A 72,089-nucleotide genomic window follows, 5' to 3' on the forward strand; every position below is an offset into this window, starting at 1 on the left:
CAAGCAGAGAAAGCTCTGCTTTTGAATGACTCATTTCCTTCAAAAGGTAAGGCCCAGCTGAATCGGATAAATTCTGTTTTAACGGTAACTGATTTGGACCTTAATTATGGATACAAAATGCCTTAAGGGCAATAGCTAGATTAGTACTTGAATGAATAACTGAGGGAAAACATAAGTATCTCAGGGGCTGAGAATTTGGGAGGAGGGTGTTTTAGAATTCTTCCCACTACAAGTGTATCTTGATGTTTTAGAATTTCTGATAGATTCTGAAAGAAATCACTAGGAATTACTCAAATAACCATTTTATTTTAGTTCTCTATAACCACAGATGATATTGTTTCTAATGTCAACATATTTAGCCCATTTAACATAAGAACGACCCTAATGATATGGACAGGAGGCAGGGAAATATTGGGTATAAAAGTGCAAGGGCCCTGGCGAGGGCTCCCACACACCCTGGGCCTGCAGCCCAAAGTGAGAACTATCCCCATTTGCCCACCCAAATGTTGCCTTTTGGCCGTCCTTGCCACCTATCCTGTGCCCATAAGAATCCCACACCCCAGACTCAGCGGACACATACACACACAGAAGAGAGAAGCATCTGAACATCAAGAGAAGAAGCAGCTGGATGTCAGAGATTATGGTCAGAGAGAAGCTGGGCTGGGGATGCTTGGATTCTGGGGGGAAATTATTTTCCCACTCCACCCCCTTTCCAGCTCCCCTTCCTGCTGAGAGTCACTTTCACTGCTCAGTAAAGTCCTCCACATTCACCACTCTTCAATCTGTTCATGTGACCTGATTCTTCCTGGGCACTGGGCCAGAACTCAGGTACCAAGAGGGCAGGGTGTAAAAGGCTGTCATCCTGACCCTCCACTGAGCTGTCCGTGGATGGCAAATGCTTAAAGAGCACTGATAGGGGACATGCCCTCTGTTGGTCTGGGGGTCGCAGACACCCCCTCCCAGATGTCAGAGCTAAAAGAGCACTCTAACACTCTTGGACACTTTCATGGGGCCTGCACAGAGCCAGCTCCTGCCAGGGAGGAGCGACTGGCCAGTTCCAGTGTTCGTTTGCTCTGGTTCCTGCACCCATCTGCTCATATGCTCGCTGCCATAAGGGATAGAGCACAGCAGCTGAGTAAACTAGCCACCCACTTTGTGAACATTGTGAAGCGGTCAAGGGAACTCTCCTGTCTCACCAGCTTTGTTCCAATGAGTATAAAATGCATGGTCTCTGTTTTTCTATAGGGCTTTACTGTTTGGTCTTAAGTAGTAATCAAATGGTAATTTAGTTTCTTCACATGTATGCAGCAAATCATTCAGTAAAGGGGGCAAGATAAGCACATTCATTCTTCAATTTTTCTATTGTAAGTGACTTATATTACACACACTTTTACTGTGTGCCAGGATATGATGGTATGCATATACTTTTGTCTTTGTAATTATGAATATGACACTAAAGTATATGCTGTCTTAATTGGCTTCCAGATAACTGATCTACTGGACTAATTGATGTTTTCCAATCCTTCTATGACATCTGTTGACTATGGTCTATGACTCACTGAGTGCTTGCATCTTACAGGTACTTTCTAGGACAGTAATATACTTCTAAAATTTAATTGCATATTTATTAAGAGCCAGTGGTTTATTCTCAAGCTTTTTCTGATGATTATACTTATTATTGTACTCATATTACTAAATTAACTATTTCATAAATGGATTAAGTGGAAGTGTAGAGAGAGAGCTGCTTCTATAAAAATAGGTTAACTATTTCGAAGACTCAGTAAAGCTAATTTTGCCAACACTTCAGTTAAATCAAAGGTAGATAAGTCATTTATAGAATATTTAAGAAAAAAATTCTACAAATCTAAAGAAATTGTTTCTTCACATTGCTTTAGAAACAAAGGTGCTGTTAAAAATATTTAACTACTAGCAGGACATGAGTAGCAACAATTAGAATAGTTGCCTTACTCATTACAATGACTGTGAACTACCCTTCTCTAAGTGCCTTTGAATCTTTATTCACTTCAAAGAAGCTGATCTAGGATTCTGAAAATCATGGACGATATATTATGGGTAGATCCATAATATAAAAGAAAAAGAAAAAAAAAAGTCTTGGCTCTGTATCAAAAGCCTGGCAAACACATGCACATTTTTTTATGTTGTAAGATAAAATGTTTAAGATATTTAAGATATATGTGAACTGCTTTCCTGAATCCTTGGTTTATGCAAATTTTCAATTAAAATACCCAGACTGGCCCTAATTTTCTTAGTAAGAATGCTCTTTTCTGTGTTGCTCTAGTTTAGTCTCTATTTTTATCATAAGAATAAGATATTTATAAAGAAGTCTGTATTTCAGGAGAAAAGTGATGTGATAAAAAATTGGTTAGTATTTTTCAGGTGGTTTCTCTAATATGCCCTCAGATTTCTTATCAAGTGGTACAGAAATAAAAGGGAGCTTTGGACCTCTGTCTCACTTGAATTTAGGACTTAGTTAATTGAGCCTTGAGCCTTGGTAATGACTGTGGAGGAATAACATTGAAATTGACTTCTCTCTCTGCCATGTCCTTTGTCTCTCTTATTGTTGTCTAATTCATTTGAAGTTGTTTACTTCACACGCTGACAGAAGCCAAGACTGATCGCAACAGTTTAAAATTCTCTCTTATCTACTTGAAATTTCTTGTTAGCATTCCTACCTGGTTTCCATCCGTGTATGAAAACAGAAAAGAATCAGATACAAACAGAGCGTTAAACAATGCCTTCTGCCTCCCAGGTTCATTTAATACTCTCCCATATATCCAAGTTAATAATTCACACTCTGCAGAACCCCAGCACGTCTCTATTAGATTTGATGTCCTCTATTAATGTGACAGCACACATCCAGTGCAAAGCTGCAGTGAAGGGAGTAGTAGAGAGGACAGAGGCATTCTTTGGGGCCATGTGCTAAAAGTGTCCCTCTGGACAAGTTTGCCCATTTAAAAATGGGTCTCAATAAAGGTAAATTTTATTAAATAGTGTTTGCTTTAGTCGGACATGATGGTAGAATCCAAAGAAACTGGAGAATTGCAGAGCTTACCATTTTTTTCTGCATAAACAACTCTCCTTTTCCAGAGATGAATGAAAGCAAATCTTCCCCTGTTCTACTTCTCATCACTGCTTTTCAGCTGGCCATTAACAAAGGAGCTGACACCACATAATGTAAAAGGAATAGAATACGAATGGGATTAATCGGCTTGGGGCCTACAGGTTAGGCAGGAAGCAATCTAATGTTTTATTTAGATGTTTTTATAAAAGGAGCATGAGAAGAACCACGAAGGAAAAAGGCCATATTTAAGTGAAAGCCCAGAGCTTTTTAAATTTCTCGTGTATGTTTCTGACTTTTGATATATTTTGTAATAAATCATCATCAAACCTGGTCTTGAGAAGTGCAGATCTAGAGAAATAGGTAAGCCTCAAATATGTTTGAGCTATGTTTATAAACGTAAAAACTTTATGTTACATCAACCAAACTTTCTTTTGTGTACAGAGTTGGGTTAATTATCTCAGTTGTTCAGATAGAAACATATCCTCACAAAGATTAAAGTAATATAGAATTTGTGATGACAATTGCCAGAATTATCTTTAAAGGCCATCAACAAATTACCAGCCCTCGTGGTTTAGCCAATTTTACTAAGTATTACACAAAATTTGTTTACAGAAAGCTTTGTCCACGGTGTACAATCTTAAACATTGTGAACATAAAGTACAAATGCTGTAATTTGGAGCCGTGATTCACAAGAAAACATAAAATTTCATTCAGAAAATAAAACAGAACAATAAAAGAAAAAAAGTCTGAGCCAAAACTATATTCTAGCTGATAAAAAAATGTAGAAACCAAACAAAATTGGCTAAAAATAATTTTTATCTGTGAAAATAAGGAAAATGATTATAGAACTAGAGAATGGAACGTACTTGAAAGTGTTAGAGTGACATATATTTAAGTTTACCTGGAACTGAATAAAACGGGTATAGAAATAAAGAGCTTTTAGAAAAGATCATATTTGCAAACAATGGCTATTAGCCCAATTATTTAATCAAGAGGTCAGATACAGTGGGACATAAGAAGTCGCCAATTTTTCTGCATTAAAACATTCCCTTCTTTCATGCCAGACTGGTTTTGATATATAGACCATGGCTTTCAGGCACTGGTAGTACGGCATAACTCAAAGCTGAGAAAGAAATGACAATCCTTGTAGATCTTCTATGCCTAAAAAAGGTAGACAGTTAAGAGGACAAACTCAATATGTGATTAGCTTAAATTGTGTTTGTTAGCTTTCTTAGAGAAAATACATAAGACAGTGTAAAGTTGGTTTTGGTGTTAAATATGCCTTTGTGGAGAAATTAGTAGTGGCAATTTTTTTATTATTATAAATGAGAATCTCTTGTTAAGCAAAATAATTAACAACTTCCCTGGCCATTAATGCAAATCATGCTTTAATCAACTAAATTTGTTTTATGTTTACCAATCTATCTAACAATGAGGTGACAATTAATAGTTATTGAGAGTTCACTATTTCTTCAATGTGTTTTTATGTATTAATTAACTTAATTAACTCATAAAAAAATTCCTATTTTACAGATAAAGAAAATGAGGTCTTAAAAGATAAAATCAATTTCCCAACCAATAAAGGGTGAAATGAAAATCTGAATCCAGGCAATATGACTATAGAACCCAAACATTTAACCACTACTTCACTCTCTGCTTTTTAAAATATATGATAGTTGAAATACTATCATATCTTGTGACATTTTGGAATTAACCACAATAAATAGAAATGCCAAACTGACAATGTTTGCCCTAAATCTTGCATTCATTTGTGTAATCATTCATTTATTCCACCAAAAAAAAAAAAAAAAAACCCAAAAAAACACAGTGCATCTAATACCAGGCACTGGGAATATAAAGATGAATACGGAACCATCCTTTCTTCTAAAAATGTTCTTATTCTAATGGTGAAAAGAGAAACCACATGAAGACATGCCACATAACTATGACTTTCAGTGTGATGCTGGATGTATCGCACTCACTGAATGCTTGGAAGCACGACTTTCAGGCACCTATTTCATGATAATCTCTTGTTAAGCAAAATAATTAATAATTGTCCTGGACATTAATGCAAATTATGATCCAACCAAGTAAATGTGTTTTATTTTTGCGAATCTCTTTAACAATGGGATAATAATATTTATTGAGAGCTTACTACTTCTTCTATGTGTCTATGTAAGGAGGGCTGTGGAGGGAGAATGATTTCTCAGAATAGGAGGTGTTTGAGCTGAGTTTTCATGGATGCAATGTGAATGAGTGAAATTGGGGAAGTAGTGGTATTGATTTGGCTCAGTTGTCATTCTTTAGGAAATGGTAAGCTGGGGGTTTTGGCTATCCTTGCAGAATGTAAAATTGTGAAAAAGAATAGAATCTCAACTTGTATCTATAGGATAGTACAAAGTGATCCTATGTTATCTAGTGGAAATCTGCTGAATGATAACAGTGCTACATTTCTTCAATAAATCATTATGAGAGGTGAAGCCAGCTGGACTTCCTGGGTCGAGTAGGGACTTGGAGAACTTTTCTGTGTCTAGCTAGGGGATTGTAAATGCACCAATTAGCACTCTGTGTCTAGCTAAAGGATTGTAAAAGCACCAATCAGCACTCTGTAAAAATGCACCAATCAGTACTCTGTGTCTAGCTAAAGGATTGTAAATGCACCAATCAGCACTCTGTAATTCTGTAAAATGGACCAATCAGCGCTCTGTAAAATGGAACAATCAGCAGGATGTGGGTGGGGACAAATAAGGGAATAAAAGCTGGCCACTCCAGCCAGCAGCAGCAACCTACTTGGGTCCCCTTTCACACTGTGGAAGCTTTGTTCTTTTGCTCTTCACAATAAATCTTGCTGAGACTCACTCTCTGGGTCTACACTACCTTTAAGAGCTGTAACACTCACAGCGAAGGTCTGAGGCTTCACTCCTAAAGTCAGTGAGACCATGAACCCACTGGAAGGAAGAAATTCTGGACACATCTGAACATCTGAAGGAACAAACTCTGGACACACCATCTTTAAGAGCTGTAACACTCACTGCAAATGTGCACTTCATTCTTGAAGTCAGCAAGACCAGGAACCCATCGGTAGGAATAAATTCCAGACACAATTACACAGTGATGAACATTTATATAATGGGTAAACAGTGAACACTTGATATTTTGAAATCCAGGTTACAATCACTCACTCAGCATAATAGAAAGAGCATAGACAGTTTGGGTTCAAATCGTGACTGTCACTTACTAGTTGGTGAATGTGGACAAGTTATTTCATCTCCATGAACATGACTATATTCTTCTATAATGCAGAAAAAAATATGTCTTCTTCATGTACTAATAACGTTCTTGAGGAGATGACTGATGAGGGAGGAAGTGCGTGCCTGGCACATAAGTACTCATAAACAGATAATTATTGTTAATCATATGGTAAACATTTGTGTAATGCCGACTGTAAAAGTCACGTGTTTGGTGTTGACTCTGTGGAATACAAACAATGGCACACTGGAATTGTCTGATACAGGCTCTCAGGGCTAATTTTTAACATTTTTGGAGCCAACGGATAATCACAACTTTCTGAAATCAGCCAAGACGGAAGTATTTATATCACAGAAATTGCATATGCTATCATTCAAGGCTTCCTTTCCCCAGAGAGCCAGTTGGTGATGCCTGAGCTAAATTTTAAAGGGTGAAATGTTGAAGGTGGAATTGAGGGAGTAACAGTATTGATTGTGCTTAGATGTTATTCAGTAGGACATGGAAGCACCAATGGACATAAACACCATGAAAACATGGTCTTATGCTTACTTGTAGTTGATGTGTATCCTCTTTTCTTTATTGAGTTAATTTTTGTCTACTCTCCTCTGCTCAGCACAAACTATACAGTGTCTCCCCATTTCACTCAGATGAAAAACCAACATTTTCAATGGCCTACAAGCTCCTCAAAATCCATTATTCCATACCTCACAGATCTCATCCGCTAATACTCTCTGTTTCAGTTTCTTACTCAGCTCCAGTCAACTGCATACAATGTTCTCATTTAGGCCCTTTGGCTTGGCTTATTCCTTTGCTGAAAATTCTTCCTCCAGATACATGCATGGCTTTCTTTCTTGCTACTTTTAGGTTTTTGCTCAAATATAACCTGTTAAACCTGGCCTATTTCTTACCTCTTTGGTTAAAAGTCACAGTTCCTCTTCCCCAACACTCACAATATCCCTTCCACTGGACTATTTTTTCATAGTACTTATCATCTTCTAACATAATGTATGATTTACCTCCTTACCTGTGGTTTCTGTCTCCCACCACTATAAGCACTATGAAGGTAGGAATTTTTGTGTAATAAACCGGTTTATCACAGGCATTTGAAAAACGCTGGAACATAATAGGTGTCCAATAAATAACTGTTGAATCAATGAATATTGGTCACAAATCGTGAAAGGCAAGAGTTTTGATGGTTTATGATGAGTTTTAAATAAAGGATCTAGAATTGCCCAATTCTGTACTATACATCACCTCCCATCAAAGTAGTTGTACACAAAAATGAGAATCAGAGGTCCTAGCATTGTTAAAGCTGGTTTAAAGCATGTAGATTAGCCTTCAACCTTAATCTCCTTCTTCTAAATCCACATCCGAACGCTGGCATTTTTATCTGATGTGGTTGAACTGTTTAATGGAAACTTGAAGCGAGAAACAGCACATGCAGGAGATAGGGCGTTAGTGGAAGAGAGAGTGCAGAGCTGTAGTAGTTAGGCAGTTAGCCTTCAAAAGGGCCCCTATTAATCCCTGCCTTCTAGAATTAACATCCTTGTCTAGTCCTCTGCTGTACTGTACCAAAATTGGTTCATATGACCAGCAAATGTAGCAGAAGTGATAGGAAGATACTTTCAAGAGTACGTTATAAAAGACCCTGCAGCTTTCATCTTGATCACATTCCCTATCTTGGGCCAGTCACTCTTGGGAATCCAGCTTTCATATTGAGTGGGCCTATAGAGAGGCCCACACGGTGAGCAACAGTAGCCTCCTGACAACAGCCATATAAAGCAAGCTGAGAAGTGGATCTGCTGTGCTTTGAATGTATCCCCCAAAGTTCATTTGTTGAAAACTTAATCTCCAATGCAACAGTGCCGAGGGGTGAAAAATTTTGGGAGGTGATGAGGTCACAATGGCTCTGCTCTCATGCATAGATTAATGGCATTATTGTGCAAGTGGGTTAGTTACCTCTGGAATGGGTTTCTTATAAAGTAGGAATTCAGCCCCCTTCTCTCTCTTGGGCATGAGAACTCCATTGTCTTTCCACCTTTTGCCATGAAATGACACAGCCAGAAGACCCTCGCCCAGAGGCTAGCATTTTGATCTTGAACTTCCCCACTTACAGAACTGTGAAAAATAAATCTCTGTTTTTTATAAATTATCCAGGCATTGGTATTCTGTTATTGCAGCACAAAATGGACAAATACAAGATCTCCAGCTAAGTGAAGCCCTCATATAACTAAAGTTCTGGCCTACATCTTGATTGCAACCTCATAAGAAACTCCAAACCACAATTTTCTCAGTTGCTCCCAGATTTCTGACTCTCAGAAACTTTCAGAGATAATAAATATTTGTATATTAAACTGCTAAATTTGGGGATAATTTATTACATAGAAATGGAAGTTTAATGAAATTACTGTCTTTACCATCAACAGCAGGAAGAGGTAGCAAAGAAGGAACTGATTGAATAGTTCAATGAATGTTCTAAATTTTGCACTTCATTGATAATTTATTCCTATTGGGAAGATGGATAAAAGTAAGAATAATGGCATAGAGGAAGATACTTTCTTTTTTTCTTTCTTTTTTTTTTTTTTGACAGAGTCTTACTGTATCCCCCAGGCTGGAGTGCAGTGCCATGATCTTGGCTTACTGTAACCTCTGCCTCCCTGGTTCGAGTGATTCTCATGCCTCAGCCTCCCAAGTGGCTGAGATTACAGGTGCACGGCACCATGCCAGGCTAGCTAATGTTTATATTTTTAGTAGAGATGGGATTTTGCATGTTGGCCAGGCTGATCTTGAACTTCTGATCTCAGGTGATTCGCCTGCCTCGGGCTCTCAAAGTGCTGGAATTATAGGCGTGAGCCCGTGAGCCAGTGCGCCAGGCCCAAGGAAAATATTTTCTAATCTCCTTACTCCCTATATACATTTATCAAGCATGTAGGTTTGTTAATCTTACTCATAGACTATAATGCCCCAAAGGCAAAGGTTTTGGTAAGATAACCCCTATAAGTATTTCTTGAATAAATGAGTGAATGAATGAAGCTATTCATTTCATATTCAGTTGATAAATTTTTTAGTCATGCTGAAGACTGGGGGTAGAGTAGGGTGGATTCTTGTTGACATAACACATGTTAAAGGACTAAATTCTTGCAAACAAGATGGTTAGGTAATGAAGGTAGAAATAGTGTCATATCATCACCTGCCAATTACCTAAAGTAACAGGGAGTAGCATAGTTATTGATAATAGAAAATGTCAGGAAATCTTCCTGTGATGGTATTTCCTGCCAGAGTTACAGCTGAGTTCCTGAGTCAAAAATTTCAAATAGAGGGAGTCAGAGCACGAAACAGTCTCTAGAAGATGTCCAAGGTGAAATTAATGAATTTAGATGGTTCTATCTTTAATGACTTTTTCTGTCTCTCTCTCTCTGTCCTCCTACTCTCTGTTTTTCATCATGGGGCAAGAGTGGGCAACAGGTAAATTGTTGGAAATCAAGATAACACAGACCTGACTGAGCAGACACTGGAGATCTCAATGGAAGAAGGAAAATTTCCATAGAGAAAACACAGTGAAGAAAATTTAAAAATTAGACTAGAGAAAGCTGTATATGGCAAAGGCTGTAATTTTTTTTTTTTTAATTTTGAAATGTCTCCTACCACCCTCAAGAGTTTACTGATAATCTATAGTTTATCCCAATTCCAATACATTTGACAGCATTCCTTTAAATATGCAAAATATTCTACTTCGGTTTTATTTCTCAACTGAGATTTAAATGTAAAGAATAAATAAAAAGTACAAGTACAAGAATGACAGGAAAATATAGGTTAAGTAAGAAATAGCAACAGTGTCTGACAAAGTCTATCTTATCATTTCAGTAGATGTTTTATTGATGGGGGATTTTACCTTGATTTTTTATTAAGCTTTCTCAGAATTAAAGTATTTTTCCTGTGTCCATCAATCAGTTTAAATTGTGCCCCCAGATGAAATATGAAATATGAAGATAGAGGTGTTTACATTATAAACCAGACTGCCCTGGGATAAACCACACTTCAATGACTAATGGCACCATCCCTGACAGGCTATGCTTTGATGGCAATAAAGTCTCCTGACTCAGAGCAATAATTCTCATAAAGTGATATAAAATTATCCTTCTATGGCAGAGTCTCCTGTATGGCCACCATTCCCTGTAGCAGACTTCTCTACATGCAAGCAAAATATTTCCATCTTTTGGAAATAGTAATTGTAACCATGTCAAAAACCAAGGATCAATTCAATGATTGTTCTCCTCCTTTGTGTACTTCTCCTCTGTGTCCCCGGGATTGCAATACGAAAAAAATTAAAATAGTGTTTATGATTTTTCTCTTGAAATGCTGAAACTCCACCATGGCTGTTTTTATCCAAATAGGCTATTGACCATTATAAAGGGAAGCAGAAGCGTGGTCAGATTTTGTCTGAATCCACCAGATAATCTTGTTCTAAGATCCAGTAGTGCCCAGATACTGTGCTGCGACTGTAACTTCTATCAAAGATAGTTAGAGAAGAGTTAAGGTGCTCATCCTATCTGTGAAGGACAATTCATTTTGCTGCAGATTCTCAAAGAGTAGCAAATTTTCTTGATTTATCCAATTTGTTACTCAATTTAACTTTCAGGACTGTCAGTGGGAGTTGATATGGCAGGAGAATCCCTGTTATTCTGATATGGAGCCATGAACTATAGTAAAGGTAAAAATATAATACAGGCAATAAAGGTAGTGTATGGTTAACTTTGGGAAGCTAAGCACAAAAAGGAAATAAAGGCACCATTAAAGAAAGAATGCACCATACACATTTTTGTAAAATCATATGTTTGTATTTGTACCTATATAAAAAATACATTTTAAAAGCAGCATATAATTCTTATGGATAATGACTACATACATGTCATGTTCAGTGGCAACTTTCACAAAACAGGCTTGATTTTTACTCGTTCCTTGAAAGCTTTTGTGCTTATTGGTTGAAGGAGCATTTGATAATTTTATGTGTAGCTGAATTATGGAGAACATTTATGAATTTTATAAGAAGGAAGGTAAAATATGACTCATGATGAGATAGAGAAAGTCTGGTGTAATTCTCTTAATGCGGATTCTAGAGTGTTAAGTGTTTGTTAATGTGCCTGTAATGTCTTTATATGTCTGTGAGGGATGGCTGATAATTCCAGAATGGTCAGTGTGTCTAGACCAATTGGTGTTTAGGAAGTAGATACTAAATTCCACCTCTCCATGTACCCAGAGTTGCCGGTACAACAAGACTGATGACAAATTTGGGCAATCAGTGTTCTTTTGTCTGTTTTATCGGAGGGTTTACTATTTCTTAAATGTTAGTTTTGTCTGAAGTAACGTGTCAGTGTCCGTATCTGTGTCCAGGCTGGCCTTAGGATGAGCTAGGCTGTGTGACTGAAGTCAAACTCTTCCTAAGCTGACTTTGACCACACCTGTGATGGGCTATACCTGTGAAGGATATTAAATATCTTTAATACCCCTCATGGCCTGGACAAAGTCTTGCTCCTCAAGTTAAGCACAAGGCCTGAAGGGGGCTATGTTGTTTCTGGGGCAGTGATGGATTTTAAGAGAAGGGATATGGCCCACGCTAACTAGTTCTGGAATGGAGGTTTTATTGCCCACCAACATCTGCTCTGATTTACTCCTTGGCAATAAATAATTCCAATGGAGGAGGCACTTGCCATTCGGATTCTTCCACTCTGATTCCAGGCTTTGCAAGCAGCCACCTGATTAAAATGACCCTCCTCAGGAAGATTTACTTACAGGGAGGGAATATATTGATGAGGAAACACAGTAGTATAGACAGCTTGGCAATCGTACTTTAACACAAAATTAGGAAATTGTCATTAGGATTTATATCCCAATCTCTTATGAATTTAACTGGGTAAATCAGCCACGTTGAGTCTACTCAGTTCGGAGTTGCCAGAAAATATTCAGTTGGGGGACCTGTAAACCTGAGGGACAAACCTTTTCCTACCTGGATCTTAATAAGCTAGGGACTTATTCTTTTCCTGCCAGAAAGCACTGTGTGTTTTGTCTCTCTAACTTCACCAAAGCCACAACATTTTGGTCAGTTCAGTTTGGTAGGAAATATTTATAAAAACTATTTCATAGTGAAAGAGTATGATTTTGTAATTCACAAGATCATTTTTATCAACTGCGAGGCAAACAATATTGCACCCAAAGCACCCCATCCCCCTTCTATGTTTTGTGGAGAAATAAAACCCTGTCCATCATCATAAACACTACCATTTATGTGTCTTCAGAGATGCTATCTACAAAACTTGAAAGAAATACGCCTCCATGTCACATAGTATGGCTTCTTTTCTATTGCGGGGGTGTGTCTACACTAATGATTTTTAAATTGCAGCTTGGCTCCTGGAGTTTCAGAAATATTGCGAAAACCCACTGGGGCTGCTGTAGGGGAGGGGAGTGTTATGAGTTAAGTTTGGTTACTGCATTTGTCTGCATATTCATCCTGACGTCAGACTCCTCTCTTCAATCATAGCACCTATACTTTTATACTGGACTTTTGTAAGCGCTTATTAAACAAAAGGTTCCTGGGCTTTAAACACACATTCACATCACAGTCCCATAAGCCTCATAAAAATATTGAATCACATGCAAATACCATGTCTATGGAGCTTAATTCTACTATACTTTTTGAGTGGAAAGAGAAACAAATTATACAAACGCACTGCACTACCACACACACTCACATTGCTCCTCACTCGTCACATGCACACAAATGCCTACCAAGAGATCTCAGAACTTCATAGGTCTCTGTTATTTTAATCCTCACTGCTCTGTGACCATAAGAAAACATAACATTTCCAAATATTTGGGAATTGCACATATTTTAAAATACTTTACATTTATTTACCATAGTATTCCTTCTTTTTGCCATTTTATTTTAAAATATGCCGTGTTCTTTCCTTCCATTTTTTAAAGAGTTTTTTTTCCTCTTGGCAGTTAAGTAGTATCTTAAAATAAAAACTCGGAGAATTTATAATAAAATTACTATTCCTTTTCCCCATTTCCACTTCTTCAATAAAATTAGAGGAATGCCGATGATTGCAATAATCTGATTGGGAATTTAAATGCAAAGAAAATCAGAAAATTCTAAATTGTGGTTCCCACAGCAACTATAAAAAGACACTCAACATGACTGCATATTTATATTAAGATATAAAACTTAACAACTTCCCCAGTTATACAAATGCTATATAAAAACAAAGGGGTGGAATTATGGTTGCTATGGGAATCACAACTCTGAACCTACTGACTTTTGGAAGTTTAAATATACTGACACAGAATTTCACACTGAATATTACATAGGTAGAGGAACATGCACGGGATTAGAGACAAACATGTGGCAAATGACATGAAATGAAATAATGAAAGAAATGTCACTCTAGTGCCTAAATGTCTCCTATTTATGGATCAGTCCCTCACACTGTGATAATATGTTGCTTCTGAAAACAGAGCAAAATATCCCTAGGCTATGCTTTGTGAAGTGATGGTATATATCCTTATCTTCCCCTTTTAGTTTGATGATTTAAGTGTTCTTATATGTAATGGAGGGAGTGTGGGCATTGGAAACATAAAAACATTAGTGTGAATCTTGACTTAGCAATTTACTAGCCAAATAACGTTTCATTCTTTCCCTAAAATCAGGATATTTCTTATTTTATAGACTTTTGATGAGGCTTAAATGAGAGAAATTGTACAAAATTTTTAGCTAAGGTATGCAATTAACATATGGATTCTTGCTTTTGAGGATTCAACACTTTTTACTAGACTGCATTCACTGTATCAGGAGTCTATTTAAATTTTTGAGAATTGCTAGCTGCTGAAGGAAATTTAAAAATGGGATAATACTCATTTTTTATCTTCTCATTAGTTAGATAAGAAAATAAATAATATTTGCATAAAGTTTATAATTTATAAAACATCTAGACATATATACTTGTTTAAGAAACATGCAAAAATAAGAACTAATTTATGGTTTTTGAGCTATATCTAATTCTTTTTCTTTTACAATAAGCTAGGAGTACAACATTTCTGGAAAACAGGTGGTGAAAATATCCATCACATAATTCCTCTACGTCTTTTTGTCCAAAGCAATATTAAGTAACAGCTACATACTACTTGCACTGGTTATAGCCTTCTGGTTGGGTAATTTACCTTTTTAAAATTTTTGCTCTTATAAAGGTCTCAGGGGTTCTGGATTTTTTGTTTTCTTGAGTGGAGGTAGCTAAGAGTCCTTCTTCTATAACCAAGAAACTGCTTCAGAGATGATAACTGATTTAATCAGGTGTTATTGATATTGTTATTATTATCATTTCCTTCTCAATGTAGAAATGCTAGCAGTGTTGTGACTCAATCATAACTTCAGTGATGCATCTGAGGCAGACTGGATGGGTAGTTTCTAGTCTTCAGTTATTACCAGGGTCACAATTTCTTGAGCAGAGTTCTCTCACAGTGATTTTAAAAATCTTACATGTTCCATTTGTCATAATATGTCAAATTATTTACATGTCTTTGGAAAACGGCACACCAGATCATGGTGCTACTTACAGCATATTTTAGTTCATTACTTTAAAACATTTTTCCCCAAGGTTTCAGTTGTATTAGTCAGAAAGCTTAAGGCCAGTGAACTGGAATTTAGCTAAGTGTCTTCTAGAATACCCATTATATTGAAAAAGGGGTATACCCATTTATTGAAATGGGTATTCTACAATAGGAGTCATATATAACTTTTGCAGAAACTAAGGCTCAGAGACTGTTAACATAATATGCGTTAGGTCAGAGTTTCTCAAATTTTGACAGCAAACCACATTAGGAAATAGATTTTATTACGACCCAGTATACACAAACATACTCCCATACTTATGCACAACTGAGAAAGAGGTTTCACGAAACAACTCACCCTAGCTATATGTAATGCACGTTGATCTATTCTATTCTATTCTATTCTATTCTATTCTATTCCATTCCATTCCATTCTATTCTTTCAAAAATATTCTAGTTGTCATCCACTAAACTGATTTCATGACCTACCAAAAGTCTTCTATTCACAGTTTGAAAAAACCCTATAGAACATTATCAAAAAGTGGCAGAAGCTGAATAGGAAATCAAGTTTTCTGAATAACATATAAATCAATCTATCACTGTCTATCTGTCAATTGATCAATCAATCATCTCTCACTCTATTATTTATCTGGCAGATATGTGACCTTGAGAAGTTACTTATTTTTTCTGTGCCTCAGTTTGTTTTTATCTGGAAAATGGGGAAAATGTTGATACCCTTTTAGAAACTTCAAATGAGTGTGAGTACAACTCTTTGAACAGTGCCTGCACATAGTAAATGTTATACAGAGTAGTAATTAGCTCTGTTATTAACAAACATCACATACTTACAATGTACCTTATAGTTATTGCCATGGGAGTTAATATGGAATAAAATCAATTTTATCCTAAGAAGGTGACAGTGTAGTATGGGATAGGAACAGGAAAGTAAACAATTCTAATATATGATATGAGTTGAATGTTCAAGATATGATCTAGTTACTGTAGTGACAGCTACCCGACACACACCTACATCCACTTTGCTTAGGTTATTTCTGGAGGTTCCTATCCTAAAATATCTTGGAGTTTCCAAGGAGGAGTGCTCAAGAGTTCACACAGAAGTGAGGGGTTTCTCCTCTCTCTCCTGTTTGTCTAGGACCACACTGCTGCTGTGTCCTCTACTTAGGTAGATGCCACTATTTTCTATATGCTGTTCTTCTATTTGTCACTTAATTCTGAGAAGTCATCATTTGTCACTATCATGGCCCTGAAACTTGGCTCAGTTCCTCTTCCATTCAAACTGAGGGGCAGGCTGCTCTGCCCTGCTGCTGATCGCACCCTGCAGTTCACCCTTGTCCCTGCTGCCCTTGGAGTGCTGGACAGTCTTCCTGAATTGACTTCTGTTTGTATCTTACAGTATTACTTGAACACTGAATCATTCCAGAATTTTGTGTCTGGCACTGTAAAAGCTGTTTCCTTCCAAGGTGCTAAATGTGCCTTTGAGTTTTACCCTGAACACTTGATTTTTCCTGATTCTTAGCTTGTGTTTCAGGTTGGCTCATCATGCCAAATTCTGGACTCCCTTATGATAAATTCTATATACATATATATATTTTTTGAGATGGAGTTTTGCACTGTTGCCCAGGCTGGAGTGCAGTGGCGCCATCTCCACTCACTGCAAGCTTCACCTCCTGGGTTCACACCATTCTCCTGCCTCAGCCTCCCGAGTAGCTGGGACTACAGGTGTACTTTTAGTAGAGACAGGGTTTCACCATGTTAGCCAGGATGGTCTCGATCTCCTGACCTTCTTAGAGATGTGATGGTGTACCCAGGCAATTTGGCTTCTAAATGACTTTTTCAGTTTTTCAGGCATTCATGAATATATCTGAATCCCAAGAAAATACTGATAGGGACGGGAAGCAGCGCAGTTCTGGGCAGAAGAGGGCAGGTTCCTGATGAGGGACCCACCTGCAAGATGAAAAGCCTGATACCACGGCCAAAGTGAGAACATTACATCCCTGTTTTCCCGCTCAAATGTTGCCTTTTCCAAAACCACCCATGGCCCACCCCACTCCCCATCCTGTGCCCATAAAAACCCCAGGCTCAGCTAGCAAAGAGAGGAGAAGCAGCTGGTTGGCAGAGACTACAGTTGGACGTTGGAGAGAAGTGGCTTGACTTCAGAGGGACAGCTTGACATCATAGCTTTTGAGAAGACTCTGGCTGGGGATGGCTGGACTTCAGAGGAAGGTTACCTTCCTTTTCTGCTGCACCCCCTTTTCTGCTCCCCTTTCTGCTGAGAGCCACTTTCATCAGCAATAAAATCCCCTGCATTTACCACATTCAATTTGCTCATGTGACCTCATTCCTCCTGGATGCTGGACAGGAACTCAGGTGCCATGAGTGTGGGTGCAAAATGCTGTCACGCTGACCCTCTACTGAGCTGTTAACACTTAAGCCATCTGCGGATGGCAAAGCTAAAAGGGCACTGTAACACTTCCTCTGGGGCTTCAGGGGTCACAGGAACCTGCCCCACACACTGCCATGGGGCTGGTACTGAGTTCAGTCTTGTGAGCACCCAAAAGCACTCGCCTCAGCACCTGCACCTGATCTCCTGTGTTCCCCTCCCACGAGGGATGGAGCAGTGAGTGAGTGGAGTTTGATCCTGCTGCTGCTGAAGTGTCCAGCTAGTTCCAGCACCCATGAATCCCAGTTTTCCCCCCATGAAGGAGTCAGAGAAATATTCTGCTTCCATACTGTGAGTTCCCTTTCAAAGGGTGGCCCAGTGGTATGCTGCCAAATGTTTAACAACCATAATTTGGGTGGTGGGGAAGGCCTTGATTTGTAGCATTAGCTGATTTCTGTGGCTAGTTACTGTTGGGGTCCGCGTGTTTCCTAAACAAAGGAATGAACACACAAGACAACACAAGACAAGACAAACATGGCGGCCGCCTCGAATGGCGCTCTGCTTTATTTTATACAGTGGTTTGTGGAATGTTGCCAAGTCACAAGACACATTGTTGTTTTTCTGACCTTTCCCTGACTTTCTGGATTTTCAAGATGTTTACACGTAAACAAGCCCCCAACGCCCTGCTTCGTTTACAAGAGCAGGACTTATCTGCAACGCCCTGGCTCTGCTTCGTTTGCAAGAGCAGGACTTATCGGGAACGCCTCATTTGCGAGCACGTAGTCCTCTACAAGTTACAGTGAACAAATGTGTACATAGAATTGGGAACTGATGCCTGTATTCAGCTCTTTTGAACTGGTATCTGTTGGCTCCAGCACATTACTGCTTACAGCATATGCAAAACCATGACTCTAAGCAGGTATCTGGGTGATTGAAGTGTTGCAATACTCCATGGGCCAAACATGTTTAAGTCTGGGCAGGACACTCTATTCTCCACACATACATGCATATATGCACTAACGGGCACACACATAATGACCCAAGGCAGTCAATAAGAATTAAGTGGCATAAAAAATGTTAGATTTTTCTCGGCTGCACTTCTAGAACACCTTGTAGTTATGTCTATGACAACCTTTGTGCTATAGTCTCCATATAGGCCTTCCCAACTGGACCGCTTTTTACTTTTTAACAACTTTTTTTGAGACATAATTTCCAGATGATATAATTCACCCATTTAAAGTGCATAATTTAATGGTTTTCAGTATATTCACAGAGTTGCAAAACCGTCATCATAATGAATTTAAGAACCGTTTTGTCATGCTCAAAAGAAGCCTTGTACCTCTTAGCAAGTTACTCCACATTCCTACTCACCCTTGTCCCTCCACCAGCCCCAGTCAACCACTAACCTACTTTCTGTCTTTATAGGTTTACCTATTCTTGACATTTAATATAAATTGAATAATGTGTGGTCTTATGTGACTGGCTTTTTTCATGTAGCATAATATTTTCAAGAATCATTTGTGTTGTAGTACATATGGTTACTTCATTTATTTCTTTAAGCTGAATAATATTCTATAGTATGGACAGTTTACATTTTATTTATCATTCATTAGTGGATGATATTGGGGTTATTTCTACTTTTTGCTGCTGTGAATGTTTGTCTTCAAGTTTTTATGCATAGACATATATTTACATTTTTCTTGGATATTTACTCAGCAATGGGATTTCTGGGTCATTTGGTAAATCTATGTTTAACATTTTGAGCAACTGTCAAATAATTAGTTAAAGCAGCTGCAAGACTGTACTTTCCCACATGCCTTGTATAAAGGTTCCAATTTCTCCACATCCTCTCAACCATTTGTTATCATCTTTCTTCTTAGTTGTAGCCGGTCTTGTTGTGTGAGGTAGTATCTCATTGTATTTCCCTAATGGCTAATTATGTTGAACATCTCTTCAGGTGCCTATTTGTGTATCTTCTTTGGAGAAATGTCTACTCAAACCTTCCGTCCATTTATGAACATTTTTTTGTTTTTTCATTATTGTTAGTTCTTTATATAGTCTTTAAATAAATTCCTTTTCAAATATATGATTTTTGTATACATTTTCTTGATTCTGTGGGTTTTCTTTTCACTTTCTTGATGTCGTTTTTAAGCAATAAGGTTTTAAATTTTAATGAAGTTTAGTTAATTTTGTGTGTGTGTGCACTTGTGTGTTTGGTCTCATGCTTAAGAAGGCTTTACTAGACCTAAGATCACTAAGATTTACTCCTATGTTTTCTTAAAAGAGTTTTATAGTTTTAGCTCTTATGTTTAAGCCTATGATCCATTTTGTGTGTGTCTTTTTTTTGGCATCACATAAGGAAGTACGTGATGTTTTCTTAAATCATGGATTTCAGGATAAAGAATTTGGACGTAATCTTAAAGAAAATGAAGCACAATCTTCCGTCTCCATGCAAATTAACCACTGATTCTCTATTTAAAAATTCACAAAAAAAGACAACAGCTAGTGTGGAATTTATATTGGTCATTACACATTTTCTTCCTTTGAGTGTCTATCAATCAAAATTCTACTGCCATCAAAGGTTTAGTTTTTCATGTCTTTCTTGCTAGCAGACCTTACTTCTTTAATGGACCCAGAACTGAAAAGTATTTTTACTTTTTGACAAGTAATTAAATTTCTAACAATGTTCCGGATCAAACAGTTTACATGAATTAGTAGTCAGATTTTTTTTTTTAGCTGCAATTATATGTGTAAACAATTTTCTTTTCTCCCAAAGGTTGTAAATATATTTATAAAAATAGATGGAAAGAAAGTGGAAGGGAAGGGTAACCCCCACCAGAAAAAAAAGAAACCCATTGAAGTTAAAATTAAAAGGAAGTGTTTGATATGATAAATAGTGATGAGATAATGGGTTTCTGTGGGATATGGAAATAGATTTCACAATGAGAATGAAGACCTCCGCTAAGAGCTGGTAGGTGGGTAAGCTATGCACTTAAAGTTTGGCTTTCCTTGTCTACTTTTTCACAAACATGACAAGCACTTGGCAGGATGATCTGTGACTCTTCTTGTATACATGGGTTTCTCAGAAGAGGTAGGTCATCTGGGAGCCAAAAGGTAATACTGTATATCATAAATTATAGGCTACTCATACTTCAATATTTTAATTTCTCAATAGTTTTATGTGAATCCTTTAGGCCAGGTGATGATGAGATGCTATCTGAAGAGAAGTCTGTCCTCTATTTCAAACATAGATATGGCTGCCAGGTAGGGGGCTTTGTAAAGGGATCATGCTGGGCATAGCAGGTTGTTCATTCTGGAGAGGAAGGAGGCTTACCACAAAGGTATAGCTCATAAGTTGATTAAATATCCACGGCATTGCTGTGTGTGAGTTAGTAAGGGGCAGTGGCACAGAGACCCTTGTCATCACTAATGAGGATTCCAACCCGACTGATTTGACCTAATCATTGAGAGATAATAATAGATCTATTTCTTAAATTACTGGTTAACTTTGATGATTGCTCAGCAGCATGCAGACTAAAGCAGAGCCCAGCATGGATCTTATCATTTATTTAATCTATTTTAGACCAAAATGTGTCAGAGAGAATACAGAAGATATTAAACTATTTAGAGTTACCAAGCTATAAATATTTGTCAAATATGATTTTTATAGCTTGAAGCCACCCTTTGCTTTTAACTTCTAAAATTATTTTTATAATCACTGTTTTTCTCCCTCCCATATGTGGTAGCCTTAACACAATAATTTATAAAAACAGGTCAGAAATCATTGATTTAGTAAGTTTCTACCTTGCAATATTCTACAATTAAATCAGAACACAACTTCAGGATAGATAACTAAATCTTTAAGGGGGGGAAATACATAGATTTTACAATTTAAGGAATGTGTAAATCTACTGTATTGTTTTTATCCTCATCTCAATTAAATCAGTTCCTTATATCTCCATTTATCATCCCAGAAGTCTGCCCTTATACTCTGTCTGAATTGGTCCTACAAAAGCATGTCAGGCTAATGCAGACTTGTTTCTTTTTTGATAATTTCCTCCACAAGTTAGGAAGTCTCATAAGAAAAGTTCTATCTGTTCCTCTATTATATTCTATTTGCATGCTGTATTAATATAATGCAGAATTTTAACAGCACGAATTGTTACCTTCATTTAAAAATATTTGTATACTGAAAGATGATATGCATAATAAAACTGCATAAATCCTAAATTCAATAAATTATCAAATAGTGAACACAGTAGTGAAATAGCCCGTAGGTCAAAAGACGAGATCATTCCTGGAAACTACAAGCCATTTTGGTGATCCATGTCAATCAAAACCTCTTCCACTCTCACCCAAGGAAACCATTGTCTCAACTTCGACAGTTATAACTAAATTTTGTCTGTTTTTGAACTTTATACAAATGGAATTATACAGTCACATGCATTCTTTTGCATCAGATTTCTTTCATTCAAGAGAACAGTTGTAAAACTCAGCCACAGTTTTGTGCATGAATGTAGTTAATTCATTTTCATTGCAATACAGCATTCCATCATATGAATACAGTATAATGTATATATACTTTATGTTGTAATGGATATATGTAATCCTTCCAGTTTAATATTCTTGAATATTTAGCTGCCCATGCATACTCCTTTCTTTGGGTGTATACCTTGGAATGGGATTGTTGGGCCCAGGACGCATATGTTCAACTTTACCAGTTGCTATCAAACTGTGGTATTCAAAGGTATTACATCAATTTATACTTCCTCAGGCAGTGGCTTTTTCATCAATTCAATATATGACATTAGCAGTTTGAAGTTAAACTGTTCTTAATCCTTCTTTTTTTTAGGATTAAACTTCTATTTCCGTAACTCTTTAGAGAAATAAATATTTATAGGTTAAATAAGTTAAAATTTTGAAATAATGTGCACTTCAGGATCTCAACAAAAAGGTGAATAATGAAATAAATTTATAATTCCCTGTAATCTTGAAAATCATTTGAGTCCCAATATGGCTAAGGGTGTATATATCCCTTTATCTATGTGATGCTTATCATTTATCTATGAGATGATGACTATTATTAATGACTTTTCAACTAAGGGAAGTGAAGTCTTTAGACTTAATTAATAATTAAGTTATTAATTAATTGTTATTTATGATAATAACTAATAGTTATTAGTGATATAATCATCTCATAGGATTATTGTGATAAGACAATATCAGAAGCTTAATATAGTAATTGCTCAATAAATAAGATATTTATCAATAATATTTGAACTTAGGTCTTTACATCTAGTTTTAATACTTGAACTTCCTTAGTACTCTAGAACCACGAATTTAACTTATGTGATAGTGAAAAAAAGAAAAAGCAGAATGATCCCTGACCTCCTGGGTTTAGGGGAGTTTCAATATTTTTCCCTGGTATCATAATACATGAGATCTCAGACCTAAGCCTGAAAGTTATTTTCTTCACTGGTGGAAGTAAATTTTCTCTTCGTTTCTCTCTTCATCTCTTTTGAGGCTATAATATGATGTTAGTGGGCCTCTTCTTCTTTTAAAAAAATAACAAACAACTAAAAAGTATGTATTATGACAATATCAATATGAAGATAAATATAGTAATATTATGTATTAAAATATTTTCTCAAACTAAAAGTCATTTTATTTTGAGGTTAAAATAAATTAAAACATTTTTGTGGACTTCCAAATCCCTATTTTTTCTCTCTCTTTCTCTCTCTTGTGTGTGAACCTCAGATTCATGTCATTCATATCGTAGCATTCTTCTTAGGTTAGAAGGTAATAAGACTTCACATGCAGTAATTCTGCTTATAATCAAAGTATAAAGCCAGGATTTTGTAGTATAGTTCAGAGAGAAAAAACTCACTTAAAAATAAATACGCACTCTGGGAGCCCAAAGGAGGGACTGAAAATAGACGGGCTAACCTGAGTTTTAGAGAGATACGAGGAAAAACTACGCTGGGCACATAAAATAAAGTCAATTCTCACAAGGTAATGAAACCAGTTAAGTCTATATGCTGATAAATTCTATGAAAGCACTCATGTACCACACATACTGTTCTCTATCACGTATTCTAAGCCTCCATTGCACTCACGAATATTTCTTTAATTCTTTTCTACTTGATATTTTAAAATTCAATGAAATGTCAATTGATGAACTCTGAATAGCTGTTGTTATAATCTTCTCATTTCTTCACAATGATCATGAATAGTGAACTCTCCTGGTGGTTATTTAAATGGATGCTGAACCAGTCCTATTTTTTCTAATCTCTTAACATGGCCAGCCTAATGGGTCATTTTCACCCTGTTTGGCATGGTGGATACATTCTTCCTTTATATTGATAAATCAAATTTCAGTTAATTTCAATTAATTAATTTGGGCCAAACCACCAAAAGAAAGGTAATATAACATTATCATCCCAATTTTAAGTGAATCTATATCTTTCAGTCCTGGGCCGTATTTCTGTTGAAGCCTTTTGCTTATTTAAATTTTTTCTTATAATTATTTTTTGTGTTAGTAAGGTTTCTGATCAACATTGCTTCATTAAAATAAATGATTTGATGAGCAAGGCAGCTTAAGATTCATATTCTGTGCTAATTAACAGATTCTTCTAATTGTTAGAAGGCTCCTGATGTCTTTCTAATTCTTTCAACTCATTACTTTCTTACTGAAGTTACAGTTCTTAAAGGAATAGTAACAGATACTATGAAACTTCTTTTCTGCATATACACACTGCCTCAAAATACATTAATTTGTGAAAGCAGGCCAATAATTTAAAATCTGTTAATTGATGTGCTTTCCTTCCAAAACCAAGTGAAATATCTTTCCTATTTTCCATTTCTACTTTCCCATCTGGGATACTAAAATGCATTTTTAAAAGATTACTTCTAGTTGAAAATAATGTAGCAAAAACATATATTAAAATCTCTATGTTTCCACTTGAATATATTTTAGTTAGATCAGTAGATTAGGTCTGGGTTTCTGCTACTACAGAGAAGAGCAAGGAGGAGGGATCTAATTTTATTTTTAAAATGTTAACTCCTCTATATGATTACTAACAAATCGAGTTTATAATGTGTCAATTTATGCTTGGATCATTATGAAGTGACGTTTTTGGCAATTGTGTAGATGGATTCTCTGCCTGTTAGGGCTGGTGATTCAAGATAGACAACTTTGATTCAGATAAAGGTGATGAACATTTGAGAAATACAGGGGAAATCATATAAATAGAAAACAAAATACATACTAAAAATACTGTTAAAATGAAGCATAGTTTTGGGGAGAGAGAAAAGCCAAGTAAATGAATGAAATTGATAAAAATATATCCATTGCTCTTTAAGCTTGACCAGAAAGCACTACCTATGCAAAGGTTGTTATTTATTTGATTGACTGATAGACATTAAACCACTTAAAGAAATTTACTTAAATGATTGTTTTGTATATTAATTTCAAGACGATATTTAAGTCCTAACATGTTGCATACATACATTTGTCAATTCCAATTAATTTTGAATAAAATTGTCAAAATGTTAGCTTTCTTGTGCTTTAATTTATGAGGAATTAATAATGACAGTTTAGGTTACCACTTTACAGTTTACAAAAAGTTTCAAATATATTATCTCATTGGATATGCCCACAATTCAGAGAAATTTACATCCTTGATTTTATATTACAAATGAAAATACAAGCTAAATTAAGTGACTGACTCAGAAAGAGTACATTCTCAATAAGGAGTAAATAATTTCTCTTTTAACTCCAAATCTCAAAAACCAAAGAAAGAAATTTGACAACTGTGTTAAGTGATTACCAATAATTAGTCAAACACATTACTTTGAGTTCAGTGATATCCCTAGGAAAAATTTAGAAATATGTATATGAAAATGATTTATTCACACTTCTGGAAGAGAGTTTACATCCAATAAAACTCCGAAGTTCTATAATACATAAATTAATACAAGATTTGTTTTTCTTTAAGTTGGCAAATCAGTAAACAAAGGGTGAGGGAAGGCTAAAAAAATTTCAAAAATTTGTGTTTCACAAACAAGCACAATTTCATAAAAATATTAACTCTAAGCATCCCAGAAACCATGGGAAAGAGAAAAACAAAACGTTCAGAAACATAGTAGAATAAAATTTGTCAACTTCTCCATAGAAACAAGTATTTTCTTGGTCTTGAGATCTGAAATAAACTAATCAGAGTCTTTGTATAAAGGGCATTGTTTGGTCAAATGTATATACCCTCGATTGAGGAAAAAAGTAATTCAGAGAAATTCTTTCTATAACAAATTTTTCAGATCTCAGAAGATTTATAACTAACCCTATTTAAAACTGATCCTTGTAGGCAGCTTTTATCAGCTCCCACGGGAAAAAATAATACAATCATAATATATAAAGTGAAGTGATATAAGTATGTAACTTTCTGTCAAATCTCCTTAACATACAATTATATCATGGAAAATATTGAGAAATCAGTATCAGTCTTATCTCTGGCTCAGACTATCCCTTAAAACCTCAGCAAGATGTTTGACATGCACTAATGCCTTCATTCTATCTGTTCAAGTGTCCTCTCCAACTTGAGAAGCTCTCCCCTCTCCTGGTGTCTTTATGATCCAAGGCTCTCTCCTGTTTACCCTCAGCCTCCTTCCCTAGTGTTTACTCAGCCCTGGACATCTTACCCAGGCCTACTGCTCTTAAGGCTGGTCTGCATGTAAAACCGACATCCATCCAACCTTCTGTCAAAAATTTGATTTCTGTAACTCACTGTAGAGTAGAATGAACTCTTTTGTACAATTTAACCTCAGTAAATGAATTTCTAATTGCCATTTTTACTTTAGGTTGGAGACTGTAAAACTTGAAGAAAGGAGCCAAGATCGCCAGAAACACAGTGGTGGAATTATAGCAAAGATGAGATCCTAAGTCCTTTTTTAAAGCGTGCCTGCTCCCTACAGGAGAAGGAACAGTGGCCAACCCACTCAATCAACTGTTGCCATGTGGGACCTGTGGTAAGAGTTAGCCGGTGTGCTAGAAGCTTCTTATCAGGTCCTGTAAACTCTGCCCTTACATTGGCCTTCTGGCACCATCACATAACATCATTCTATTGATTCAGGACAAATGTATTGGACAATACCACTGTGCCAAACAATAATATGTTGAACTTTCATAGTAGAGAATGAACTCCAAATTTGAGAAAAAACTGTGGCCAGTTAAGAGAGTATTTCATTTGTTCACTAAAACAAAAATTGGAAGAACTACTCTACAGTATAGTTGCAAGCATTATGTAGGTAATATAAGCAAAATTGTTTTGCAAATTAAAAAATATTCAAATATATTTGCATTGGTATTGAATTTGAATGAATGCTTACAATGATTATTCAAAGACTTTTTAAGCTTTTGAATCATCCAAGTTATATTCATTTATAACATTCAGTGGAACAGAAAACTTGATTCTGCAACAAATTTGGGTAAAGTACTATTATACCTAATACATTTACTGCCTTAAAAATACATTTTATATTTCTTTACAAATTGCCTTCACACTGTTTTTTCTTAAATACAACAGTATGTAAGCTCAGTCCCACTGTTATTTGACTATATATTAATTTAGTTATTATTCTTAAATACCTAAAAATTGTCTGACTCTTTTCCATAAGATCCTGACAGATTCTGAGAGTATAGACTTTTTCCTTCTCGGCTTAAAAAAGCAGTCTCTCTTAATGCTATCTGGGAATATATTCCCAAACTGAATAGTTACAATACTCAAAGATACACACACAAAAAGAAAAATAACAGAAGGGAGATGCATTATGCAGCTTTTTTCAAAAAGGATTATCTACAACAATTTGATTTCATTCCATTTTAGGTCACTATTTTATGTAGAGTCATCGACATCGACTTATTTCACTTTTCTGATAGGCTTGTGAATGAAATTTATGCCAACCTTTGCTTAAATTTTTACCACTTTCATTTTTTAACAGCTGTTGTGACTTTCACAACGCAATCTTAAACCTTTGTGGTTTTTCTCTTTCTGCAGAAAATTTATGCTATTAATAGTATCAAGTCATAAATTTTAGTTTGATGACTTTGAGTACTAGAACACGTGACTTTTTGAAGAAATACTTAAAATATAGGCACATTTCTTTAGCCAACTAAATACTCATCCATATTTGTCTGGATATAAAGAAATGTTTTCCCTCTGTTGTTTGTTGGTATTTGGGTGCTCTCCTAATAAACTACGCCTCTACGAATATATGTCCTCATTCGGTCCCCTCTCCTTGATACTGGGCTGGCCCTTTAATATACTTTAATTAATAAAATGTGGCAGAAGCAACTGTTTTCCTGCTCCATGTGCATGCCTTAAGAAGACCTGGTAATGTTTATTTTTGCGCCCTGCAGAAACCTAGCTACCATGCAAAAAGTCTGACTGACTTGAGATTACCATATTGTGAGGAAGTCCATGCTAACCACAGGGAGGGGAACTGAGAAACCTAAATAACAGTGAGAACTGAAGTCCGAGATACAGGGCCCAAGCTGAGCCATCATGGGTAACACTACCAGGGGCAAAGACAGGCTCTCTCCAACAAGCCTGTCCAAGTCAGAAAGGTGAGCAAATAACCAAATCGGATGGTGTTTAAACCTTTTTGTTTGGGGGTAATTTGTTATGCAAAAATAGATGACCAAAATACCTTCCTAAAATTTTTCACCCAAAAAGTAATTTGTTCTGTGTCAGAATCCTGAGAGCCTCTCATGTTATGGGTCATATACTTTCCCAATTATTTTATTTTGAACAGCACTGATTGAAGGAGACACTTTAGCTGAAAATGTTTTCGGTTAATGCGATACCTAGGTTTAAAGCTTCTATTGCATACTGCACCTTTGTGTGATTATACAATTACCACCCTTAGACCTGGGTAACTTGGGCCTCTGCCTTCAATGCAATGCTTCTTGTTTTTTTGTTTGTTTGTTTTTGTTTTTGTTTTTCCACTGTGCGCTTTTTGCCAAATTCATGCAAGACCCCCAAGTCAACTAGTGTTCCTGGAGCTTGTCTCTTTTTCTTTTTTTTGCCTTACTGTCTGAGCCAGTAGGTTTTGAATTTCATTATCTCTCCTTCTTCCACCATTTCCTCTTTCTTGCCAACTCTTTTCATCCATAATAATACCCACACTATCTATGTAGGGTGGCTGTCTCTGTAATGATGGTTAGTGGGCTCATTTATTGTGATGACACTGCAGATGAGTTCTAGAAATCCCATTCACATAATTACCTGGACAAGACAATGAAACATCTGATTCTGCCAATGCCCAGGATTTGGTATTCTCATCAAGATGTCATCGAACACTATCTATGTCCTGAAAATCTGCATAATTTTTTGGTTCTTCTTTTTGTACTTAAATAGACTCGATGTATAGCATGTATAATTTGTGGCAGATAATCGTTAGCTAAGGTAAGATGTGTCAGCATTTGGTGTTCAAGTGAGATAGAACAGGAGTTATTTAAGATTTTTAGGTTACGTGAATGTAAGAAGACCTGGCATTTTGACGCACATGGAAAGATCTTGATGTTATAATAAACAACATCTTCCACAGGAAGATAAACTTCATTCAGAAATCAATCAACATGAACTTTTAAAAGTTTTAAATTGTATTAGGAAGGTTTTTAGAATAAGATTTCAACTCATGTTCAACTTGCTAATGTTCCATGCATGCATATCTTGGCTAATAATGATAAAAGAAATAGGAAAATACAGAAAAGTCTATTTTGTTGCTGGAAATTCTTTAGGGAAGGAGGTCTTCCTTATAATCCTTTCTCACCTCCAGAATGAAGATGAGGCAGAATTCAAGGGTAATATCAAGGGCCCACTCACAATTTCTCTTTCATAGGAAAACAGTGTAGTGCTGAGGGGCATTAGTAAGAATTTGGCAGACACTTGTCCTAATTCCATGGGACAAAGAAATAAAGGCAAATGTAAGTGTTGGAATAGAGGCATCCCAACTAGTTCTTGTTGTGAGATCCCAGGGCACTGTCTTCCATCACTTAGTCCCAGGGTTACTTACAAAAACAACAAAAAACAAAAAACAAAAAACCAAAACATTGAAGATCTTTCAAGTTACACCCAGTTATTCTGATTCAGAAGCGCTGGTATGAGGGCTTAAGAATGTACATTTCCAGCAAGTTCCCTATGTTTTTTTCCTCTAAATTCTTGAGAAAATAATTGTTCAGGGGCAAACATAATGACACCAAATGGAAACTCAGGGAGACATATGGTTTCTCTGTCTCTTGGACTCCATCTGAAGCTGTTTCATTCTGTAGCATGAGAAAAGAGATTGAATAACTCAAATCTGGATTAGGTTAGACTAAATACATAATTAGGTTTAGGAAACTTCTGCGTATGTCAATAGGCTCATAAAACCCAAAGAAGAAAGCACAGAGTCAACGTTTCCTTTCTGGGGTGACACTCAGCTAAAATTTAGGGATCCTCAGATTTCTGCATCGTTGAATGGTAAATCAAAAGTAATGTCATCCAGTTTATGTCAGGGGAAGAGTCTAAAATTTTATCAGGGGAAGGGAGAGTGAAGAAATAACATAACCTGGTAGCATTTTGAAATGTGAAAGTATTATGAGAATTCATGAAGAAAATCAAGTTATCTACAGGAAAATAAATATCAACTATGGCTTCAAACTCTTCTTCAATATTGGATGCCAGAAGAATAGACTAATATCTGCACAACTTAAAAAAGCTGCTGAAGAAGGCAAAGATATTAGTTTCTCATTAAGGTTGGTATTAATATGTAAGAAAAGAGGAAAAATCAGACATACAAACTGTAAAAACAATGCCTGTGTTTCTTTCCATTAAGAAAATGCACAAGGACTTATTTTAGGCTAATGATTAATACAACAATATAAAGAACTCCCAAATAAAAAAGCCACTAGGTGGAGCTTGCAGTGAGCCGAGATGGCGCCACTGCACTCCAGCCTGGGTGACAGAGCGAGACTCCGTCTTAAAATTAAAAAAAAAAAAAAAAAAAAAAAAAGAGCCCTGAGGCCGGGCACAGTGGCTCATGCCTATAATCCCACTACTTTGAGAGCCTGAGGAGGGCAGATCACCTGAGGTCAGGAATTCAAGACCAGCCTGACCAACATGGCAAACCCAGTCCCTACTAAAAACACAAAAAATTAGCCAGGTTTGGTGGCAGGTGCCTATAATCCCAGCTACTAGGGAGACCGAGGCAGGAGAATAGCTTTAACCCAGGAGGCAGAGGTTGCAGTGAGCTGAGATTGTGCCACTGCACTCCAGCCTGAGTGACAAGAGCAAAATGCAGTCTCAAAAAAAAAAGCCATGGTATAGAAGTAAGTGTGAGAATTGCATTCATTTAAACATAACCTCATATATAGATAATTGTATGTCATAAATAGTTCTTTGAATAAAATATATAAATAGAATATTAGAAATGATAACTTGACAAAAATAAACTTACTGGAAGTCTTGGATTATGCCTTATAAAAACTAGAAGGTAAGAAATAGCAAAATATTAGGAGGAAGAAAAAGTATATTAATTTACTCTTTTTACATTAAGAGAACATATTAGATAATGTATAATTCTTAATTTTTATAATTATAGAAATAAGTCTTTAAGTGTGACTCAGAAAAGTCATGAGTAAATGATTGAGCTAATATATATACAAAACAAATTAGGAAAGAGGAAAGGGAGAGGGAAAGAATATGAGGGAGAGAAGAGGGGAGAAAAAGCATCAGATAAAGCAGAATTTCAATACATATTAACTCAATGTGATGAGAAGGGTCAGATTTTATTGCTACAGGGTCAATTCATAACACAGTTATTAGGAGAAAGAACATAGATTAATACAGCAATGGAAAGTTGGAGGAATCTACTCTCAGAGATAAAGGCAGGAGGCAGAATACGAGTGGAGTTGTTTTAGGTAACCTTAATGGGATTGCTGGGTCAAATGGTATTTCTAGTTCTAGATCCTTGAGGAATCGCCACAATGTCTTTCACAAAGATTGAACTAATTTATACTCCCACCAACAGTGTAAAAGTGTTCCTATTTCTCCACATCCTCTCCAGCATCTGTTGTGTCCTGACTTTTTAATGATCGCCATTCTAACTGGCGTGAGATGGTATCTCATTGTGGTTTTAATTTGCATTTCTCTAATGACCAGTGATCATGAGCTTTTTTTCACACGTTTCTTGTCTGTATAAATGTCTTCTTTTGACAAGTGTCTGTTCATATCCTTTGCCCACTTTTTGATGGGGTTGTTTTTTTCTTGTAAATTTGTTTAAATTCCTTGTAGATTCTAGTCCTTTTTCAAATGGATAGATTGCAAAAATTTTCTCCCATTCTGTAGGTTGTCTGTTCATTCAGACGATAGTTTCTTTTGCCATGCAGAAGCTCTTTAGTTTAATTAGATCCCATTTATCAATTTTGGCTTTTGTTGAAATTGCTTTTGGTGTTTTAGTTATAAAGTCCTTGCCCATGCCTATGTCCTCAATGGTATTGCCTAGGTTTTCTCCTGGGTTTTTATGGTTTTAGGTCTTACATTTAAATCTTTAATCCATCTTGAGTTGATTTTTATATAAGGTGTAAGGAAGGGGTCTGGTTTCAGTTTTCTGCATATGGCTAGCCAGTTTTCCCAACACCACTTATTAAATAGTGAATGCTTTCCCCATTGCTTGTTTTTGTCAGCTTTGTCAAAGATCAGATGGTTGTTGATGTGTGGTGTTATTTCTGAGGCCTCTGTTCTATTCCTTTGGTCTGTATATCTGTTTTGGTACCAGTACCATGCTATTTTGGTTACTGTAATCTTCTAGTATAGTTTGAAGTCAGATAGTATGGTGCCTCCAGCTTTGTTCTTTTTGCTTAGGATTGTCTTGGCCATACAGGCTCTTATTTGGTTCCATGTGAAATTTAAAGTAGTTTTTTCCAATTCTGTGAAGAAAGTCAATGGTAGCTTAATGGGAATAGCATTAAATCTATAAATTAGCTTGGGCAGTATGGCCATTTCCACAATATTGATTCTTCCTATCCATGAGCATGGACTATTTTTCCATTTGTTTGTGTCCTCTCTCATTTCCTTGAGTAGTGGTTTGTAGTTCTCCTTGTAGAGGTCCTTCACATCCCTTGTAAGTTGGATTCCTAAGTATTTTATTCTCTTTGTAGCAATTGTGAATGGGAGTTCACTCATGATTTGGCTTTCTGTTTGTCTGTTATTGGTGTATATGAATGCTCGTGATTTTTGCACTTTGATTTTGTATCCCAAGACTTTGCTGAAGTTGCTTATCAGCTTACGGAGATTTTGGGCTGAGACGATGGGGTTTTCTAAATATACAATCAAGTCATCTGCAAACAGGGACAATTTGACTTCCTCTCTTCCTAATTGAATATCCTTTATTTATTTCTTTTGCCTGATTGCCCTGGCCAGAACTTCCAACACTATGTTGAATAGGAGTGGTGAGAGATGGCATCCTTGTTTTGTGCCAGTTTTCAAAGGGAATGCTTCCAGGTATGCCCATTCAGTATGATATTGGCTGTGGGTTTGTCATAAATAGCTATTATTATGTCAAGATATGTTCCATCAATACCTAGTTTATTGAGTGTTTTTAGCATGAAAGACTGTTGAATTTTGTCCAAGGCCTTTTCTGCATCTACTGAGACAATCATGTGGTTTTTGTCATTGGTTCTGTTATGTGGTGGATTACATTTATTGATTTGCGTATGTTGAACCAGCCTTATATCCCAGGGATGAAGCTGACTTGATCGTGGTGGATAAGCTTTTTGATGTGCTGCTGGATTCGGTTTGCTAGTATTTTATTGAGGATTTTCGCATGGATGTTCATCAGGGATATTGGTCTAAAATTCTCTTTTTTTGTTGTGTCTCTGCCGGGCTTTGGTATCAGGATGAAGCTGGCCTCATAAAATGAGTTAGGGAGGATTCCCTCTTTTTCTATTGATTGGAATAGTTTCAGAAGGAAAGGTACCATCTCCTATTTGTACCTCTGGTAGAATTTGTATGTGAATCTATCTGGTCCTGGACTTTTTTTGGTTGGTAGGCTATTAACTATTGCTTCAATTTCAGAACCTGTTATTGGTCTGTTCAGAGATTCAACTTCCTCCTGGTTTAGTCTTGGGATGGTGTAGGTGACCAGGAATTTATCAATTTCTTCTAGATTTTCTAGTCATTTGTGTAGAGGTGTTTATAGTATTCTTTGACGGTAGTTTGTATTTCTGTGGGATCAGTGGTGATATTCTCTCTATCATTTTTTATTGTGTCTATTTGATTCTTCTCTCTTTTCTTCTTTATTATTCTTGCTAGCAGTCTATCAATTTTGTTCATCTTTTCAAAAAACCAGCTCCTGGATTCATTGATTTTTTGAATGGTTTTTTGTGTCTCTATCTCCTTCAGTTCTGCTCTGATCTTAGTGATTTCGTGCCTTCTGCTAGCTTTTGAATTTGTTTGCTCTGCTTTTCTTGTTCTTTTAATTGTGACATTAGCATGGTCATTTCAGATCTTTCCTGCTTTCTCTTGTGGGCATTTAGTGATGTAAATTTCCTTCTACACACTGCTTTAAATGTGTCCCAGAGATTCTGGCATGTTGTGTCTTTGTTCTCATCGGTTCCAAAAACATCTTTATATCTGCCTTTATTTCGTTATTTACCTGGTAGTCATTCAGGAGCAGGTTATTCAGTTTCCATGTAGTCGTGTGGTTTTGAGTTGGTTTCTTAATCATGAGTTCTAGTTTGATTGTACTGTCGTCTGAGAGACTGTTCGTTAGGATTTCCATTCTTCCACATTTGCTGAGGAGTGCTTTACTTCTTTTGGAATCAATTTTAGAATAAGTGCGATGTGCTGCTGACAAGAATGTATATTCTGTTGATTTGGGGTGCAGAGTTCTGTAGATATCTATTAGGTCTGCTTGGTCCAGAGCTGAGTTCAAGTCCTGAATATCCTTGTTAATTGTCAGTCTCATTGATTTGTCTAATATTGATTGACAGTGGAGTGTTAATGTGTTCCACTATTATTGTGTGGAAGTCTAAGCTTCTTTGTAGGTTTCTAAGAACTTGCTTTATGAATCTAGGTGCTCCTGTATTGGGTGCATATATATTTAGGATAGTTAGCTCTTCTAGTTGAATTGATCCTTTTCTCTTCTTGTTGAATTGATCCCTTTACCATTATGTAATGCCCTTCTTTGTCTTCTTTGATCTTTGTTGGTTTAAAGTCTGTTTTATCAGAGACTAGGATTGCAACTCCTGCTGTTTTTGCTTTTCATTAGCTTGGTAACTCTTCCTCCATCCCTTTATTTTGAGTCTATGTATGTCTTTGCACACGAGATGGTTCTCCTGAATACAGCCCACTAATTGGTTTTGACTCTTTTTTTTTTTTCTTTTTTTTTCTATTTTGAGATGGAGTCTTGCTCTGTCACCCAGGCTGGAGTGCAGTGGTGTGATCTCAGCTCACTGCAAGCTCCACCTCCAGTGTTCACGCCATTCTCCTGCCTCAGCCTCCCAAGTAGCTGGGACTACAGGTGCCTGCCACAACGCCTGGCTAAATTTTTGTATTTTTAGTAGAGACGAGGTTTCATCATGTTAGCCAGGATGGTCTCTATTTCCTGACCTTGTGATCCACCCGCCTTGGTCTCCCAAAGTGCTGGGATTACAGGCATAAGCCACAGCGCCTGGTCCGGTCTTGTCTCTTTATCCAGTTTGCCAGTCTGTGCCTTTTAATTGAGGCATTTAGCCCATTTACATTTAAGGTTTATATTTTTATGTGTGAATTTGATCCTGTCGTTATGATGTTAGCTGGTTATTTTGACCATTAGTTGATGCAGTTTTTTCTGCATCTTTAGATTTTGATCTTCTGCGGTCTTTAGATTTTGATTTGTCGGTGGTACCAGCAGTGGCTGGTACCAGTTTTTCCTTTCCATATTTAGTGCTTCCTTCAAGAGCTCGTGTAAGGCAGGCCTGGTGTTGACAAAATCTCTCAGCATTTGCTTGTCTGGAAAGGATTTTATTTCTCCTTCACTTATGAAGCTTAGTTTGGCTGGGTATGAAATTCTGTGCTGAACATTCTTTTCTTTAAGAATGTTGAATATTTGTCCCCACTCTCTTCTGGCTTGTAGGGTTTCTGCAGAGACATCTACTGTTAGTCTGATGGGCTTCCCTTTGTGGGTAACCCGAACTTTCTCTCTGGCTGTACTTAACATTTTTTCCTTCATCTCAACCTTGGTGAATCTGATGATCATGTGTCTTGGGGTTGCTCTTCTCAAGGGGTATCTTTGTGGTATTCTCTGTATTTCCTGAATTTGAATGCTGGCTTGTCATTCTAGGTTGGGGAAGTTCTCCTGGATAATATCTTAAGTGTGTTTTCCAAATTGATTCCATTCTCCCTGTCACTTTCAGGTAACCAATCAAATGTAGGTTTTGTCTTTTCACATAGTTCCATATTTCTTGGAGGCTTTGCTCATTGCTCTTCATACATTTTTCTCTAATCTTGTCTTCATACTTTATTTCATTAAATTGATCTTCAGTCTCTGACATCCTTTCCTCTGCTTGATCAATTTGGTTACTGACACATGTATATGCTCCCCAAAGTTCTCATGCTATGTTTTTCAGCTCCATAGGGTCATTTATGTTCTTCTCTAAACTGGTTATTCTAGTTAGCAATTCCTCTAACCTTTTATCCAGGCTCTTAGTTTCCTTGCATTGGGTTAGAACATGCTCCTTTAGCTCAGAGGAGTTTGTTATTACCCACTTTCTGAAGCCTACTTCTGTCAATTCGTCAAACTCATTCTCCATCCAATTTTGTTCCCTTGCTGGCGCGGAGTTGTGACCCTTTGGAGGTTTTTGGAATTTTCAGCCTTTTTGTGCTGTTTTTTCCTCATCTTTGTGGATTTATCTACCTTTGGTCTTTGCTGTTGATGACCCTTGGATGGAGTTTTTGCATGAAAGTTCTTTTTGTTGATGCTGTTGCTATTGCTTTCTGTTTGTCAGTTTTCTTCTAACAGTCAGGCCCCTCTTATGCAATCCTGCTGGAGTTTGCTGGGGGTCCACACCAGACCCTGTTTGCCTGGGTATCACCAGTGGAGGCTGCAGAACAGCAAAGATTGTGGCCTGCTCTGTCCTCTGGAAGCTTCGTCACAGAGGGACACCCTCGTGATGCCAGCCAGAGCTCTCCTGTATGAGGTGTCTGTTGACCCCTGCTGGGAGATGTCTCCCAGTCAGGAGGCACGGGGATCAGGTATCCACTTGAGGAGGCGGTTTGCCCCTTAGCAGTGCTTGAGTGCTGTTCTGGGAGATCCACTGCTCTCTTCAGAGCTGGCAGGCTGGAATGTTTAAGTCTACTGAAACTGCACCCACAGCCACCCCTTCCCCCAGGTACTCTGTCCCAGGGAGATGGGAGTTTTATCTATAAGCCCCTGACTGGGGCTGTTGCGTTTCTTTCAGAGATGCCCTGCCCAGAGAGGAGGAATCTAGAGAGGCAGTCTGGTTACAGTGGTTTCGCTGAGCTGAGGCGGGCTCCATGCAGTCTGAACTTCCCAGTGGCTTTGTTTACACTGTGAGGGGAAAATCACCTACTCAAGCCTCATTTATGGCAGATGCCCCTCCCCTCACCAAGCTCTAGTGTCCCAGGTTGACTTCAGACTGCTGTGCTGGCAGCAAGAATTTCAAGCCAGTAGATCTTAGCTTGCTGGACTTTGTAGGAGTGGAGTGGGATCTTGTGAGCAAGACCACATGGCTCCCTGGCTTCAGCCCCCTTTCCAGGGGAGTGAACAGTTCTGTCTTGCTGGCATTCTGGGTGCCATTGTGATAAGAAAAAAAGAAAGAAAGAAAAAACTTCTGCAGCTAGCTCAGTGTCTACCCAAATGGCTGCCCAGTTTTGTACTTGAAACCTGGGCCCTTGTGGTGTAGGCACCCAAGGGAATCTCCTTGTCTGTGGGTTAAGAAGACCATAGGAAAAGCGTAGTATTTGGGCCAGAATGCATCATCTCTCATGGCACAGTCCTTCAAGGCTTCTCTTGGCTAGGGGAGAGAGTTCCCTGACCCCTTTTGCTTCCTGGGTGAGGTGATAGCCCACCCTGCTTCGGCTTGCCCTCCGTGGCTGCACCCATTGTCTGACCAGCCCCAGTGATATGATTTGGATATTTCAGTTGGAAATGCAGAGATCACCTGCCTTCTTTGTTGATCTCGCTGGGAATTGCAGACCAGAGCTCTTCCTATTCAGCCATGTTGCCCGGGAATCCCAGTTATTATTAATATCATTTTATAAAAGGGTAAACTGAGGCACAGAGAGACCAAGCAATAGCTAGTAAGTGGCAACAACCTCTTCACAATTTGAATATCCTAATCATCATTTTGATATCTCTCTAGCAATCCTATACCAGAACTACATTCTAGAACTATGACATCCTGTCATCTAGGTACTGAGCATAGTACTCAATAATTAGTTTTTCAACCTTTGCTCACTCCACCAGTAGTTCCTGTGTGTATTGTTGCCATCATTATCTCCATGAGTACCAAATGTTTAGCTACCACTCATAAGTGAGAACATGTGGTATTTGGTTTTCTTTCTGTGTTAATTTGCTTCAGATAACAGCCTCCAGCTGCATTCATGTTGCTGCAAAGAAGAGTATTTCATTCTTTGTTCTTAGTATCGCTTATAGTATTCCATGGTGTATATGTACCACATTTTCTTTATCCAATCCACCATTGATGGTGACCTAGGTTGATTTCATGTATTTGCTATTGTGAATAGTGCTGCAATGAACATACAAGTATGTGTGTGTTTTTCGGTAGCATGATTTTTTTCCTTTTGTGTATACACCCAGTTATGGGATTGGTGGGTTGAATGGTAGTTCTAAGTTTCTTGAGAAATCTCCAAACTTGTTTCCACATGGGCTGAACTAATTTATATTCCAACAACAGTATATACGTGTTTCTTTTTCTCCACAGCTTTGCCAACGTCTGTTGTGGTTTTTTTTTTTTTTTTTTTTTGACTTTTTATAATAGCCATCCTGACTAGTGTGAGATGATATTTCATTGTGGTTTTGATATCTCTCTGATGATTAGTGGTGTTGAACATTTTTTCATATATTTGTTGGCTGCTCATATGTCTTCTTTCGAGAAGTGTCTGTTCATGACTTTGACCATTTATTAATGGGGTTATTTGTTTTTTGCCTGTTCAGTGACTTAAGTTCCTTATAGATTCTGGACGTTAGACCTTTGTCAGATGTGTAGTTTGAAAATATTTTCTCTCATTCTGTAGGTTGTCTAATTTGTTGATAGTTTGTTTTGCTGTGTAGAAGTTCTCTAGTTTAATAGGTCCCACTTGTTAAACTTTTTGTTGTAATTGCTTGTGAGGACTTAGTTATAAATTCTTTTTCAAGTCTGATGTTTGGAATGGAGTTTCCTAGGTTTTCTTATAGAATTCTTACAGTTTGAGATCTTATATTTAAATTTTTAATCCATATTGAGTGAATTTTTTTGTGTGGTGAGAAGTAGAGGTCCCATTTCATTCTTATACATATGGCTAGACAGCTATCCCAACACTATTTATTGAATAAGGAGCTCTTTTCCTATTGTTTATTTTTTTCCACTTTGTTGAAAAATCAGATGGCTGTGGGTATGTGGCTTTATTTCTGGGTTCTCCATTCTGTTCCATTGGTCTATATGTCTGTTTTTGTACCAGTACCATACTGTTTTGGTTATTGTAGCCTTACTGTATAGTTTGAAGTTGGGTAACATGATGTTTCCAGCTTTGTTCTTTTGGTTTAGAATTGCTTTGGTTATTCAGGCTCTTTTTTGGTTCAATACAAACTTTAGACTAGTTTTCTTTAGTTCTTTGAAAAAATGACATTGGTAGTTTGATAGGAATAGCATTGAATCTGTAGATTGCTTTGGGGAGAATGGACATTTTTAACAATAGTGATTCTTCCAATACATGAGCATGGAATGTTTTTCCATTTACTTGTGTCATCTATGATTTCATTCAGCAGTGCTTTATAGTTTTTCTTATAAAGCTCTTTCACCTCCTTTGTTAGATGTATTACTACGTGGCCATTGCAATTGGGTTGTGTTCTTGATTTTGCTTTCAGCTCGAACATTACTGATATGTAGAAATATTATCTATTAATAATAAATATAAATGACAATAAATATAAATGACTTCAATAAAGTTTCAGGATACAAAATCAATATCCCTAAATCAGGGATATTTATCAGAGTTTTACCTTCTAATCCAGAAAGTATTGATAAATAGTAACACATATAAATAAAAGCTCTTTATGATTCTCGATAATTTTTGAAAGTCTAAAAAAGTCCTGGGACCAGATATATGTGAACTAGAAAACAGGCATTATATTGATATCATTTTATGACTACAATGTAATACAACTATCAACTAGTTGAAAAATACATTTTGAAAAGAATTCAGCTACTGTGAAGATAAAAATATCCATGTTTGTCTAATTGAAAATAAAAGTTTAAAGCTCAACAACTTTGGAAATTGCAATAATGAGTATCCTATTTGTATACTCTTGAGATATGCCCAATGAAGAGACTCAGAGACAGATTCTGAGCCTTAAGTGTTGATATTATTAATTAAGTAATCCACATAAATTAAGTAAAGAGTAAATTAAAAGTAAGATGAATAAGAAAAAAACCCAAGCTCAAAAGAAACAAGAAACTATCAATAGAAATGAAAGTGTAACTAAACAACTTAAGCATCAGAAAAAAATTACAGATACACAGAAATATGTTTGTCTTAGAAAAAATATGATAGATATATTCTAGAAAATGTATTCAAGAAATGAGAAGGAAAGCATCAATACAAACATACAAGGGCTGTGCTCTTCAGAACTCTTGCTTCAGACTCCATTCTAGCTCTGCCGTTGGTCTGCTTGGGAGCAACTCAATGGCATAGCGCTGCCTTTTTCATCTCATATATTACCTAACTTATAATAAATGTAAACTACTAAGAGTTCTTGTTTGTTTGTTTGTTGTTTTATGACAGAAGAAATAAACTGATCTATGGAAACCATGAAGTATGCGAGGTGACTTTCTATGCTTACCTTTTTTGTGCTCTTTCCTGAGGCCAGGTACCACTTTCCTCTCTGTTAATCCTTGACATGACTTCAGACTTTTCTTTCATTTGGGAATTTAAAATATTAAAACTTGGTTAAATAGATTGTCCATTCAGAGGTATTAAAATTTTAACAGAAATAAACTACTATGCTCAAAAGATGAATTTTGGAATGTAAATATAAAGCCTTGCCCAGAATATATACTTTAAAATGGATTAAGTTTTTCATTAATAAAATTTTACTTAATACTATTAGAAAACACTTGTTCTTATACTTTTGGGGCAGAAGAGAACTCTGGATCTGTTTTCCCAGCCACCCTTGGTATATCAGTCATCTTTCTTTTCTTTTCTCTTTTCTTCTTTTCTTTTCTTTTCTTTTTCTTCTCCCTTCCCTTCCTCTCTCTCTCTCTCTCTCTCTCTCCCCCCCCCGCCTGTCCCTCTCTCCCTCTCTCTTTCTTTCTTTCACAGGTTCTCGCTCTGTCACCCACACTGGAAAGCAGTGGCACAATCGCAGTTCATTGCAGCCTCCACCTCCTGCCCCTGGGCTCAAGCAATCCTCCCACTTCAGCTTCCTGAGCAGCTGGGATTATAGGTGCATGCTATCACGCCTGGCTAATTTTTGTCCTCCCAAAGTGCTGTGATTAAAGGCATGAGCCACCATGCCTGGTCAACAGTTTTATTTTCTACCCAGACTTAATCCATGTTCTGAGGCAGAATAAGTCCTTGAAAATGGCCTTGATGTTCACTTTAATTTCCTTTTGTCTGGTCAGATTTTCTGGGCAGTTCCCATATGTTTTTCTATCCTTTTCCACTTTCCTCATGCTCAAGAAGCTAATCTTTATAGACAGCAGGAAAGGGCCCACTTGTCCTTTAGAGTCCAGTTAGATATGGCTGTTGAGAAGCACCTATAGGTATTTGGAGGATGGATAAGTGCAGGATCATGGTTTTTCCTCCTCTGAATTTCTCCTTGTCAGGTTGTCAAGGCTTAGCTCCGTTGCTCTACTGAAGATCATAGCTCCTGACAGGCAATTGCCTCCTTCTTTTTTATAGATACATATTCTGAGTTCCAGTAACCACTCCCTCCTCTTGCTCCTTTTTTGGCAAAGTTTTCCTAATGTTGGTAGCCATGGGTACTGCACCATCTTCTGTTGATTTTTTAAAAATACGTTCCACCTAACTTTGTAAATGTTCCCTTTATTAAACTCTTCTCAATAAATCTATTTGAATGTGTCATCTTTTTTACTCCTAAAGCCATAACAAAAATAGCAGACACCAAATTTCTCAAGTAGAGAGTATGTTCTTCAGTTCTTTATTGATATGATAATGATGCATGTAACTACAAGAAGGGCAACCATACCAGCTAGCATTTAATAAATCCATGTGCTAGACACTATTTTAAAGGCATTACATGGATCGATCAATTTAAACTTTATAATTTCCTTATACAGTTATGTATTATTATTAATTCTATTTCATAAAATTGTAAACTGAGGCACAGAGAGATTAAACTATAGGTAATAAGTGGTGGCAACCTCTTCACACATTGAATAGCCTCACCCTCATTTTGATATTTCTCTAGTAATCCTACACTTATTACCTTTTAGAAATGGGAATAAGGCATTCTAGACTTTCCAGATTAGTTTTATTATTGACTTGTTTTTAACAATTTAGCTGATTTTTAAAATCTGAAATAAATTTTATACCCTTGTAAGAAGTCACATTAGTATATCTATAGATTATTAAATTACACATTATTTGGTTTGACAATTTATGCTGTTATCTATTGCTTTAGAAAATATGGTCAACAACACTATTATCTTGGGATCTATGGTTCTTGCTTTTTGGCCTCTTCCCTCCATGTCTTCACTCGTCAACTTATCAATGAACATTTCAATGCCCAGCTTTGTCTCCCTTGTCTGCCTAAATCTGTACAATTAGAAGGGGAGGTCTGAAAAGGATCAACCAATCAAGATAATCTGGGAAGGACATATACATGTATTTTTTAAACCATCGATATCACTTTACTATTCAAAATGGGACATTTTTAAATAAAGTAAAATTAATCAACTCACCTAATGTTAATAAAGTTATTACAGATTGTTAATTTACTTATGGAAAAATGTCTATTTTTTCCATCAACTTTTATTTATGTCTCATTTATTTTATTAATGCATTATATTGGAGAGTGATTTATGATGAAGACTTAAGTCCTCCCTGTCAAGTGTTATATGAGTCTAAAACAATTTATTACCAGCTCATGAAATACCCAAATGTCCCTTCAAAAGCAAAGTCATAAATGCAAGTTAAACACAAATAACCCAGGGAAGATCCTGTAGGAATGTGTACCAAATAACTAGAAAGAGTAATTAAGGAGTACCAAAAAATAAAAGCTGATACCATATAAATATCAATGATCAAAATTGATATTTTGATATCAATATATCAAATGTCTGTGATAAATAAGCTTTACAACCAAAGTGGTCTCTTAGAAATGCTGCTTCACTATCTTGTCAACACCAAGAGAAAGACTGCCATGCTGCAGGATTTTTTTCATGTAGGAGGGAGGCAAATCACTACAGCAGGTCCAAAAGCATAGGTGGAGTCTTGTGCTCCTCTCAAATTACGTCACATACATTGATTTCTTTTTGCTTGGGGTAGTTCTGCATTTAACATCTTCATGGAGTCATCTGACTTTTACCTTGAGTGCTCTTTCTCATCATAGGACTCAAGAGAATGACATCATAAAATATTTGTGCTTGGAAATATCTTGGAGATCCTTTAAATCCTTAATACATAGCCAAGGAAGTTAAAACTCAGAGAGACTGGGTGTTCTTCCAAGGTCATACTAATCCTTGGTGGCAGAACTGAATCATTTGACTTGAAATTTAGCCTCCCCCCGAACCCACCACACTTCTACTAAAAAGCAATAGGTTCACTCTGAGAATTTCTGTGATCACACATTATTTATAGTCTACTCAGACTACAAAATTTGCTAGGAAATGTGTCTTATTAGTAATATATTCTTCAGCCTTGCCAATTTTATTCTTTTACTTACTCTGCTGTATCCACTCTCCCTCCCCACATTCCTGCTTGCTGGGCCCTATTCCATATGGGATACTTGGCTTTTTAGCCCCAGACTTATCAACTTTAACTCTTTCTTTCATAGATCTTATATTATTTTTTGACAACATCATTCTCATAGATCTTAGGAGGCATTTCCAAAACAGATTAAAGATGGACATCATCCAAGAATTCAATGCTAGTGGAACTAGTATGCAGTTCCTCTGGATAGTGGTAGAGTGCTTTACTGAAATAGTCACTGGTAGTAAATACATGTTGGAAGATTTCCAGTAAAGTTTTTAGTTAGGCAAAGGCTTACATTAGATAACTAACTGTGCCATTTTGCAATGTTAAAATTCTATGGTATATAAGTGTACTTTGGGATTTTCTGTGAAATATTAAAATCGGATCATTATTCTAAATGCATTTAAATCATAACTGAATAAAGGCTTATGTAATTGAAGAACTAATCAGATCATGTGAATCAGCTTGATGGGCATCAACTGGGTCCTGGGCATCCAGCTAGGGAAGTCTGGCTAGCGTGAGGACTCCTGGGATCTGAGAAGCCAGTTGTGCCCAAAGGGCTAACCAATCAGGGAAACTTGCAGAGGACAGTGGGCTTCTGATGTCCAACTAAAATCATTGCTCTAAACATGTTTCTCCAGCTGTGGGTTTTTCAATCAGCTGATGTGTTCTAAATCTTAATACCATTTCTTCTGGTGTTGGGATCAATCTTTTCAGAAAAACTAAAAAATACATAGATTTTATACACCTGCTTAGAACACATTTGAAAGCTAGTCAGAGAGAAATATGTAGAAGACAAAAATGTGACATAGGTAAGTCTGTCTTTAAGGATCACTTTTCCCTTGAAGGAGTTTTCTGATTCCAAGCTGATTCCAGGCTGAGAATCTAAGAAGAGCAATGCTTTTGATAGCCTTAGATATTTAGAGGACAGCAACTGAAAAGAACTATTAAAAAAAATTTAATTATTTAGCTTTTACTATGAAACGAAAGAAACTTAAAGGCTTTCAAAATGCCCCAAATGGCTGATCATGAAGTCCTACAGTCATGTTCCAAACAACTGTTACTGAGTAATTCCTGAAACATTTCTTAGTTATCATGATGGAAGACTAAACTATTCTTTAGCAGGGCCAGAATACAAATTAACCTGGACCCACAATAATAATCATTATATTTATTTATTAAATGCTTTATTCAAAAATGTAAGGAATGTTCCACTTCAGTTTTCAGTAATAGGAAATGAGATATTGCCCTTGACCTCAGAAGCAAAACTAACTAGGATGACACAAAATTTTCTTGAAAAATTCCGGTAGTCTTGTGTAGCTCAACATTATTAGTATCTAACAGACCATTGGTGTTGAACATAGACACACTTTATCTTTAGAATAAAAACTGTTTGGGGCATGGCATAAAAACAACATTGTAGCCATGTTACTCAAACTTGCCTTTACAAAATCAATTTTTTGTCAATTATTATGTATATCTTGCTTTCCCTCTTCAACAGTTTTTACTAGTAATTTTTGTCTTTCCTTGGAAAATAAAATTTTTGCCAATTAAAAAAGTGATTCTTCTTTGACTTGTGGCCTCAAGTGATCCTCTCACGTCAGTCTTTCCAAGTGCCATGATTACAGGTGTGAGGCACTAATCTAGCACCTAAAGAAACTAGAAAAACAAGAACAAACTAAACTCAAAGCTAACAAAAAAAGAAAATAACTAAAATCAGAGCAGAACTAAATAAAATTAAAACACGAAAAGCATACAATGGATCAACTAAATGAAAAGATTTTTCTATGAAAGGATAAAAATATTGATAGACTGCCAGCTAGATTTCAAAAGAAAAAAAGAGAGGATCCAAATAAACCAAATCAGAAATGACAAAAGGTGATATCACAACTGATATCACAGAAATACAAAAGATTCTCAGAGACTACTATGAACATGTCTGTGCACACAAACTAAAAAATCTAGAGGAACTGGATAAATTCTAAACTTCCCAAGATTGAACCAAGAAGAACCAGAAATCCTAAACAGACCAATAATGAGCAATGAAATTGAATCAGTAATAAAAAACCTAAAAACCAAAAAAAGTCTTGCACCGGACAGATTCATAGCCAAATTCTACCCAATATACAAAGAAGAACTGGTACCACCTTTTCTGGAACTATTCCAAAAAATCAAGGAGAAAGGACTCTTCCCTAACTCATTCTACTAAACCAATGTCATCCTGATTCCAGAATCTGGCAAAGACACAATAAAAGAGAAAACTTCAGTTCAATATCCCTGATGAATATAAATGCAAAAATCCTTAACAAAATACTAGCAAACTGAATTGAGCAGCACATTAAAAAAAGTTAATTCATCATGATCAAATTAACTTTATTTCTGGGATGCAAGGATGGTTCAACATATGCAAATCAATACATGTAATTCACCACATACACAGAATTTAAAAACAATATGATCATTTCAATAGATGCAGAAAAAGCATTTAATGAAATCCAACATTGCTTTATGTCAAAAAAAAAAAACCCTCAATAATCTAGGTGTTAAAGGAACATACTTCAAAATTGTAACAGCTATTTGAGACAAACCCACAGCCAACATAGTGCCCAAAGTAATCTGCAGATTCAATGCTATTCCTATCAAATTACCAATGCCATTTATCACAGAATTAGAACAACCATTCTAAAATTTTATGGAACAACAACAACAACAAAAGCCAGAATAGCCAAAACCATCCTAAGCAAAAAGAGTAAAGCCAGAGGCATCACATTACCTGACTTCAAACTATGCTACAAAGCTACAGTAACCAAAATGCGTGCTACTGGTACAAAAATAGACACATAGATGAATGGAACAAAATACAGACACCTCAGATATAGCTGCACTTCTACAATCAACTGATCTTCAACAATTTCAACAAAAATAAACAATAGGTAAAGGATACTCTTTTTGATAAATGGTGCTGGGAAAAATTGCTAACCATATTCAAAACAATAAAACTGGACCCCCATCTCTCACTATATACAAAAATTAACTCAAAAGGATTAAAGACTTACATGTAACACCTTAAACTGTAAAAATCCTAGAAGAAAATTAGAAGGTGCTCTTAGACATCAGTCTAAGCAAAAAATTTGTGTTGAGGACCCCAAAAGCAAATGCAACAAAATAAAAAATAGACAAATGGTACTTAATTAAACTAAAGAGTTGCTGAGCAGCAAAAGAAACTATCGACAGAGTAAACAGATAATCTATAGAATGGGAGAAAATATTTGCAAACTATGCATCTAATGAAGAACTAATATCCAAAATCTATAAGGAACTTAAAGAAATCAACAAGAAGGCCGGGCGCGGTGGCTCAAGCCTGTAATCCCAGCACTTTGGGAGGCCGAGATGGGCGGATCACGAGGTCAGGAGATCGAGACCATCCTGGTGAACACAGTGAAACCCCGTCTCTACTAAGAAATACAAAAAATAGCCGGGCGAGATGGCGGGCGCCTGTAGTCCTAGCTACTCGGGAGGCTGAGGCTGGAGAATGGCGTGAACCCGGGAGGCGGAGCTTGCAGTGAGCTGAGATCCGGCCACTGCACTCCAGCCTGGGCTACAGAGCGAGACTCCGTCTCAAAAAAAAAAAAAAAAAAAAAAAAAAAAAAGAAATCAACAAGAAAAAATACATAAACAATCCCTTTTAAAAACAGGCAAAGGACATAAACAGACACTTCTGAAAAGAAGATGTACGAGTGACCAAACACATTAAAAAATGCTTAAGACCACTAATCATCAGAGAGATGCAAATCAAAACCACAATGAGATACCATTTCACACCAGTAGAATGGCTATTATCAAAAAGTCAAAAAAAAAAAAAAAAAAAAAAGCAGATGTTGGTGAAGTTGTGAAGAAAGGAGACCATTTTTACACTGCTGGAAGGGAATGTAAATTAGTTCACCTCCTGTGGAAAGCAGTTTGGAAATTTCTCAAAGAACTAAAAAGAGAATTATCATTTGACCCAGCAATCCCATTACTGGGTATATACTGAAAGGGAAATAACTTGTTCTGCCAAAAAGACACCTGTCCCTGTATTTTCTTCACAGCTCTATTCGCAATAGCAAAGATGTAGAATCAACCTAGGTGTCCATCAACAGCGGACTAGATAAAGAAAATGTGGTAGCTATACACCATGGAATACTATGTAGCCATGAAAAGAATGAGATCATGTCCTTTGCAGGAACATAGATGGAGCTGGAGGTCATATCCATTAGCAAACTAATGGAGAAACAGAAAACCAAATACTGCATGTACTCACTTATAAGTGGGAACTAAATGATGAGGATGCACGGACACATGGGAGGAGAGAGAGGATCAGGAAAAATAACTAGTGAGTATTAGGCTTAACACCTGACTGATGAAATAATCTGAACAACGAACTCCATGACATAAGTTTACATATATAACAAACCTGTATATGTACTTTTGATCTTAAAATTAAAAAAATAAACATTGAGACTACCTATAATAGGGAGATTGATTTTGAAAGACATTTTGACATTTATTAACTATGCACTTCTCAAGAGATTGTGTCTTCAGATTCAAAAGTCAGTCTCTACTTGAACTATTTATCCTTTCACCATTAACACTTAATGCTTAATACATATAAATTAGATATGTAATTGACTATATCCAATTATCCAATAACTATCCAATTATTTTATTGAAATTCCAATTGAAATAATGGAATTCCAACTAAAATTGCTGACATTCTTATTAGCTTTCTTTTCTTCCTTTCTTCCCTTCTGAGCAAAGTTCCTGCTATTAGTCAGAATAAAATATTGCTTTCAAATGATTATCTATGTAATAGCTGAATAAATGTAACCCTGTCATAAGAGTTCTGCCCTAATGTGAGAGTAGGGCTCAGCACTTCTATTAAATAAATACTCTATTAGGAACTAAAGAAAAAATAGTTATTTTACTAAAGATTTCATAGGGGAAAAGAAGAATGGAAGTTTTATTGCACCACTCATAATATTTTACTTTCCCTAAACTAGAAAATTTTTATCTATTATTTTAATGATTATTTCTCTTACTCAAATGCCACCAAACACCTATTCTTTTCCAGTCCTTCCTCCTCCTCCAACTTCTCTAGTGTTAAATATCCCATCCTGAATCCTTTTAGGTTTCACCATTTCTTATTCAAGACAATTTAATGACCTTGACTTCTCTAATTTTATATTCACATATCAATCAATATTATCTTCACAATGAAGTAACATGTTAAAATTGTTCTTAGCCAAAAAAACGTCTCTAGATATCAGAATCTACTTGTAGTAGATAGATTGAGGAAATATACACATATTTTCCCCCCTAGGTATATGTATTTCTTTAACAACTTTTTTTCTGGCAAACAAATTACAGAAAATTAAGAAATTTACAATATTATAGTTTAAATGTGAATAAAGAATGAAATATTTAATCTCTCATTCCAAATTCTGCATTTACTAAAGTGTGAAGAAGTATGTATGTACCATAAATATTAGAAAGTTCATATTTCTCAATCTATTCTAGGAAGATCATGTGTAAGCAAATGTGAAGAAACAGAGAGGAAGAAGGTGAACCTTAGTTTTTGCATACTTTAAACATTTTTTCTTTTTAAAAAGGCTATGTCTCAATTAAAGAATAGTTGTGAGAAACAAACAAAATAATTGTTGGTGCTTGAACACATGGAAATGTAACTCTAAGGACTTTTCTTAATAGAATTGGATTCATGTATTATAGACAGTCATAAAGATTTCTTTACAGATGGTTTTTGAAAGCCTATTGATACTTTCCTAAGGAAGAGTATTTTGTAAGTGCCATTAAAGTTAGCCAAATTGGACTGAAGTGTGGTTGACCTAGAAGCAATCACAAAGACTAATTTAGTTGTCTAGTACATTTGAAGAAGATCTATGGGTTTTCTGTTTGACTTTAGCCTCCTCATTGATCAATTACAGGCAAATGTAACATCTCTTAGCACCCCTTCATCTCTACAGGGCATATTTCCATGAGAGTAACAATTCTTCATTCTTAAAAAGTATGGAATGGACCATTTTGCTTGTCACTTGAAAAATGCCCAAACATGGCAGAACATCTACGGACCACTGTCCCCCTCTTTTTCTCACCATGTGTTGTTTGACAATGACTTAGCATTAAGGAGGAAAGCCATTTTAAGTAAGCATCAGCATATATATTGAACAATGATTTCACTACAGCAGCACTTTACAATTTTGAGGTAGTCAGTGGGTTGTCTTTTATTTTCATGGAAACCAATGAAAGATAGTCAGCTTCAGTTACTGTGTGGTTCAACACAAGACTCTGTCTCTCTGGAATATCATTTTCCCTGTAGACTTAACTGCTTTTGATCTACCCCACTGACAACCTAGGTTTTAATTTTTGATTAATAGTATACCAAGAAGAATTAAGGTGGATCCACAGCCAGTTGATAATTTTATTACCAAAGTATTTTAAAAATAGTATTGTGCTTCAATGATCATCCTGTTTCTACCTCTACCCCCATCTAGCAGAAACACTTAAATAAGGAAAATAAAGCTTGTATTGAGAACATTTTGTTTGCCAAGCACTGTTAGATGCTTTGTATAGATCATTCAATTTTGTAAAAAGCAAACAAACAAACAAAGAAACACAAAAAAACTGTGTTCTTACCTCTTCCTTACAGATGTTAAAAAAAAAAAAAAAGACTAAGAGAGATTAACTTACTCAAGGTGATACAAATACCAAAGTGATGATTTTAAAGTGCATGAAATTTTCACTTGGCCATTAAAAACTGGCTTTCTTCATAAAACATTGCCTGAAAATGTCATGCTTTTATATTCTGTCTGATATACTATATACTCTCCAATAAAGCAGGGGGGCAAAGCATTTTTGAGTGTCACCTCTATGGCAAGCATGATCTTGAGTACAACTCATTAGGCAAATGCACTCCAGTCACCTATCTTGGTGGCAGGAACTATCTTAGTCATTTTGATATCTATCTTACGTTGTATAATTGAGTCCTCAAGCAGCTCCAAGGCAAGAATTATTCTCACTATTACAGAGGCGATGAAACTAGTCAGAGAAATGAATTAACCAACACAATTTCCTTGTGGTAGTAAGTGGCAATATCTGAATTCACACTTAGATGGTAATGCCCACTACAACTCGTACTCTTCCCATCACCCAGACTCCCCCTTCTAGAACAATTGAAGTCCACGACGTCTCCTGGACATAAATGAATATGGTTATCTTGTGTGCTGACAGACAGTGCAATAATATTGCATCTGGATGTGAAAAATTTATAAAACAGGAGTCTTTTTATTCTTTGGACTCTTTTCTTCACTGCAGGCCCATGTCTGGAATGCCACTGAACTTGAATGTGCCAAAGGAAGATTTCTGATTCTCACAAAGGCCACCTGAGCCCTTGTTTGGAGCTGCCTGTATGCTTTTGGCTGAGGACAGCTCTTCTCTATTGTGAGAAGACCATACTCACCAATGCAAATGTACCGTAATGTGGAAAAATGCAGGCAGCAGCGGAGGAGCAAAAGGAGACTTGCCTAGCTAGCATAGGTGCTAGAAAGATCTAGCAAATGGATTTACAAAGGTTCAACACGTTTCATCTCCACACCCTGGCTGATGTGTCTAGCAATATTTCATCTCTTGGATTAGAATAGTGGAGGAAATCAATGGTCTGACGTAGTGACTTATCAAGATAGAGGAGAGAGAGGCAATGGGAGCAGTTCATCCCAAGTGCAGGCAATAAAAGACTGCATTATGTATTGAAAATTTAAAACCAACAATAAACCCAATTCAAAACATCAGTTTGCTTTTTACTTACCCTGCACCAGCAATTCTAGACAATGGGATTGATAGAATGTTTCCTCATCAGAGCAGGCCACTCCCACCTTTCACTTGTTAAACCACTGGAGATGCCAACTTGTCTTTCTTTGAACCCAGTTGAAAACACCATTCAAACCATAGCCCTTCCATAGACCTGGGGTGAAAAAGCCTGGTTTAGAATTTAGGGAGTATTCATTGCCTATCTTTGCTATTGTCTCCTTTGAACTCTGTATATCAAAGGATTCCTGCAAACGTATCTGTTACTAAAACAGCCCAAGGTAAATGGGATCTTAACTGTAATAAGCAGCCCTCATTCTTCAACTGCATTGAAAAGTGCCTTATAGACACCTGACACTTTATAGCGAACCTGACTTTCACATTCATTATCTCATTTTGTCCTCGTAATGTCCCTGGCAGCTCATAAGAGGAAATGCTATGAAACTGGTACACTGACCAAGCAGGACATATGTAGGATAATCAGCAAGTTCATTCCATTCTCAAACCAACCATCTGAACATGCTCTTAAGGACTGGTTCCTCTCCAGCCTCTGGATGAAACCTAGAGCAGGTCTCACAGATTTCCTTGTCTCTCAGAGATTTCTAAAAGTCCGATTACTTTCAGTCATAATATGGGTTCACTTGTCAAGTTCTGTGTCATAATCAAAACCTTGAAACTTCCCAAATTAAAGCGGGAAATGAGTACGGCAAAAGGTGAAAATGACTCATTTTCTCACCCCAATTCCCAGTCTAGAGTGTATGCAATTTGTTGGCTCATGCCATTTCCTTTGTTGAAGAAGAAAGAGTTGAGGAAACAGAAAAGGGATTACATTCCTGACCAGGTACCCATCTGGTTGTGGTTTCCTTTGGTCACGGCAGATGCTTAAAGTTTGTGCTTTCTTTTGTAGGGCACTTTCTTAGGTGCTTTAGATTTACTCTGTATTAGTCAGAGTTCTCCAGAGAAACAGAACAAAAAGGTTTTATATATAGATATAGATAAATAAGATTTTTAAAATTTAAATTGTCGTGATTCCAATTTTTTACACTGGAATTGGCTCATGCAATTATGAAGGATGAGAAGTCCCGTGATCTGATGTCTGGTGGTGTAATTCAGTCTGAGACTAAAGGCATCCAAAGGGGCAGTGGAGGTACTAGTATAAGTCCCAGGGTCCTAAAGCCCAAGAACCAGGAGCTCTGATACCTGAAGGCAGGAGAAAATGCATGTCGCAAGTCAAAAAGAGAGATAATTTGCTCTTTCTCTACCTTTTGTTCCATGAAAATATTTTACCAGCAATGTGGCCATCCCTTAGCTCAGTCAAGTTGGCACATAAAATTTATGATCACATTCTTGAGTTTAGAAAATTGCCACCTGCAAATCATTTAAAGTAGGTAACCACTTCTACTCCAGTGGATTACTTATTATTCCTTCTTTTATCGAAGGCTTTACTACATACATCCAGACATCCTTTTTGGTTGAGTTCTAAAGAGGCTAATAGCCAGGTCACTTTGACCCATCATCAACCCTGTTTTCATTTAGCTGTCTGAGCAACTCTAGCTACAGCCCATTGCCCTTTGGATTTATTAGGCAGGAGGCAGATACCCGACCACAGCACACCACAAACCATAAGACACACATATCACGGCTACTATTTAGTCTTCTTGAAACTTTGGGGTGAAATTGAAGTATCCTTTCTTACTTTCCACGAGAGTAGAGAAAATCCTCTCATATTTAGAACTTCCCTTATGGAAATCCTCTCTCTAATCTTCACCTCTCCTGTAGTGACCAACTTTAATCCTTTTATACCCTAAAGTCATTGGCAAAGATTGCACAAAGGCAGAAGTGTTGCGAATCTGGGTTGTCTCTACTACTTTGCAAGGCTCATCTAGATGTTTTAGCATCTCATTTTGAAAGGTAGGAGTGCTTGACCCCGCTATGGTCTTGGAACTTCAACATTAACCAAACCTAGGAGAAAAATCTATTTTAAGATGTGGTGACAAATATTCACATTTATCCTCCACACTCCTACTTTACAAGGCCACTGAGGGTTCGTAGTTTAAGTTTTCTGTTTGTCTGGATTTCTTGGAGATCAGAATAACAGGATTTCTGTGTTAGTTTACTTATTATTTCAGAGGAATATTTTTAACCTCACACCATATTCTCATTGAAACTGTAACGATGTGAGCCAGAAGTTAAAGACTACACAGCACTTTGAGGAAGGAAAGAGCTATAGTCACCGTGTCACGGAGCATATTTCCTCACAGTAAAGTTGACTTTCTAATTTCCCAAGCTAACGGGAGCTATTATGCATGTATACTTGCCTGCTTTTGAGAGAGCTATGCGTCAGTCACTTTAGATATGGATTCTGAAGATAGACAGATAGATGATAGATGTATCACAGCTTCATTTGATTAGAGTCCTTGCATTATGAGTATTTAATTTATTACTTCATAAAGCTCTCTGACATGACTGAATTGTGGAAGGCAGCATGCACCAGAAATAATCTCTGCCAGTTTGGTGTTCGGCCACTTCTCTTTTCAGAGTTGCCACAAGAGACTAGGAATGCATGAGCATACATGATTATTTACTCTAAATGCTTATATTCTCAAAAATGAATGACTCATTAGGCAAAACCTTGAACTAAAAGAGAGCCAGTCAAAATAATGCAAACCACTCTGGAAGGCTAAGATGTGCGCCTCTCCTGATTTCCTTAACGGAATGTGGTCTAACAAGCTTTTGTATTTTTAACTTACAAAAATAAAAGAAAAAAACAGGGGAAAAAGATTTCCACTGAAAAGTAAAGTTTAATTAAAAGAAAGTCTAATAAAAAAAGAAATAAGCACAAAACTAGAAAGTATAAAATGCAAATGCATTTTCTTGTGCACATAGCTTTCTACTACAGAAGCATATTAAAATTAGTATTCAGATCTATGGGATAGAAATTCTATTATTAAAGCAACTGAAGAGTTTTAATATTATAAATATGTATGACTTTTTGAAACTGTAAGAAATATATTCTGCTCAAAGTTCTACTAATGCTGAATATTTTAATGAAACTTAATGCGTTTTTATACAAGTGGTATAAATTATCCACTTTAAAATTAGATAAAAACGATTTGAGAAATAATTATGACTATGTGTTCATTAGATTGGAGTTGGAGGACTGCTGGATAAGGGCAGAGGGTCAAATCCTTCATCTGCCTCCAGGCACTCAATTCCATGACAATGCCCCTAAGCATATTATGGCAATTGAATCTCAATATTTAGAGGATTCTAATTTATTTCCACTCCTCCTTCACAAAACTGAGTCATTCATGGGAACTACTTGTTTAAAAAAAAAAAAGTATAATTTTTTTCTTCTACTTGGCCAGGGAGCCTATCTAGCCTGCTACTAGTCTCTGCTCTTCAGACAATATCAATCAGTACCTGACATTTTCTAGATGATAGCAAATATTCTGATTGTAATATGTACTTAATAGAGGTGTTGCTTTATCCTTGCATTGAGCTTAATCGCAAACAACCCGCCTTTTTAATTGCACTTAGATACATTTGTTTTAAAATGCTATTTCTCTTCGGAATGTCTCTTTTTCTCTCTTACTGTCCTTATTTTTATACACCTACCCTGTCTTCTCTCTGCCAATGTCAATGCCTTGATGCCAATGTCAGTGAAGGATTTGTTATATAAACTAGAAAATGTTTATGTCCACCACAGGCTCATTTGTATAGTTGTAATATATTTGCCACTACAGTAAATGCAGTTCTTGTGATGTGTAATGGTGTTACAGTCAATTGCAAACAGCGTATGCACGAGTGGTCTCATAGGATTATAATGAAGCTACCCTATAGAGATGTACCATTTTTTATATTTTATGCTGTATTTTTACTGTACCGTTTTAATGTTTAGATATGCAAATATTTACATTGGGTTACATTGTCCTACAATATTGAGTACAGTAACATGCTGTACAGGTTTGTAGCCTAGAACAACAGTCTATACCATACTGCTTCGGTGTGTAGTAGGCTAGACCATCTAGGTTTGTGGAAGCATGCTCTGTGATGTTCATACACAGATAGAATCACCCAATCACGCATTTCTCAGGATGTACCCCATGGCTAAGCAAAGCATGACTATATATTATCTATCTAATTTAAAAAACACATTTCACACACTATTTGGATGACAGTTTATAGATCTAAAATAATATAGGTGTTCATTTTTAAGGAAAATCACACAATCTTGACACTATCATATTTTGTATGAAAAACACTATGTTTTTAACAAGAGTCATTCTAAAAAGACTATTGACTATATAGAAATCTAAGTTGAGCATTTTCTAACCTGTGATACCCATATAAGTGAGAGTAAAGATGGGAGAAGACGTCTATGGAAATAACTTGGGTATATTGCATGAAGCTGAAATTTTTGGTATGAATGATCCCATCACCCAGGTACTGAGCATAGCAGCCAACAGGTTTTCAACCCCTGTCTTCTACTTGCCCTCCCTTCTCTAGTAGTCCCCAGTGTCTATTGGTGCCATCTTCATGTCCATGAGTACCCAATGCTTAGCTTCCACTTATAAGTGAGAACACAAGATATTTGATGTTCTGTTCCATAGCCCAGCTTGACTACTCTCCTCCCTGACAATAACTGGTTAGGTTTCTCTGGGGATATATATCTTTTCGTGCATGTTAGAATATCAGAATCTGCGTTGGGGACAGGTGGGAGGGGAAGAATGTGCAAGTCACTTAATCATTTGTAAACAACTCCCCAGAGGATTTTAATACAACTCTTCCATTACATCTTGTCTATAAATCTAGATTTTGTATTAGGAAAATTGATATAAAAACCCTGTGTTGACTCCAGCACAAAGAAAACTGACTAAGCAACTGGAAATGGGAATGGAGAAGGGAGACAGGAGAAGAGGATTCTTGTTACATTCTGTCCATTCTTAAGCCCTTGGCTTCAATGTTTTCTTCTAATGAATAGGATCTTTTAGATCTAACAAGGTTTAGTTCCCCCCAAGTATAAGATTTCTTTCACTTAAATTTGTCTCAGTTGTGAAGGACTCCTAGTGTAGACTCAGCATCTCATCTCCATTATGTTTTTGAATTGAATAAAAAATAAATACACTTTAGACCATAGACATTATTATTAATATTAATATCTTGGCTTTAAAGATTTAAAATAGAAAAATAAGGGCTGCCTGAATTTAAAAATATATGTCCTTTGTAGACACTTTCTTGACTTCAGCATTTAAGAAATGCTTGTCTTTTTATTTATACCACCTAAAGAGCAAATGTAATGATGATAATTGAGATAATATTGTGTTTACATAATGCCTTATTGTTGGCAAAGTGTATTCACTTAACATTATTCCTTTTTTTTTTTTTTTTTTTTGAGACAGAGTCTCGCTCTGTCACCCAGGTTGGAGTGCGGTGGCATGATCTCGGCTCACTGCAACCTCCGCCTCCCAGGTTCAAGTGATTCTCCTGCCTCAGCTTCCCGAGTAGCTGGGACAACAGGCGCCAGCCACCATGCCCGGCTAATTTTTATATTTTTAGTAGAGGCAGAGTTTCACCCTTTTGGCCAGGATGATCTCGATCTCCTGACCTTGTGATCTGCCCAAAGTGCTGGGATTACAGGTGTAAGCCACTGCACCAGGCAACATTATCTCTTCAATTTGCATAATAGTTTTGGGTAGAATGCTTCATTTGATTTGCCCCTCCTCCCTTTTTTTTTTAGCTGAGAAATCTAAAGTTCACAGGGTTAAGAGACTTTCCTAAGGCTGTTCCTCTAGTAAATGGCAAAAACTAAAACTCTTTTGACATCAAACCAAGTTTTAGTCACCCTTAAAATATTTTAACCTGGACTTTATGAATGTACAACAAAACTGTCATTGTACTGCCATATCTGAGTAAATGCCATTGTCTCTTATTTCTCTGATCATCCTTTGGGAACTTTAGATACAATCTGTCTCTGTTTGTCTGTCTCTTGCCCTCTCTCCTTCCTTCTCTCATCTTGTCATTTTGTGTTACTGGATAACAGTGGTCCGGGAAGTTACATGTGTTGCATGGGACTTTAACATCTCTGTAACATTGCTGCAAAGACAGCACATGATAAGAGCTTATTTTTTCCATTCCAATGAAGATGTATGGATATGTATTTGATTGCCATTTAAATAGTAAAAATATACGCAATATCCTACACAAAACTTCTGTAAAGAAAATGCTATTGACAGCTGTAATGATGCGACTTTTGCTAAGTAAAGCTAAACATCACCTTGCCTGTAAAGCATAAGTATTTGAAAGAAAATCCATGGTGCCAAAGAGACAGCAGTAACACATACTTTCCTTATTTTAACCATTTCAAAAATGATCAGGTTCACAGCTGAGCAATGACCTATTCAAGAGAAAAGTGGTGTGATGACAGATCAGGTGGTTTGACAATGAGGTGCTAATGGCTTAGAGTTATTTTCATGTTCTCTATTGCTAGAAAGATCCTGTTCAGAATTCAAAAATCAGCTATATGTTCAAACTGCAGCCTGTGGCAAGGAAACATACACTTGGCCTAAGACGGTGCAGTGGTTGAAAGCAGAGCTGACCTTGCAATCTGCTGCTTTATTAATTAAAGTATTCATCTTGAAAGGAGCCTCAAAGAAAGTACAGCCAGCATTTATCAAAGTGTAATCTCTAATTTCAAGAATTCACAAAAATCAAGATTCTTGGGCTATGATCCAGCCCCATTTAATCTGAATTTCTGGGGTTCAGTCCTGAGAAAATGATTTTTAAATAAATTCCACAGGATTCTGATTCATACTAAAGTTTGAGAATCAATATTCTAGATCATCCTTGACTTTGTTTGAAGTGGTGATTTATTGTTGCCACAAATGTACTGGCTGTTTGAGTGACCAAAGTAAAGATAATTTTCAGTTAGCAGGCTGATTTCCCTCCATTTGAGTTTGTGATAGAATATCTGCATTAATTTAATGAATATATGTATGCTTGATTTGCTACAACTGAAAAAAAATTTTGGCAAGGAAAATCTTTATGCATAACCAAAACTTTTGTGAAAATCTGTGGTTTTGTCTGATACTATATAATGCAAGAAATCATCTTCATTTAAGAGCTTGATTGGAACAACTCTAGGTTGTAACATCACAAAAACACATACATGCATGAGGTTAAAAAATACTTTCAATGACATTTTTCTTTAGACACAAGTTACTTGAAATAATATATCAATAGGTATCAAAGACTAAAAAGGAAAAAATACAATTGAGAAATCCTAGTTGCATGGCCTTGATGAAGATACACAGAGATAAGTATATTACATAAAATTATATGAGTATGGAAAACCTAGTGTTAAGAATTTTGTTCAACTTTGCATTGTCAATTTTCATCTCCTTTTAAAAACGTAGCTAAAACTTTTTATGTTAAATTTTATGCGATGATAATAAACAGATTTTTTTCTGAGTATATCTTTATAATTGCCTTGGCTATTAAGACTCTTTGGACCTGTTGCTCACTTTCAGGATACATTATTTATCACTTTCAGGATACATTATTTAAGAAGAGCAAGGAATAGGATGCCAGAATACAATCCTTCTGATTCCTCATTAAGAACTGGAACCAAACCTTAGGTATTAGGGTTCAAAAACCATGGTTAACATTTTTTCTTTTCTTTTTTTTTTTCATTCTTGGAATATGGCCAGGACCAGAAGTTGCAATGCTGAAATGGTGTGAAAAAGATTATTTCTTCTGTGTTGCTGGCCTGATTGAAAGCAGAAAGTACATTGGCTTTTATGAAATTCTGTCCAAATGGGACTCTGGCATAATTTTATGGACCCCAGAGATTGAGCTAAACTGGGAATTAGAGCAGAGTTTCCCCAACCTGGAGTTATTGTAGAATACATTATTCACATGCCATGCTTTCATTTGAACTAGAGTATGCCCTTTAATTGTATTGGTTGCTCCTTTGGGCTGTAGAATTATAGTACTGTCAAAAGATTCCCAATCATTTTAATCTCCTGCTTATCTTTATCATGTTTCCCTCACCATTTTATAGATGATAGCTCCAAAATGATCACTTCTACACCTTTTTGCAGGCATTGTTTTAAAATGTGTTTATCGACATGCACATTTAAAGGCAAAAAACAGAGCCCGAGATGGAATAGACAGCTCATTTAACTTAGGATAGTGTTTAGAACATTCATTGGCTGAAAGTATTTGCTGTATTGTGAGCTAATGCCAAGTGGCTGAGAGTGTTGAGTACTTTTGCAAACACTAGCTGACAATAGTCTCAAGGTGAGACCTCTTGTTGAATTTGAAATTTAAATCTACTAAATATCTCCAGTCAGATTTGCTCTATTTTATTTTATATTGTTGTATTAGTTATCTATTACTGAATAACAAATTTCTTCAAAACTTTGTCCCTTAAAACAATTGTTTACTATCTCAAACATATTTTAAAGGTCAATAATTCAGAAACAACTAAGATAGATGGTGTGTTAGGCTGTTCTTGCATTCCTATAAAGAAATACCTGAGACTCAGTAATTTATAAAGGAAAGATGTTTATTGGCATGATCTCAGCTCACTGCAGCTGGAGTGCAGTGGTGTGATCTCGGCTCACTGCAACCTCCACCTCCTGGGTTCAAGCAGTTCTCCTGCCTCAGCCTCCCAAGTAGCTGGGACTACAAGTGCATGCCACCACACCCTGCTAACTGTTTCGTATTTTTCAGTAGAGACGGAGTTTCACCATGTGGGCCAGGCACCTCAAGTGATCCACCCACCTCGGCCTCCCAACGTGCTGGGAACACAGGCATGAGTCACTGCGCCTGGCTCTCAGTAAGCTTTTAATAGTGGTGGAAGGTGAAAGGTGAACAGGCACATCCCATGGCCAAAGCAGTAGCAAGCCAGTGAGCATTCTGTAGGGGAGGTGCCACATGCTTTTAAACCACCAGATTTTGTGTGAACTCAGAGCGAGAGCTCCCTTATCACCAAGGGAATGGTCCAAGCCATTCATGAAGCATCTGCCCTCATGATCAGATACCTCCCACCAGGCTTCACCTTCAACATTAGGGAATATAATTCAACATGAGATTTGATGGGGACACACAAACTACATCAGGTGTTTCTGTTTCAGGATCTCTTGTTATGTTCCAGCGAAGCTGTTGATTTGAACTACAGTCATCTGCAGCTTTGCCTAAGGCTGGAGGATCTGACTCCAAGCTCATATGTGGTTGTTTTCAGAGGGCCTCAGTTTGTTGCCATGTGGGCTTCTCCGTAGGTCTGATCACAACAAGACATCTGACTTTCCTCAGACTGGAAGATTTGAGATATATATATATATATAGAGAGAGAGAGAGAGAGAGAGAGAGACCACATGTATTTTATGGCCTAGTCGCTAAGTCACACACCGCTACCTTCACCTTGTATTCATTACAAGCAAGTCATTAATCCCAGTTTACATTCAACTGGACTGGACGAGGCCAGGATGTTTGGGGGCCATCTTCGTGGCTGCCTAGCACAGCCTTCCCTCTGGATTCACATTACAATAATATAGTTATATCCTCCCAAGTTCTCTCAGATCATCCCATTGCAGCTTTAGCTCATACTCTAGGATCTTGTCATTTAAATCAGGTCTAAGTGTGGGTAAGGCTCCTTCTGTGAACTAGAGAAGCTAGTTATGTGCCCTATACATACCCATCCTTGTGGAAATAGACATAGAATAACTGTCACACACCCTGCTGTTCGTAAAGGAGGGGAAAGGGAAAAGGTGGCATGCAAGTCTTTGGACAATAGCAGTTCTCTCCTACTCAACCCTGATCCTCCTTTGGAGTTATTCTCCATTGTTCTTAATTCTTGGCTATTGGCTCATCTCCCACCCACCAGATTCATTCTTCTGTCTCCATGAGAGGCAGCGTGTGTCTGCAGCTGAACAGTTTCTCAGCCTGCTTTCTTCCAGTAGCATTTTATCAGTTCATTGGCCCCTTCACTTTATACTGTCTCTTTCATTCCAAACTGGCGGTATTTTTGTTGATATAATTCTTTAAAACAGTTTATGGGTCTTCTGTAAACCTTATTGGGGTTCAATAGAGTAGATATAAACCATATCCACAAATCTCCTAAAAGTGAAGTCTTTTGGGGTGTCTCCTGAGGGACAGTGCATTTAAATTTCTTCGAAATGTAATTGATGAAGAAGATCTGTAAGTTATACCCTTAAAATATTTAGATGGCATTTTGTCTAACCGAATGCAGACAAAGACACCTCCTTTGATCTTTCTGAAGTCTTAATGGATTTTATAGTCATAAACTTCCTGTCATCTTTAGACCATGATTACCTAAGATTTTGCTGGATTTGACCTTTACTCAGAAGACATTTCTTAATTTTAGCATTTTTTTTGCCATGAAGAGAGACGGAGAATTTTCAAAACCAGCCAGTCGTGGCTTATTTTTGTTAAATATTCCTTCCTTTAGATTACGTCTTGCCTTTAACATTGTACTCAGCAGCAAGAAGAAACCACATGGCACCTTCAATAACATCTGGTTAAAAGTATCCTTTGCTAAATCACCTATCCCCAGTTCAGTGTTCAAAATTCTAGGAACAGTTGTGTCTGAGGCACTTTAAGCTTTCACTAACCCTCTCTTCACAATCCTCACAGCTTCTGACCACTGCTTTGTTCCAAAACCACTCCTACATATTTGCTTTTTTCTAGCAGCATTGGGTACCAAAATCTACATGAATTATCCATCTCTATGTAACACATTGTTCTAGATTTAGTAGCTTAAAACTGCAATAATTTGTTATTTGATTCAATTTATGAGGATTAGAAATGCAGGGATGGCTTAGCTGAGTTCTTCTGCTGTAGGATCTCTCAAGAGGGTGTACGCAAGGTGTTGGCTGGGGCTGCAGTCAGCTGAAACTTTTCCTGAAGTTGGAAAATGTAATTCCAATCTTACTCAAATGGCTGTTGGCAAAAGGTCCAGCTCCTTGCCACATGGACCTCTCCATAGGGCTGTAGATGAGATGACAGCTGGTGTCTCTCAGAATATGTGATTGAAGAGCAAAGAGAGTTACATCACACTGCGTTTATAACCTAGTCTCTGGGTCACTTCTGCCTTATTCTATTCGAAGTGAATCAGGACGTTTAGCGCACACTCAACAGGAGGAGATTATAGAAGGATATGAATATGTGTCAGGAGGCAAGGATCACTGGGGTTCATATTGGAGGCTGGCTTCTTCAACTACAATTAACAAATCCCATTACTTTAGAAAACTGGTATATTCTTACACTGATTGGTTAATATAATTTATTTTTAAGACTTTTATAGAATAAGAATTCTTCCTAAGGTTAGCAAGAAAATAGAATTAATGATTGGTGTAACTGTGTGACATCACTTTTAGACCTATTTTTGACATTGCTGCATAGCAGTATCTCATATTTTATAGTGCTGCAAAATTTGCAAAATATTTATATGCAGTACCTCATTTGGTCCTTACATTAAGACTGTGAGGGAGATAGCTTGAGTATCGTCTTCGATTTCCAGGTGAGCAAAATTCCCAGGAGCTTAGATATGGTGAATTAAGTGCACCATACACAATTCTTTATTAAGTCCAACAGTCAGTTTTTTCGTCATGTAATAGATTTCTGTTTCTAACTTACGTGTGTATGTGTGCACGTGCACAACACACTTGATGGTATGAATCACATTTAGCCACACTAAGATTTGGAGGTGACAGAGTGGCAGAAGGGTGTGACTAGTCAATGGGTCACAGGTAAAAAGGCATAGCAAACTCACCCATGTTTACTGTGGGGGTCTACACAGGCTGAATGACAGGCAGAAATCAGTAAGACTATTTGTATTTTTTGTTTTGCTTCCTTTTTCTTTCTCTTTTTTTTGGTTTTGCTGAGTGGATATTTGTATCAGCATAAATTCATGGAACATATGATGTAAATGTTTTGTATTATTAGCTTTGATGTTGACTGAAAATTATGACAGTTTTAAAATTCAGTGCAAAACCTTTCAGGTTTTCTTAATATATGACTAAGTATATGGAAACATGGCAAGCTTGTCATGTGACATTACCTGTCACATGCATGGCTACTGTTCAAATAAAAAGTTCACCCCAACTACTTGGTGTTGTGGTCCTTGGGATATAACAGTTCCCTCATGTGGCACATATTTTAGGCAAAATAATAGTGGTGGTGGAGGGATGCAGGTGAAGTTTTTTAATGTGGCCGATGCCATATTACTTGTTTTTTTCCTGAAGCCACAGTATTATACATCATATATTTTCCTATAATATGCATGTATAAGAGTGTTAAAAATCCAGTACATTAAAATGCTTCAAAAATTATGTATGATTTGTATAAATCCACATGGCTTTCCCATCTCTTCTGCAAATCTTAAAACTTCTAGATTTTGGTTATCTAAATCTAGTTTTCTTTTTAAATTTTAGCACGAAAAGTGTTTTTCACAGGTACCATTTTCTTGCATTGATGTCTTCGCTTTGCTTTCTTCTAAGTAAAGGACTGTTATTGAATGTTCCACAGAGTTTTATGGAGAATACAAATTGTTTATGATTTTAGTATATTTTTAAAAGGGAAAGCTCATGTTTAAATAAGTGTTAAAATGCTAGGTTAAATTAAGCTATCTTGGCTTCTCTGTTTCAGGATTTCCTGGAGATCTTGGTGACTAGTGAGCATTATGAAACACAAAACGAATGGCATTTGGAAGTGCCTTAACATTTTTTGAACTCAGAACATTCTTCTAGTCTCCCCAACTTTTTTTTCCAGAAGTATTTTTCAGTATTATTATATATTTTTCTAATAGGAAACATTGCTCTTCTTTCAAAGTTTGCCTAACCATAGCATTCTGAGCTTCCCAACTTGGAAGTGAAATTTGAAAATCCCATTTTGAGTTACCTTATTTCAAAATCATTTTGTGTTTGGAAACATCAATGAAATGTATCTCTGCATAAAGCTTATAGTCAAAGTCATGTAAAGACATAGTAAAATATAGGCAGTCGTAGCAAGAAATTTACATTGTATTAATTCTAAAATGACCTTATTTAAGTTTCTCATATATAAGATGAATGTTAACATCTCTACTATATCCACATGAAAAACTAGTTGATTTGTCCCAAGTATAGCTAGTAAGCAGGAGAGCTGGTATATGAAGACATGAATTCAGATATTCTGTTTCCATTTTCAGTACTCCATATAAAGTATACTTAATGAATATCCACAATATAAAGTATACTTAAATGAATTATATTCATCACATATGCCCATATACACTATAACTAATTAGCCTCTAATTAGTTATAACTAATCACCCTCTAGTTATAACTAATCACTTCTCTGATTACTTAAAATATTTTAAACATTTTATAACTAATCACCTCTCTGATTATTTAAAATATCTTAATACAATTTATATTGTGAAAGAATGGTGCTTCCAGATGTGCTTAACAAAAATACAAGTTGCCTAGTGATTTATCTTGTTTTCATGCCACAGATTTCTAGGATAGTACTTCATTCACTACTGAAATGAAACTCTCTGGTGTTAAATAGAACAACAGGTTGGCAATACATATAATTATCATAACATGGTTGTTGATAGGGTGTGAGAAAAATAAACTTGCTGAAAGAAACTGGAAAAATTCTACAAATGCCAGTTAGAATTAAAACAACACTGGTGAAACAAAATGTTACATGTCTTGGGGCATAGCTGAACTATACATTTTTCATTTAGCAAGATGGACAAGGCCTTCTTTAAGTCAGGAAAATTCCATAATTGGATAGCTTTAAAATTGTGAGGCACGTTTACTGTATGAGGCCAGTATTTCCGTGATACCAAAAGCCAGAAAAAAAGGTATAGAGAAATGTCTCTCATGAGCTTAAACAATTTTAACAAAATATTAAGAAATCAAATCCAGCAAAGTATAAACAGACTTTCATGTAAAGATCCAAAGAGATTTATTATAGTGATAAATGGATGGAGGCAATGTTTAAAAATTAATTAATGTAGTCTGCCCATTTTCAATAGGCTAAAGAAGAAAAATCAGGTGGATACAGCGATTGATGCAAAGAAGCATTTGATAAAATTCAATAGCCATTCATGACAAAAATCATAAGTGAAGTAGAAATACAGAATTCCTTGATTGATTAAAAAAAACTGTCTATGCAAAAAACTAAAGCTAATGTCATACGTAATGTGGGAAAATTCAATACTTTCCCCTTAATATGGAAAAGAAGACCAGAATGTCTGCATTTCTTACACTTATTTGAAATAGTGCTAAAAGTTCTAAATTCTAGTCAGCACAATAGGGGAAAAAAGATGAAAAAGAAAAAGAAAGAAGAAACAAAAAGCAGATTGAAAAGGTATAAACAAAATTGTGCCTATTTGCAGATGCCTTTACTGTCAATGTAGAAAAACTCAAAGGAATCTACAAAATAATTCTTAGAACTGATATAAGAGTCCAGCAAGGTTGTAGCATAAAAAATTAACAGATAAAAATCAATTGTGTCTCTGCATACTATTTGTGAACACATAGAAACTGAAGTAAAAAAAGGAAATTAAAAAACCATTTATTTTGCTTTAAAGAAAGTGAAATACCTCTAACTAAACCTAACAAAATACGTTTCAATTTTTATGTTGAAAATTAAATTATGCTGAAAAAAAATCAAAAGAAGACCAAAATAAAGAGACACAATATGTTCACCAAATAGAAAACTCAACATTAGTGAAGATGTCAATACTTCCCCAAATTAATTAATTTTAATTCCTATCAAAATCTCGGCAAAGATTTTTTGTAGAAATAGACAAACTTAGTCTAAAAATCATATAAAAAGCAAAATCCAAGAATAGCCCAAGTAATTTTTAAAAGTATACAGTGAAAATAAATGTCTACTAGATTTTAAGGCTTTACTTTACTTTAAGGCTCTACTAGACTATAAGATAGCTATACTATGAATACAGTTTAGTATTAGCAGAGGGATAGAGATGTTAATGAATGTAATAGAATAGAGTACCCATAAATATATGCACACAAATATGTTCAACTGACTTTCAATTAAAATGCAAAAGCAATTCAAGGGAGAACAACCTTTTAACACATGATACTGGAGCAATTGGACATCCACAGGCAAGAAAGAAAGAAGAAAAAAGAAAACCTTGATTTATACCTCTCACTTTGCAGTGAAATTAATTCAGAATGGATTATACAGACTTACATGTAAAATGTAAAACTATAAAAATTTTGGAAGGAAATACAGGAAAAATCTTTGGGACTTAGGACTAAGTAAATAGCTCCTAAACTTGACACCAGTGGCAATGATACATAAAAGGAAAGTTTAATAAGTTAGACCTCATAAAACTAAAAACTTTAGCTTTGTTAAGAGAATAAAAAGACAAGTTAAACAGTGGTGTGTCTATGTTAGGTGAAAATATTTGCAAATTACATATATGACAAAGGACTTGCCTCTGAAATTAAACTCTCAACACTCAACAATTAAAGAAAATTCAATTAGAAAATGGGCAAAAGACCGTAACACTGTTTTACTGAAGAATATATACTGATGGCAAACAAGCACAGGAAAAGATGGTCAACATAATTAGTCGTTGAGGAAATTCAAATTAAAATCAAAATAAGAGTTTGGGTGTAGTGGTAACCAAATCTAGTGGTAACCTAGTGATAGTGATATCAGAATGGCTAAAACAAATATATAGCAACAGCATCAAATGCTGGAGAGGAGGCTGAGAAATGATCATTCATACATTTCTGGTGAGAATATGAAATGGTATAGCCACACTGGAAAAATTAGGTATTGATCTCAAAGAAATGAAAACTTACATTCACACAAAATGGGTACACAAATGTTTGTAGCAGTTATAGTTTTGATAATCCCAAACTGGAAACCTAAATATTCTTAACCAGTTGAATGAGTAAATGTGATACCCACATACTACAGAATACTACTATGCAATAAAAATGGACAGAGACTACTGATTCCTGCAGCAACTTAGATAGCTCTGCAAGTAACTATGTTGAGTGAAACTGATCCAAAAAGTTACATACTTTATCATTGCATTTACATAACATTCTTGAAATTTTTGAATACATGTGGAGGTGGAGAATGGAGGAGCGGTGTCCAGGAGTTGGGCATGTAGGAGGAAGTGGTGGGTTTGCCCATATAGCTGATAGGGACGGGGGACAGGGAAATCCTAGGTAGAAAGGGAGAAGCCTCACCCTCAAGCCGGAGAGCCTGAGACTGTTGCCCAAAGTGAGAAGTTATATCCCTGTTTTCCTATGCCACCCATGGCCTGTCCCGCTCCCCATACCCTGTGCCTATAAAGACCCCAGACTCAGCCGGCAGACAGGAGAAGCAACTGGATGTCAGGGACTACATCTGGACTTTGGAGAGAAGCGGCTTGACTTCAGAAGGGCGGCTTGACTTCAGAAGGACGGCTTGACTTCAGAAGGACAGCTTGACGGTGCAACTTTGGAAAAGAATCTGGCTGGAGATGGCTGAACTTCAGGGGAAGATTACCTTCCTGCCTTGTCTTCTTTCCTGTTCTTCTTCCCCCTGAGAGCCTGGCATGGTGACTCATGCCTGTAATCCCAGCACTTTGGGAGGCCGAGATGGGAGGATCACGAGATCAGGAGATCAAGACCATCCTGGCTAACACAGTGAAACCTCGTCTCTACTAAAAATACAAAAAATTAGCGGGGCGTGGTGGTGGCCACCTGTAGTCCCAGCTACTCGAGAGGCTGAGGTAGGAGAATGGCGTGAACCCAGGAGACGAAGCTTGCAGTGAGCCGAGATTGCACCACTGCACTCCAGCCTGGGCGACAGAGCAAGACTCCGCCTAAACAAAAACAAAAACAAAAACAAAAAAGGCAAAGGGCCCACTGAGCTGTTAACATTAAGCCATCACAGAAAGCAGAGCTAAAAGAGCACTGTAACACGCCCTCTGGGACTTTAGGGGTCACAGGTATCCCCCGGATGCTGCCGTGGGGCCTGCACAGAGTTTGCTCCTGCCAAGGTTCATAAGCACTCACCTGGTTCCGCAGCTGTTCACCTGTGTGCTCCCTGCCACCAGGGTGGAACACAGCAGGTCCAAGTGAGTGGAGCTCACTCCTGCTGGTGCCAAAGCAGCCAGCTGGTTCCAGCGCTCGTGCACTCCAGTTTCTACCTCGTTTGCTCACATGCTCCCTCCAGTGAAAAAGTTGAGAGTGGTGGGCTGAGTCAAGGAGGCACCACTTTTGCAAGTCCTGCAAAGGAGTCAGGCAAATATCCTGTTTCAAAGTGACAGCATGAGGAAAGTTTTAGGGGAAGATTGAACAGCTGAGGATTGTGGCAATGGCAACACAAATTTTTTAAAAAGTGAGGCCGAAACATCTTCTTTTAACTTTATTTTAGAAATAATTTCATCAAACTAGGGAAATAAGAAGGAAGCTAAGATAGCTAAGATATCAGTTCCTGCATATAGAAAAACAAAGCAAAAAGTGGGCAAAGGATATGAACAGACATTTCTCAAAGGAAGACATTCATACAGCCAACAGACATATGAAAAAATGCTCATCATCACTGGCCATCAGAGAAATGCAAATCAAAACCACAATGAGATACCATCTCACACCAGTTAGAATGGGGATCATTAAAAAGTCAGGAAACAACAGGTGCTGGAGAGGATGTGGAGAAATAGGAACACTTTTACACTGTTGGTGGGATTGTAAACTAGTTCAACCATTATGGAAAACAGTATGGCGATTCCTCAAGGATCTAGAACTAGATGTACCATATGACCCAGCCATCCCATTACTGGGGATATACCCAAAGGATTATAAATTATGCTGCTATAAAGACACATGCACACGTATGTTTATTGCAGCACTATTCACAATAGCAAAGACTTGGAATCAACCCAAATGTCCATCAGTGACAGATTGGATTAAGAAAATGTGGCACATATACACCATGGAATACTATGCAGCCATAAAAAAGGATGAGTTTGCGTCCTTTGTAGGGACATGGATGCAGCTGGAAACCATCATTCTTAGCAAACTATCACAAGAACAGAAAACCAAACACCGCATGTTCTCACTCATAGGTGGGAACTGAACAATGAGATCACTTGGACTCAGGAAGGGGAACATCACACACCGGGGCCTATCATGGGGAGGGGGGAGGGGGGAGGGATTGCATTGGGAGTTATACCTGATGTAAATGACGAGTTGATGGGTGCAGCAGACCAACATGGCACAAGTATACATATGTAACAAACCTACACGTTATGCACATGTACCCTACAACTTAAAGTATAATAATAATAAATAAATTAAAAAAATAAAAAATAAAAAAAAATAAAAAATAAAAAAAATAAAATTCATACAAAAAAAAAAAAAGAAAAACAAAAGGTAAATAATTTGGTAAAATAATCTTGGGGTTCACTCTAGAAATGACTACAGTAAAGATAACAAAGGATTTCTGACAAATATGAAAAGCATGTAATTATATGAATTTAGTATTTAGAAGAAAATATTTGAACATTTTTATAATATTAGAGCAGAAAAGACTTTCATAAATATGATCTCAAACTGAGATAGCATGAATAAAAGAACTTGAAAAACTGTCTACCAAAAGTTTAGAACACCATTATGTGATACTTAAAAGGCAAAAGTTAAACTACAGGAAACATATTTGCAATACATATAGGGAGAAAAGGCAAATTTGTTTCATTTAAAAAAATAAAAAATAATAAAGATGAAAAGCAATAGAAAAACAGAAACATTTTAAATTTGAAACAAAAGTTTAAAGTTGTAAATAGTTAACTCAGAAAAAAAAAAAAAAGTCTGTGTCTGACACTCACAGGACCTAGGCTAGACCTCAATGTCTGGTTCAATTTTGAAGAGTGGTGAGGATGACTCTATGCTTAAGTTACCTGTATTTCTATCTTACTGGTCCAGCAAAGAAGAAATTAAACCAGATATGCATGAAATGAGAATACAATTGAGTAGATAAGTTCCCAAGCAACCCATATTCCTTAGGGAGATTGTCTCTTGGTTCATTTCTCAAGGGAGCCTGAGTAGAGAAAAAAAGTTCACAAAGTCAGAGGATCTCAGAGTCCCAGGTTTGTAACTTTTACACCATTTTTGTTGGGAGAGACCTCCTGAAGCCTCAGGAGTTCGAGTTTCACATAAGATGGCGCACTCTACTGTTTTTATTTCTGAATCACAGTACCTACAGTAGAACTGTTCATGCCATGCCATAACACACATAAAGGAAGCTTGATAGAACTTAGGAAGAAAAGAAAGAGATCTATTTAATATTGGTATTGGTTAGGGTGTATTTAGTAGATACAATTACTGAGAAGAGAAAATCAATACAATCATTGTTAGAGGGGATGGTGTTTAAGTTTACTTAAGCTTTGTGGTCCTAGAGAATATCGGTGGTTAAGAAACCACTCATCACCACTCTTTTGTGTTCTTTTAATGGCTTACTGCAAAGAACCATCCTTCCCCATGTGACTTAGATAAGACTCAGGAATGACCCCGTGTTTACCCATAACAAGGTGAGACACACGACCTTCCAGATTTCTGGGATTTGTCTCACAAATGAGTAGCTGAACGGTTCGTCCCCATTGACCAATCTGGGCAAAATGCCCCCTACCTTAAACTGACCAAACTTTAGTCAGATTTCCCTTTTTCCCCAGTCAGCTAAATTTTGATCCACCCATGAACATTGGACCATGTAGAACAACCCTCCTTGACGTCCTCTCCCAAGAATCAGCTGACTTCAGGGAAAAACATTTCTTGATCAACTGTCAGATCATGCCACTAGCTCAGCCCACTCCCCAACACCTGGTTCTTAACTACCTTGCTTTCTCCTCCCTATGAAAAAGTAGTTCTTCTCTGCCAGACCTTCGAGATGCTTGCAGATCTTAGCGTCCTTGGGTTCTCCCTCTATTGCAAATTCCCTTCTCTCAATTACAATAGTCCCTTCTCTCTATTGCAGTAGCCCCTCTCTATATTAAAATAGTCCCCCTCCTTCTACTGCAATAGTCCCTTCCTTCTATCACAACAGTTCCCTCCCTGTATTGCAGTGGTCCCTCACCCTGTCTTAGCAATAGTCTGTCTCTCTATTACAGTCGTCCCCCATCTCCACTGCAATAGCCTCCTCCCTCTATTGCAAGTACCCTTCCTATAGTATGATAGTCCACCTCCCTCTAATGAATAGTATTTTGAATAAAGCTTCTCCTTATCTATATCTCAATTTTTCTTTTATTATACACAGGGAAATTTAGCCATGCCTGTAACAGCTTAAAATGAATATACCGTTTTGCTCAATAATTCCTCTCTTCAATTGTTTTTACAAAAATACTCATCCATGTATGACAAAAATATTTGTCAAGAATATTCACTCTAGCTTTACTTAAAATGGTAAAGACAAACATAAAAGAAAATACTGAAAACCTAGAAACAATCAAAATACTTATCAACAGGCACTTCTAAATAAATCATGTTTTCCTTAGTATATAATTGTTACAAAAATAAAATTATTATTTTTGATTTTGTTGATATAGGAAGATGACCATGAGGTCGTGTTAAAAGAAAAAGGTAACATACATAACAATAGAATGTGATTTCTGTTGCTCAAATTTGTGTGTGCGTGCACACACATACACACACAAACTTAT

This window comes from Papio anubis, chromosome 13 (assembly GCF_008728515.1).
Source record: "Papio anubis isolate 15944 chromosome 13, Panubis1.0, whole genome shotgun sequence".
Classification (NCBI taxonomy): Eukaryota; Metazoa; Chordata; class Mammalia; order Primates; family Cercopithecidae; genus Papio; species Papio anubis.